This window comes from Xenopus laevis, chromosome 9_10L (genome assembly GCF_017654675.1).
Source record: "Xenopus laevis strain J_2021 chromosome 9_10L, Xenopus_laevis_v10.1, whole genome shotgun sequence".
Classification (NCBI taxonomy): domain Eukaryota; kingdom Metazoa; phylum Chordata; class Amphibia; order Anura; family Pipidae; genus Xenopus; species Xenopus laevis.
The window spans coordinates 126,301,180-126,373,268 of NC_054387.1; the positions used below are offsets into that span (position 1 = coordinate 126,301,180).

Consider the following 72,089-nt stretch of genomic DNA (forward strand, 5'->3'; position numbering starts at 1 on the left):
ATAAACCCCCTTTTCCAGGAAAGAAAGTTCATATTTTTGCTCAAGAAGGCTTGAAATTGAAGAATTTACATTGGGCAATTTATATTTTTCAGACTCTGCTGGGATTCGATCCAGGGACCTTTAAGTGTCTGGCTCGGTGCCTTAACCATTGGGCCAGGTGAGCAACCTGCATGCTATCTATTACCTGGCCTTTGCAGCCTTAGCCCTGCGATCAGCGAGTCAGGGCTGACTCTGCCCTATTTAAGGCCAGCCCTCCAAACACTCCTTGCCTGAGCATTGGCTTCCCAAACTAGCAGTGTGTCATTGTCCCTAGCTAAGGGTTCCATCTTTACTCTCCTTGCCTTGCCTTGCCCTGCTTTGTCCTGCTTTACCATGAACCTTTCCTCTTTACCTTACATTGCCTTGTTCTGATTTTGCCTTGATTCCCACTACCGGTTTTGCTCCAGTATTGCGTTAACCCTTGCCTGAACCTTATTCTGCCTTCACTTTGACCTGACCTTGCCTTTCCGGTTCCTGATTCCTATTCTGTTCTGACTTATACCCTGTTTATATCTTCCCTCGTCTCACTCTGCATCTTGCTCTGCTTTTCCTCTTGCTATCCAGTACCCAACCCGACTATCCAGTCCCTTCTCTGGCTATCCCGTTCTCTTCTGCTATCTGCTCCAGTCTCCTTCTGTTCAAGTCTCCTCCTGCTCCAGTCTCCTTCTGCATTCAGTCCCCAGATCCGTCCTACACCTGCACCATCCTGTCCCATCCTTTCAGTCTGCTCCCGATCTACGTCCGCACCGCCCTGTCCCATCCAGTCTGTTCCTGTTCCACTCCTTCTCTATCATGTTTCTATCCAGTCTGTTCCAGTTCTGACTCACCCCATCTTCATCCTGTCTAGTCCACTCCTGATCTTTGCCCTCTCTGTCCTGTTCCACTCTGCACCTATTCAATTCTGACTCATCACCCTCGTCACCCTGTTCCGGCCCTTTTCCTGTCTGTGTCCTGTGGGATCAGCCAGCTCTTGCCTAAAGGACTCACCTTCCTCTGCTGCCGCCACAGCGCCCCCTACCTAATCCTTGACAGAATGCTCATGCAAGGAGTGTTTGGAGGGCTGGCCTTAAATAGGGCAGAGTCAGCCCTGATTGGCTGACTGCACACCAATCAGGCTGCTGTTGGCTAGGGCTGCAAAGACAACATAAAAGACAGTGAGCAACCTTGCAGGCTGCTATGTAGTATAATATAATAATGCATACCATGGATACATACAATTCAAAGATAAAACGCCATGGTATTTACTTTGTTCACTTGTGTGTAACCTGGGGATTACTAATTCCAAGTTATTCATATTTGGTGTAGCAATAAACTGCTTTTGTTATCTAATCATTTGTGTCTCACACAACTATAAAAGGAGCTAGTCTGTAGCTAAAGCATCATTCACAGGATCCCTGTCTTCTCCCGGTCCTGATGAAGGGTGGGTTAACCCCGAAAAGTTGATTCTGTTGGTGGTATAATAAAAGGGGAAATTCCCAGACTGCAAAAAATATATGATTCTCCCTGTCTTGGCCAATTTTAGGATTTTATTTTCTCCTCCAGTACTGATGTCTTATCTTGCTTCAGGATCCCCAACACGTTCATCCTAGCATATTTAAAATATTATTAATGGTTATGGCACGCTGGGAGTTATATTTTAAAGCAATATTGCTCAATAAAAACATTACCCATTACCCCAGATCTCCAGCGCCTACATTAATATGCAATGATTTTTAAAAACCTGTTAATAAATATTTAAGAAAGATAATTCAAAATTCTTTTAGGGACACATGCTCAATGGATTTTTGTGCCCTACGGGAGCTGTGAATATTATGACGCACATGCTTTATGGGGGTTATTAATCAAAGGTCAAATTTTAGAGCTATGTGAGCTTTTTTGAAACCTTGAATGAACTCACAACTTGAATGGTTTCTTATTTAAGGAAAAACTCAAATGGAAAAAAATGCAAATCAGTGAGTTCAGGGCTATTAACATCTTCAATTGGTTCAAGGGACCTCTGCCATTGGCTCCTACATGAACTCAACAGGTTTTAGATGGTGTATTTTTGGATTCAAGCTATTTCCAGGGTCGGGTATAATAAATCTTGAAACATTTTAGTTATTTTTTTTTAAAAAAAACCCAAAAAAATATCAAGTTTTTTTTTAAACCTGAAATTGATTATTTAAGTCAAAAATAACCTTGAGAACTAGCATTTTATGAAGTCAAGGATCTATGTTTACAGAAGGCGAATCGGCAGCAGAGAAAATTCATATGCACTATTTACATTTGGGGTCCGCACATGCCAGCTGCCTTGGTATATCTATGCATATTGGGCATAAAACTATTCAGTAGACCCTTGGCATCAATATTTATGGTGTTTTACAATTGTATGTAAGAAGTTGGGTGAGATAAATTCCTGCGAATCCAAATTGGGTATTCATGTCTTTGTACTCTTGCAATTGCAATATTTTTAGGAGATTAATAAATCTGCCCATATGTGTCTTGATGAAAAAACTTAGATATGCTTGCATGCCTTTTCCACGTTTCAGAGTACAGAATTTGTATTGCACACAATAGGATAGCATAGTATAGTATGTAACCTAAACTCAGATCCTAAAATTAAAGGGGTTGTTTACCTTTAAGTTAACTTTTAGTATGTTATAGAACAGCTAATTCTATGTAATATGTCGATTGGTCCTCATCATCTCTTTTTTTATAGCTTTTGACTTATTTGCCTTCTGACTTCTTCCAGCTTTCAAATATGGATCACTGACCCCACCTAAAAAACAAATGCTCTGTAATACTACAAATGTATTGTTATTGCTTCTTTTTATTACTCATCTTTCTATTCAGGTCTCTCTCATATTCCAGTCTCCTATTCAGATCAATGCACCCTAGCAACCAGATTGGTGAAACTGTAAACTGGAGAGCTGCTGAATAAAAAGCTAAATAACTCAAAAATCACAAATAATAAAAAATGAAAGCCAATTGCACATTGTCTTAGAATATCACTCTCTACGTCATTCTAAGGTGAACTACCCTTTTAAAATTCTTTCAGCTGAGACATTTCAAAATTTTATGGAGAACATTAAAGGGGAATTTTCACCTGCCCTACATGTAAAAAGCTGCATAATAAAAGTCCATTGTAAATTATGCACAAAACCCAATTTTATTTTTACTAAAACATCCATAACTGTTTATTTAAAAATCTGAGCTGCCAATCACATACTGCCCCACCTCTTTGCCATCCAATACAAAGCCATTAAACTTCTGCTCCTGGTTGTTAAAGCAGGGCCTCTGCTCATCTAGAATTATTGTAATATACTGTTCTGGGACTTTATCTTACTCCTGGAGTGTCATGCACTTTAGACAGATAAGCTTTCCTGGTACACCCCTCAGTTTTATAGTCTCATGAAGGTACTTCTTATCTATTATGTTGTGTGCATTTTTAAGTCAATATCTGGTTAACTGAAATGGTTCAGTTCTTAAATAAAAAATAATGCTTAACTAAAGAAGGAGGGAGGAAATGTTGTACATAATGTTTTGGGCTTCTGTACCTGCCCAAATTGTAATTTTCAAATTTTTTTAAATCCAAATCGAATTCGGACTATTCCCTACTCAAAGTACACAAAAAATCATTCAAAATTTGAATTTTTTGAATTAGAAAATTTACAAATGTGCCCCTTACTGAGCTTAGGGACAATATACAGCATACATAGCATAGAAATGTCACAATATAAGGCTGATTAGTAATGAATACAGATAATTACTACATGGCAGCACAGAAACCAGTGCAATTAGCATCAGAATTTAATAATCAGCAAACCTGTAGCATCAGCTTATATTACAGGGAAGCTCATTTTCTGCTGGATAATTTGTGACGAGCCCTAAGCTTAGCTTCTCAACAGCCAATCAGAGCCCACTGAGCATGTGAGTGTCACAGACACTTTCCAAGATGGTGACCCCCTGTGATAAGTTTGAAGTCCTGGATCATTGCTGCTATTGACAAGCTGAAACTTTAGCCTCGTGCAATATTATATGAAACATGATGTCCTGAACATCTTTACAAAGACGATCAAACCTTGGATAAAATGCACTAAAAAAATAAATATTTGAACAAGTATAAAAATGGATTTAAAATTGATCTTGTTTAGTTTTAGTTTGGGTTAATGTCTACAGGTATCCAGAATGAGCAGGAACTGGGGTTTTTGGGATAATGGATATTTCCATAATTTGGATCTTCATACCTTAAAACTACTCAAAAAATCATGTAAACGTTAAATAAGTCCAATAGGCTGATGTTTTGTTTACAATAAGGATTTTTTATATATTAGTTGGGGTCAAGTACAACGTACTGTTTTATTATTACAGAAAAAAAGGAAATTATTTTCAAAAATTCTGATCATTTGGATACAATGAAGTCTATGTGAGATGGCCTTTCCATAATTAGGAGCTTTCTGGATAATGGGTTTCTGGATAACTAATTCCATATCTGTAATATCATACAAGTAATAGTAATTTTTCCCATTGACTGCTTTGAAAAACCTGGTCAGATTTTAAGAGATAATTTTTTATTAAAAAAAAACACTATTATAGAAAAATAATTCAATTGCGGTGTGTATGGTATTCACATTAAAGATTACATTTTGGAGAATGGTATCAATACTAATGTCCTTCTTAAAGAATGCCTTTATAAAGGACAGATAATGTCAAACAAATGAACAGGTGTGGGATCCATTATCCGTAACCCCGTTATCCAGAAAGCTCCGAATTACAGAAAGGCCATCTCCCATAGACTCAATTTTATCCAAATAATCAACATTTTTAAAAATGATTTCCCTTTTCTCTGTAATAATAAAACAGTAGCTTGTACTTGATCCAAACTAAGATTAATTAATCCTTATTGGAAGCAAAACCAGCCTATTGGGTTCATGTAATGTTTACATGAGTTTCTAGTAGACTTAAGGTATGAAGATCCAAATTACAGAAGGATTCAGTATCCAGAAAACCCCAGGTCCTGAGCAGTCTGGATAACAGGTCCCGTACCTGTACATACCTGTTTTATGATTTAATAATAACAATGGTCATCATGACATTTGTGTTGCAGAAGAGATGATCTACTTAGATTTTTGATTTGATACAATAGCACATAGAAGTTTGATTTCTAAACGGTCTTGGTGAGGCTAGCTGATGCTATTTGTACATTAGAAAGTACTAAATAGTACATCTTCTAATGCAACTTGGTTCTAAGTTATGTGCTGCAGGTTTTTATTTTGCCTACATTTATGTAATCAAAGTAAATTGGATTCAATACACTCGCGATTAGTAGAAAATGCAAGTGACTCAACGCAAATCGACAGGAATGGGGAAAAAGGAAAATGCACTCATCCGGCTCAAAACAGTGTACTCACGGTACTTCCAATGCTTTATTGGTGCGGAAAAATCAAATTAATTTATTAAAAGCCGTTAAAGGGGTTGTTCACCTTTAAATTAATGTTTAGTATGATGTAGAGACTAGTGATGGGTGAATCTGTCCAAAAAAAATTGAGAAACGCAGAATGGGAATCAAAATAATTTTGACGCAACCATTTTTATATGCACAGCTATTTTGTCCAAGTGCATTAAAGTCAATGGGTGTCCGAATAATTTTGATGCACAAAATGTTTCTTTGTCGCAGCAAATTTTCAGTTCAGTTTTGCAAAAACACTCGCGGGCTGTGAAACATGCAAATTTTCCGCGAATCCATTCCTGGTGAATTTATTTGCCCATCACTAGTAGAGAGTATTATTCTAAGACAATTGGCAGTTGGTTTTCATTTTTTCATTATTTGTGGTTTCTAAGTTACTTTGCAAATTTTGTTAGCACCTGACATCAATTGAACAGATAATTTAGAATGCTCAGTTTGGAGCAACGAGACAGTGGTCAGAATAAATACAAGAAGTGGAAATGAAAAGAACTATACACTGGAAGTTGTTGCAGAGTAGACCTTAGAATGAGCACAGGAGAGACACAGTTAATAAATGGAAAAACTACTAAAAACATGTTTTAAATGATGCTATAGAATGAGGCAATAATTTAGAAAGCGCACACCCAAAGAATGAATGCTGAGGTGCCAATCCTATGAGGCTGCCCAAATAATGCCTCCTAGTCAATATAAAACTGAAAAGATATATGGATTGCACACTCAGTCTGTATAAAAAGTCAAAAATTTATTTTATCAAAAACTTACATATTGGCAAATCACCCTACCCATTTCGCCCACATTAGTGGTCTTCATCAGGGGCCCTTTTTATCTTTTTTTACTTGATGTGTGTTTTGTTCCTGATGAAGACTACTATAGAATGAGGCCCATGGGGGGCTGGGATCTCAATAAACACACATTTTGCACAATGCATTGTTAAGTGGGTACCATTAGGCGATATTGGGGCTCATTTAAAAATGATTCTCACAGTGAACATATTTGCCCTGCGCATGGCTATATTTATAAAGCTGGATAAGAGCAGTGTATTTAATGTACAAACAGAATTGCAATTGTCCTAAGAGTTTTTTAAATATGGTGTAATCACAAATTGCAAATATTTATGTGCACCCTCTGCGTTTGAGTTACCCCACGACTTTGGTCCCTGAGAAAATATTCAAAAAACAGTTTTCACAACTGCGGATTTAAATTGCGAATTTTAATTGCAATTTAAAGACAGGCACAGCAGTGCAGTATTTCAGTGTTCAGGAAAAACATGAGCAATACAACCATTTGCGGATAAATATGTGCTGTGCAAACTTTATAAATGACCCCCATTGTATTTGGAATGTATACAATTGTACTGAAACTGGAGTGTGAAATTACAAACCATTTACATAAGTGTGTATATTCAACTTAACAGACATTTTAATCAACTGTTTCTAATGGTGGCCATAACCTGGCAGATTTATGCAGCCTATTTGGCCCCTTTAGACCACATTGGTATCTTACCCGAGCATGAATGGGGCCAACCGTCAGGCCTTCCAACTGGTATCCGGAAAAAAATCAGGTAAATTGACACAGTCCTTGTTGTCAGGTTTCTGTCGTGCTCAATGAATTGGCCCAGTTTGGCCCAGAATGTGAATGGCCAAATCAGTCAGTGATTAGATCATTTGGTGACCTCTCCAATCAAGAGGATCTGCCCTTGTATGCTCAACTTCATTTGTCTCTGTCTCTGATTTAAACTAATTCTTAGCAGTTTAATGTTGTTACTACAGAGAAAAGAAAAATTGTTCATTGGAATGGCCACTTGGATTGACAACAACCTGGTTGGTTGTGATGGGCGAATCTCTCCCGTTTCGCTTCGCCGAGAAATTTGCAAATTTCCCGCAAAATTCGAACATTTTCATGATAAAATCATGAAATTCAAACGTTTTCAAGAGAAAATCGAGCAATTTGAATGTTCTCACTACAAAATCGAGCAATTTGAACCTTTTCACGAAAAATCTAGCAATTTGAAAGTTTTCAAGAAAAAATCGTTAAAATCAGAAATTGATGCCGGCGAATTTTCCCCCGGCGAAGCTTCTCGGGAGATTTGCGAATTTATTTGCCGGCGGCAAAACGCTGGAATTCGCCACAAATTCATGCCAGACAAATTTATGCGCCCATCACTACTGGTGGGTCTTCAAAATAAAATAAAACATTTCATATTTGCTTTTCCTTGGAAAATACGGAATTACATCTGAAACACTTGACCATACTTTCATCACATTGGCAAACCTACCTTTACCATGTTCAATATTCTGAAACCTACTCAAGAAGCAATGACCTTTGTGAAAGCAGCTAATTATACCAAAATTAAGCTTAAAAATATGTATACATATTAATGTTAATTCCACTTGCCCAAAATGTGCAACAATGCAGGTAGACTTGTTCCACTGCTTGTGGGATTGCCCATATAATAAAGCCTTTTGGATATGAATTCGAGATTTTGCCACAAATGCTCTTGTGAACCATGTGCCCTGCCCCCTGAGGGGCAATATTTAAAACATACCCCAATGCCAATCACAATTTGACTATATATGTAGTGGCCAAGAATACAATTTAACACTATCTATTGGATCTATTAGACATCCAATATCTTGTTGTCTCTAGAGTATATGACGGTCAGTGACATCAGGCTGAGTATCATTTTGTACTTAATAATATTGCAAAATCTTGGTTACAGATGCCATCAGAGCAGCTAACCTTTTGCGGAAGGTTGGAGACTTCCTTAACTGTACAGTATGAATGACTTAAGTATTGTGCGTATGATGAAAAGGTAGTGTGAGGCGGAGACCATTTTTGCTGCAGTTCGGTAAAGTAAATAGTGCGGTATAGTAAATCTCTGCTATCAAATAGGGATGCACCGAATCCAGGATACGGCTTTTTTCAGCAAGATTCGGATTCGGCCGAATCCTTCTGCCCGACTGAACTGAATCTAAATCCTAATTTTCATAAGCAAATTAGGGGTGGGAGGGGGAAAAAAATTTTTACTTCCTTGTTTTGGGACAAAAACGTTTTCTCTCCCCGCCCCTAATTTTCTTATTCAAATTAGGATTTGGTTTGGTCGGGCAGAAGGGTTCGGCCAAATCCGAATCCTGCTGAAAAAGGCAGAATCCTGTATTCGGTGCATCCCTTTTTGATAGTGTGTCCGATTGCATTTACATTTTAACAAGTTTTATTTATCGTTATCAATTGGGTTAGGAAAAAAGAAAGCAAGGGCAGATGGTACAAAATCAAGAATATACAATACACAACCAAATGCAGATAGTTCCATCTCTTGTGCAAATACTGACAGTATTTATAGAATACCAACAAACAGGCTATACTGTGTTTATTATAGACATATAATAAATATAATAGATCATATTTCTGAGGCATCCTCTGCTAAATAGGTTATCTGGATGAGCGGTTAGTTGCTATTTGTCAGCCATCTCTTTTTTTGGGGGAGGGGTGGCACTCATCTATGACATTATTAATGCATTCCTAGCATAGTAAATTAATGACTGCCAAAGTAGATTTAGTAGATTTAAGTTCATCTAATATGTTGAGTATACAGACCTTCAAGGAGCAGCCCTGCCTTTTTTTACATTTAGGCAATAGTCTCTATCCACCTCTTCCATCTGACCAAGCCATAATGGAGTAATATAAAATCTATGTAGTGTCTTGTGGCTATTAGAAACTGATGCGTTTTTGCTGTACTCTCTTCCTCTAATTTCAATTATGACCTTTACTGCAGTAATAATAACATTCTCTCCACTCACTGAGGCCATTTAACAAAGAAATGATGCAAAGAAATGTAAATGCCATACAAAAATAAATATTTATCAAAAAAGGTTTTATTTTTTACTTCCATTTTGGCAACAATTTATTTTTGATAGCAGTTCTTAAATGCTATAGTCTAGCCAAATATGCTATATTATATTCAAGTTATTATAAAATGCAAAAAAAAAACAAAAAAAAAACATACTGATAAGTTAAAATGGTAAATGCTTATTCCTTGGTAAGCTTAGTGGGCACCAACCAAAATAAACTTTTTTGTTCTATGGATCAATTGTTTGTTTTTACGCTTCATAAATAAACATACATAATAAATGGTGTGGAAAACACATGCAATAATTTCACAGTCTAGACAATGTTCTTTTCAAAGCTGATTTGAGTTCTTGATTTCTTAGACTATAAATGATAGGATTTAACAGAGGTGTTAATACAGCATAGAATACAGACACTAACCTATCCATTGTAAAATAATGACTTGAGTTCGGATGAAAATAGTTAAAAAATAGTGTCCCATAAAATATAAAAACCACAGTAAGATGAGCGCCACAGGTGGAGAAGGTCTTGGACCTCACGTTAATGCTGGGGATTTTCCAAACAGTGGCCATTATATTGATATATGGATAAAAAGTAAGTCCTACAACTCCCCCTCCAAGTAGTATTCCTGGGATAAGAATAAGTAAAATATTAATGAGTGGGTCAGTGCAAGATACCTGAAGTAACTGAGGTAGGTCACAAAAGAAACTCTTTAACGTGTCTAAATGGCAAAAGTTGAGTCTAAGTAAACAAAGAGTTTGTATCAAAGAGTTTGCCAACCCCAAAGCCAACACTGTCGATACCATCTGAGCACAGACTTTCCCATGCATTATCTGTAGGTACTGTAGAGGGTGGCAGATGGCAATGAATCGATCATAGGACATGACTGCCAGTAAAAACATTTCTGACACTGCAAAAAATATAAAGAAAAACAACTGAGTGATACAAGCCTGTAGAGATATCACCCTTTTCTCTCTGTGTATATCACTAAGCATTCGTGGGGCAGTTACTGAGGAGTAGCTGACATCCAGACATGCCAGAGATCCAAGGAAAAAGTACATGGGCGTGTGGAGATGAGAATCAGCGAAGATTAGGAAAATGATAAGGAAGTTGCCAGTTAGTGTGGTCAGATAGATTAGAAGGAAAAAGAGGAAGAGAGGAGTCTGAATATTTGGAATATCTGATAAACCAGATAGAATCAGTATTTTTAGCATTGTTTGGTTCTCCATCAATCCCTTTGCCTAAAAGACAGGAAAGGCTGACATTAGAGTAATTACGTTGTAAACCATGAGGAATAATATGTTATATCAGATAGAGAGTCTCTTTATATTTAAATGTAATTATCCTTACATGGGGTATGGACAAGCTCCAAATGAGGGCATTTAAATGGTTGAAAAAGCTGAGAATTAGGACAGGGTACAGTATAGACAGTGAGTATTTGAAACTATGGACTATCTCAACTGTGAGAAAGTTTGTGCTGTTAATAATATTACAAAATTACAAAAACAGAAAAGAGAAAAAAGAGTCCCCTGATGAAGACCATGCCTTTATTCTGTAAAATTTTGATGTCATAAAATAGATATATTTTTCATTTGGTTGTGTGATCTTCCATTTTATTGGAATAATCATAAGCCTTGGTTACTCTTATGGGGAGTTCCCTTAGGATTATCACTTCATATTTTTTTGATTGGGTGTGCGGCTTCTAACTATTTTTTTGGCTGTAAAAGTCTTGTCAAGTTCATGTAGAAGTCAATGGCAGAGATGTGTTAAAGCATTTGAAGACGTTAATAGCCTTCCTGGCATTCGAGTTTTTTTTCAGAGGAAAACTCAATTTTTTCATAAATTAGCTCTCATTCAAGTTGTGAGTTTCAGGTCATTAACATTCAATCGAATTTTATACGTTTGAGTTTTTTCATAAATTAGCTCCCATTCAAGTTGTGAGTAAATTCCAGTTTATTAGGGCAAAAAAAATTCTATATAGTCTATATATATTTTGACCTTCAATAAATAACCCCTTAGTAACTGCATATAAATGTCTGATATTAAAAAAGAACGCACTTCAAATTTTATTTTTGTAGATTTGTTCCATATTGGGTAGATCTGTTCCCACACATATTTCACACAATGACGTTAAACAAAGAAAGCAAATATTTGAAAAATACAAACACATAAAGAAACACCTTACCTCCTACTAATGTGAAGAATCTCAAGCACTGTTTTTTTAACATAGAAAACAACCACCATAAATACTCTTGCCTCCAACCCCCTTGAGCATAATTGAAATGTAAGCAATATTTGAATTACACATAAGGGGAATACAAACTGCAAATATATTTGGATCCTTTCTTTCTAATTGTTTCCCTAATGGTGCTGTTAGAGTTATTTAAGGCCTGCTATTATTTTATTATTTATTTATTTATTTAATAATTTCTACATATTTACTCTTACGGCAAAAAAGGACCCTTTTAGGGTACTCAAGCCATTACCAAATGCATAAATAAAAATAAATAGTATAATTTTATTTTCCTTGGTGACCATTATAAATAGTAGGGTCAGATTTATCAAGGGTTGAATTTCGATTTTATAAACTTCAAAATTCAACTAAAAAAGACCAACCGAAATTCATTATAAAATTTAAGTTTTTTTGGCTGAATAGGTCCATTTTAGATCAAGTATGTAGGTTAATTTTTGATCAAATTAGAATCGTACGAATTGAAGTAATAGCACATATGATCTAATTTGATTCAAAGTTTTCCCCCAAAAAAAACCCAACATTTTTCAAAGTCCACCAATTGACTCCAAATAGATTCTAGAAGGTCCCCCATAGGCTAAAACAGCAATTCAGCAGATTTTAGATGGTGAATGGTCGCAGTCAAAATTTTAGAGACAGTACATGATAAATTTTGAAATTAGAATTTTTGCATCTATTTCAATTTTGAATCGAATTTGGACTTTTCCCTAGTTAAAGTACACAAACATTAGCTCCAAATTTGAATTTTCAATTCAACCTTTCATAAATCTGCCCCTTAATGTCTCCATACAAGTGAAAACATAAAGGAAATAACCCATAATGGCAAAAATTTGTGTGTAAAAAGTTCATCAGTAAAATTATTTGCAGTTTGTTTTCCCCTTGTGTCTGATTTATATATTGCTTGAAATTCTTGACATTAGTAGGAGGTAAGGCATTTCTTTATGTGTTTGTATTTTTCAATTAGGTACTTTCTATGTTTAATGTCATTGTGGGAAATGTGTGTTGGAATGGATCTACCCAATATGGAACCTCTACAAAAATAAAATTTGAAATGCTTTTTTTTTCAATATCAGACCTTTATATGCATTATTAACTGTACTGCTTATGGTGTATCTTTTACAACCATCAGTTAAATGGTATCATAATGAGCCAGACCTAATATAATACAGGATCATATACTGTTAGGCCCATAAATCTTTTGGACAAAACTTTTTTCTAATTTTGGTTCTGTACATTACAACAATGAATTTTAAATGAAACAACTTAGTTGTAGTTAAACTGCAGACTTTCAGCTTTAATTCAGTGGGTTGAACAAAAAGATTGCATAAAAATGTGAGGAACTAAAACCTTTTTTTAACACAATCACTATATTTCAGGGGCTCAAAAGCAAAGCCATCCTTAAGCTGCAAAAACAAAAAAAAACTCATCCGAGAAATTGCTACAATATTAGGTGTGGCCTTTTTACCCATAAAGTGGATTATGGTAACAGAGGCCCCCCCTTTACACTAGAAGAAAATACATTTCATTTGAAGCAACGTAGGGGGTTCTTCACAGTCAGGACAGTGAGGTTGGGGAATGCATTGCCTGGTGATGTTGTGATGCTGATTCAGTTAATGACTATAAGAGGGACTTGGATGATTTCTTGGACAGACATAATAACAAAGGCTATTGTGATACTAAACTCTATAGTTAGTATAGATATGGGTATACAGAATTTGTGTGAAAGAAGGGAGAGGTGTGTGTATGGATGTTTTCATTTGGAGGGGTTGAACATGATGGAGTTTTTTTTCAACCTGATTTAAATATGTAACTATTACAGCTTATATAAACAAGCTGCTGTGTAGCCATGGGGGCAGCCATTCAAGCACAGGATACACAGATAACAGATAAGTACTACTATAGTTTATATAAACAAGCTGCTGTGTAGCCATGGGGGCAGCCATTCAAGCACAGGATACACAGTAGATAACAGATAAGTACTACTATAATTTATATAAACAAGCTGCTGTGTAATAGTGGGGGCAGCCATTAAACCACATGATATAGAATGGATTATCTGTAAGTAAAATCAAATTATTATTTAATTGTATATAGGAAAACAAAATACTACGTCTTCATTTTTAAGAATGCAGATGTACATTTGAAATTTAATTTGCAAAGTGTATCTGGGCTTATTACTTTACTTTCTAGTCAGTGCCATTTGCTGGTCAGCCATCAATCGGTTCACATTATACTGTAAATGTTTGTTACTAATCAGCAAACTCATTATATGTAAGTACATTACCTCTATCCATTATTTTATAATATATAGAAATATAGATTTTATATTACAGTTTCTATCAGTATTAGAATAATAGAAAGTTTACATTAGGGGGATATGAAACAAATCATTAGATGAAAGTGACAACCAAATGTATTGAATTCACCTTTAAGCCAAATTCTGGCCTAGACAATATAAAAAATTGATTCTAAAAAGTGATAATCAACAACAACAACAACGTTAAAGTTTATTGATCTACTTTTATTCTACTTTGGCAGAATTGATTGATTCAATTATGTATTTTCTAATTTAGGAATAACAACTCGCGATTTCGAAAGATCTTAAACAACAACTTTAGAACCAATAATAAGGTAAGGATAAAACTTTTCACTTTAATATTCGGGGAACATAGACCGGGATCAGCTGCTAGGGTTTTGTTGTATCATATAGTTTATTTAAACAAATTCTACACTTTAAAGCCTCCAAAAAGTCATGTAAAATTGCTGATTTTCTTTTAGAAACAATTATATCTTACATTATTTTTTTTCACTACTAATATCTCGCTGGAAAACAGCCATGCAGAGTGAGAAAACTACTAATATATTCCAAATCAAAAAGTTATGTAAATTGCAGAGAGTACAGAACAGCAGTTTTGAACATTCTACATTATATTTAGGAGTTTATTTATCAAAATATGATGTTTTCTGTTTTGATTTGATATGCCGCTGCTTTCTAGTCTGATTACCTGTAGTTTGCTGCCTGTCCTGACATTTGCCCATTTACTGACTACTCACTTGGATCCCATTTCTGTACCGCCATATTGGTGTTATTGAGCCGGCCTATGACCTTGACTACTCTCTTGTCTCCTTAATTGTACTGTGCTGACGGATTGATATTGACTTGTCCTTTCCCTTGACCACGCTCCTTATTTTCCATCCCTTCCTTATACGTTTGGTTTCCTTTTTCACCCAGAACTCTCTTCTGGTTCTAGCGGAGGGCTTCTCCCAAAGTCAAAGGCAGCTGCTATAGGCAGAAGAGTGAGCTGAGACCGGGACCTTGGAGTTACAGTAGTTTTGGGTTTTGAACACCGTCCAGTACACATATCTTTAAATAATTATAAATCATTTTGAATAATTAGAGAAATTAGAGTCAGATTCGCCCATCACTAACCGAACATTAATGTACTAATTTAAGTGGCGTATTATGATTTGTGGAAAAACTGTCTACATATTCCAATAGCTGAATTCTCTGCACTGGCCTAGTTGGGAACGAAAAGCTCAACTCTTCCATCTGGGCTTCTGGGCAGAAATCGGAAATGAGAGTTTCTATTTCATTATCCATAACTTTAGGGATCCTGGAATACCTAGGCCAGACTTAACTTTCAGCTGCCGTATCCTCCACCAGCTATAACTGTACTGGCCGCACTGAATGTCTTATCCAATTATCCTGCAAGCTAAACATCTTTGCATAACAACTCTCGGACCACAAAGTGATGTTGAAAGTGTTTACTTTTACAAATGTGTGAAACTGTAAATACAAATACATGAAGAGAATACAAATCAGCATTTGATAAAATGACAGTTGTATCATGAACATGGCTAGCTACTATAAGCAGCATCTCACTAGCTGGATGTGCAATAAACCCTTATAAACTACAAAGAGAGGATAACAGTGGCATTCCCTAGACAAGCCTATACAGATGTATAACTTTAAAACTACATTACTTACAGGGAATACATTCAATGGGGTAATATAGGAAGCCTCAAGACTGTAAAGATCTGCAAATTAAGCCCTTAACTGCCAATACTGGCTTCACTTCCTTATACTCTCCCTTCCTGTTACACTGACTTCCTGTCACATGCAACAGCTGAGCTATCAATTGCAGGTTGGCAACACCAAACAGGTAAACTATAAGAGGTAGGACTATAACAATAACCTTACAGTTTCTCTTGTCATTACTACTTTGTTTTCATATTATTTCAACCCTCAGAAAATAGTGATAAGGAAAACAAAATGAAGACAGTTCACAGAAATCTTCTGGGCCAGTACAAATGACCTGGGACTTGTTGAAATATAATGAGACTCAGGAGACTTAGAAGGCTTGAATGGAAGGGTTTTTATGGCTGATGTTTGCTTTCTGATCATAGAAGTCTTGAGAGTACAGGTAGGGTACAGTACAGAGTACACAAAAAGAAGAATACCAGAGCAGAAGAGCAGAAATATGCACAATTAACAATGAGTTATTGAATTGGACATCTACAAAACATTATCTTTGTGTCAAGTTGTCATGTTTTGTACTGCAGTTTCCATTTGTTACTCTGTAAGTCTATACAAAACACACAACAGTCTAACAACTAGTATATATCCAGTTTCAGCTTTCATGTGTACTTTGGTCTTTAAGTGCTTTATCATTCCAGCAGTATCTTAATCCCAACTTCACCATGCTCCACCAGGATACACAGAAAATGTGCTTTGAGGTTTACTTAGGTTTTTGAGTTTTTTTAGCACATTGATTCATTTTCACCATGCTGTGGTCTCAAATAGGCATCAGCTCCTGCAAACTTTATTATTATTTGAACACAGTTTTGCTGACTTTCCTTATAAAAATAAGAAATCCAGGAAATCAGAGTTTCCCTGTACATGTTTTTTCATTTGGCCTATACACCTTCTGTCACTGTTTGTGCTCTTCCCATGTCTAATGTGCTGTGCCTCCATGTCATTTCTATACAAAGAATTGCTTTGGTATTTTATAAGTGCAAGTTTCATTAGAGTTTATTGCAATTTGTAGGAACAGAAAATAACTAGAGACTTAATTTGATTTCAGAAGTGGCCATTTTGTGGCTGTAATAATAGAAGACAACAAAGCATCTCAGGTCCTTCTGTCCTACATACAGTAAGGCTTTATCTGAAACTTCTAAGTTGATCTGTGTCCTGTTATCTATATGTCTATATGGGATGGACTTTATTGTCTTTGCAACAGATTCTCCTTTAAAGATTGAAGAACACACCAGTTTTTTTTTTTTTATTTGTGTGTTAAATAACCACAACAGAGCACAAACAAATACACTCTAATGTTCTCTATGATTATCTAGTATAGGTCAATCTAAAAACAACTGGACTTGCTGAGTAATCAATGAAGACGTTTCACTACTCATCCGAGCAGCTTCTTCAGTTCAACTGACTGGTTTGGGAAGTTCTCGGTATATAAACTCTTCCACTAATCCATTTACAATGGCACATTGTAACTCTTCAAAGAGGTGACATCTGAAGAAACTCACAGAGGTGTTGATTCTGTGTAGTTACTGTGATAGGATTATCCAATGTGTCATGCAACTTCTAGATACAGGTGTTACTTGTGAGAGTTGCATGAATGGATGTGTGAAGTGTTCTGAATCCGCCAGGGTACAGGTGTTAGAACAGCATTGTATGTAGCAGACAGGTGGTGTCGAAGGCCCCCACCTCTGTTCAGAGTCCAGTGTAGCGGGGAGTACACAGATCTATACAAAAACAACTGCTCTCCAAGCAAATAGCTCAGCACAGGAGGGAGAACTCGACAGGGCAAAACTCAGCTGTCTTTCTACACTTAAAAGGCAAGGGACACTCCTTTGAAGACAGCAAGGTCCAAATCTTGGATAAAGAAGACCACTGGTTGGAACGAGGCGTGAAAGAGGCGATTAATGTCAAGGTGGAGAGACCATCTCTGAACAGAGGTGGGGGCCTTCGACACCACCTGTCTGCTACATACAATGCTGTTCTAACATCTGTACCCCGGCGGATTCAGAACACTTCACACATCCATTCATGCAACTCTCACAAGTAACACCTGTATCTAGGAGTTGCATGACACATTGGATAATCACAGTAACTACACAGAATCAACACCTCTGTGAGTTTCTTCAGATGTCACCTCTTTGAATCTTCATTGATTACTCAGCAAGTCCAGTTGTTTTTAGATTGACCTATACTAGATATACTATGACCTGGATGAATGAAAATCTTCATAGTCATATTCTCTATGATTAGTTTTTTCTAATCAAGATATTTAAATGTATTTATTTTATATAAGCTGCAAAATATGATGGCACTCTAAAATACATGTTAATAATAAGATATTTAATAGATACATTTTAATTTCTCAGAATAACTGTCAGGAATAGGGTAAGAACAAACCATTGATTTTTAACCAATTAAAAAAAGTAACCGATACATCCATCTAAATTAATCCTTTCTTATGCCCAACTTCATATGAACAGGGAGAAATCAATACTTTACTAACCCCCTTTGCTTTCTAAAAATGAACCATACTAGGGTATCTTTTTATTATCCTTGCATGAACTTGGCCTGGGCGCATGTACAGTATAACAAAACTTCTATGTTTGGTAGGACTGTGCAAGTGCCCACACAAGAAAAGCATAGACGATGGAAAATAATGGTCATTTCAGAAATCTGCCTCCTTTAAGTGTTTTTAGTAACATTAAGGGGCAGATTTAGCAAGAGTCGAATTTCGAAGTGTAAAATACTTCAAATTCGACCATCGAATTAAAATACTTTGAATATTGAAGTCAAAGTATTTTTCACCGAATTAGGCCATCGAACGATCTAATCGAATTCAAAGTAAATTTGAAGTCGTAGTATCCTATTCGATGCTCGAAGTATCCAAATTTCGAATTTTTTTACTTCGAAAATTCCCTCGACCCTTGATAAATCTGCCCCTAAGGCTTGTTCTCAACAATAAAGAAATATTTTTTATCTACACTTTATCTCTGTCTGTAACTTTTAATTTATTGCCCATGAATACCTTTTACTGATCTAACAGTATACTGTATATGCTGTTCCAGCTTTTATTTGTATTTGCCTGACAAAGGGGCTTTGGTTCTCCAAAAGCTTGCAATGTATTTTTATCTTTAGCCATCACTTCTACAAAACATTTTGTATTTATTTGTTTTTTCTTTTTTTTTTGCTCCTGGCTAACACTGTACCACAGTTTTTGTTTTGTATCTACACTCCAGAAATTCCCAGACTCCATGATAATTGTCATGTCACCTCAGATATACATCTCTGGCAATTTAGATATAACAAATATATTTATTCATAATATCTCAGAAGATGCTACGAGTTTAATTTTAGCAGAAGCTATAAGACTACTGGTTCATTATATCCGCTTTTTAATTCTTATACATTTTTGCTGGTAGTTCAACAACAGCCATTAACTATAAGTTGGATACTACTAGAATTCATTTGAAGAATATCCCAATAGCAATTTCAGCATGATAGACTTTGCTCAGACTTCGACTCTACCAGTCAATCTTCAAGGAATTCTCAAACTGCAGCAGCACGCTCATATAGTGAATTTACACCGAATGGCTAGCTCACTTTGAAAGAACATTAATATAGGAAACACAGTATTTAAATAAACAGGGAAATCAATAGGGATCAGTTCAGTGCCCCAATAATGCTCACTCATTTCCAAGTTGTGCAGGCACACACTGAGTGACCATAGTACAGATACACAATCAGTCACAATACCTGCACATTTTTATACCCCACAGAATTTTCACACTATAAACTCACGGATTACGTTGCACAAACTGAGAAAACTCACCCCATAGGAACACAGTTATTCTACACAGTCTTTATGTTAATGATGGGATGTTCCATTTTACATGTCTGTCTCTATTGTTATGTATTATCATTTTGTCTGAACTAATCATTTTCTAGGCAATACTAAAAAAGAGATGGAGAACCAAACAATAGTGTATATGTTGGTTCTCATTGGATTGTCTGATATTCCAAGTATGAGTCTTCCTCTGTTCCTGGTGTTTCTCCTGATCTACCTTATAACTCTGACTATGAACCTTCTCATCCTTCTCCTGATCTTCACTGATTCCCATCTTCACACCCCCATGTACTTCTTCCTTGGAACCCTGGCATGTGTGGATATGAGTTACTCCTCAGTCACTGTCCCAAGAATACTCTCTGATTTACTCACACAAAACAGGGTAATTTCTGTTCACGTTTGTATAGCTCAGGTCTACTTCTTCATATTTTTCTGTACATTTGAGGTGTTTGTACTTGCAGTGATGTCCTGTGACAGATACATTGCTATCTGCCACCCTCTTCACTACATGCAGATAATGAGCTGGAAAGTTTGTGTTAAAATTGTACTAATCCTTTTGGGTTTTTGTGTAGCATATTCCTTGTTGCACGTAGTTTTTTTAGCTAAACTAACTTTTTGCAGGCCTGATGCCTTGCAAAGTTTCTTTTGTGATTTACCCCAGTTGCTTCAGGTCTCCTGTAGTAACACACTCATCAATTTATTGCTTATATTTCTCTTTGGAATATTGTTTGGAGTAAGCGCTTTAGGAGTCACCTTTTTCCCATACATCACTATTATCACCACGGTACTAAAAACCCCATCAAAACAGATGAGATCCAAAGCTTTTACCACCTGCTCCTCTCATCTAACTGTGGTCTTTATATTTTACACTACTGCTTTCTACAACTATTTTCACTTATTTTCGAAATATCATTACACCGAGGACAAAGTGGCTTCTGTATTTTATGCAGTATTAACCCCCTTTTTAAATCCTCTGATCTACAGTTTGAGGAACCAGGAACTCAAATCATCCATTAGTAGAGCTTTAAAAGGCTGCAAACCCAAACTAGACACAAAAACTACTATACTTAAAGAATAAAAATACAAAATATGCTTAACTAATAACTAAATTTTGCAATGTATTGAAAAAAATTTGATTAGCAGGTTTATTAATGGTCAAATTGTAAATTTGAATTAAAAAAAATTTCAATTTCAAAACTCTCAAATTGGGAAAAATCCAAACTCGATTTGAGTTTAGTCAAATTCGATTCAAATTTGATTCGAGTTTTCGGGTCGGTAATATTCGTTTGAGTTTTCAATTTTTTTATTAAATAGCTTCCCAATTGAATTTTGAGTATTTACAGATTTATTAGAGTTACAAAAATTCACATAAATTCCAAATTTGAACTTTGATAAATGACTCTCTCCAGTACAGATTTCTCAATAGTTGAGTTATTTGGACTTTACTACAAAAGCATTATTTCCCTGAAGTGTGAGATAGCTAATATAATTCCTTTATTAAAGGGGACCCGTAACCCAAAAAAAATTATCCAAAATTCTATTTTATCACATTAGTCAAGCAAAATGAACTTTAATTACACAATATAAATCATTTGAATCTTGTTTCCTTCAGTCTGGGAATTCATAATTATAGCAAGCAGGCAGGAGCCATTTTGTGGACACTGTTATTAAGGCAAGCCTTGCATCATCTCAGAATCTGTGCAGTTTGTGCCCCAGAATGGGGGACCCCATGCCCTGGCTACACAATTAAGAGAACGGGGGAATGTGGGGAGAGCAGTGACATCTAGGAAGTTCTGAATTTAAAGTGAAAGTAATAATCTGCCCTGCCTTTATGCATAAGGCATAGAGGAGGGGCAGACATTATTTGATTGACAGCTGAGATTTTTAAATGAGCTTATAACAGCTATTAATGCTTTGACAAAAAATATAAATTGGATTCCATGTTTATTTTGAAAAGGACTTCTAGTATACAGATTTTTTGTGTCTGGGTGACAGGTCCACTTTAAAAAAAATTGATTACAGTCTCAACCAGGCAACTATGGGCCAGTAGGTTTAACATTATTTGTCAGTAAGTGGAGTAAGTGTTCAGATTCTCCTGTCTATCTAAAGAGTTGTCCAGGTGCTCTATTTGGAAGAAATTGCCAATGGCAACACAGGAGCCTTTTTTTGTATGAAAAACAGTTCTAGCATAGTGGAAAAGAGGGTAATATATATGCTATTTCAGAACTAAAAATTATTCAACATAAATGTCAATTCACCTATCATCTTCTTATTGACTCCAATGCGTTGCACAAATTATTTTGTGATTTTTTCAAGAAAGGGAAAAATATCTGTGTTTCCCTTTTACAATATCTTATGTTTGTCCCTGGCCATCTCGATTTCTCCATCTAACCTCCTCCTTTGACCTCCAGCAGTGGACAAATACGGCAACCCATAGGGTTGGCCACTTTCTAGATCTACCAAAAAGCTAAACCTTTTTGCATTTAACAGTGGTCCTTTTCCTCTTTCAGAACATCTTATCTTTTTTTCTGTCTCACATCTCTGCTAACACTTAAAGGGGCAAATTTACTTACCTTCGAAGTTGCGCCAGCGTTGACTTTGCCGCACTTTGCCAGGGCGCCACTAAATCACTAAAACCCGAATCAGGGAAGTGAATGGTAGCGAAGTTGCACTACTGTTAATTCATCAAGCAAAGCGAAGTTACGATAGCGATGCCTAATTTGCATACGGTGCCAAGATAAAGTACAATAGATGTATATGTAGCAGCAAATACATTACACTACACAAGCCTGGGAAAGCTTCATAGAATAAAATAGAGTTGTTATTTTGCCCTATACATGTGCCCACTGTATAGTTTAGGTGCCATATGTTAGGAAATGTAGGGGAGGAAGGAGGGTACCCCCAAAAAAATGTACAATCTTTTTCAGCCTATTATCCTTAAAAAAGGAAAAGACCCCAGCGTTTTTTGGGACTTAGAAAAAATTTCAACTTTTTTTGAAGCAATCCCTATCTACTCTATTGCACTTCGCCTGGTCTGAGGTGGCGAACGCAAGTAACATTCAGTAAAAATGCGCAAGTTAGTGAATTGGCGTAGTTATGTTCCTTCGCCATAGCGCAACTTTGCCTGGCGTAAGGGTGCGAAGTAGTGCTAGAGTAGGTCCAGTTCGCTAGTGAATTTACTCCAGCACCCATTAGTAGATCAGCGAACTAACGAAATGACGTCACACTGGCGAATTTGCGCTAGCGTTAGATGCTTCACGCTTTAATGAATTTGCCCCAAACTGTTGATGTAACTGCTCTCTCTAAAGGTGGCCATGCACAGGAAGGTTTTAGCGGCTGATTCAGGTCTTTTTTACCTGCCAGTATATGGGGCCCTCTGATGTGGCTTCCAGACCAATTTCTGCCCAAAAATCAGTCAGATCTCGATTGGGCAGGTTTAATTTTCCAACCAGTTCACGGACTGCATCGCCTACCCCTTGTTCCCGATAGATGTTTTTCTACAAAGACTTTATCTGTTTATCTGTTAAATTGTGTGGAAGGCATAAGGTGCAGCACATTAGGCTCATTGCAAGAGGTAGTTTGGTTCTGCTCCACAATACAAGTTACCTGATCCATGAGCAGAGGTGCAAAGTGCTAGAATAGAGTTAATGTTGGAACTTATTTGTAATTGGCTTGCTCATACATATTGTATGCAGAATAGGCAGTTAATGGAATGAGAACGTTCAAATTGCTTGATTTTATTGTGAAAACATTCGAATTGCTCGATTGTATCGTTTAAACATTCGAATTGCTCAAATTTTTAGTGAAAACGTTCGAATGTCTCGATTTTTTTGGGAAAACGTTCACATTGCACAATTTTTTCGTGAAAACGTTTAAATTTCATGATTTTTGCGTGAAAACGTTGGAATTTCACGATTCTTTTGTGAACTTTCCGATTTCATGATTTTTCACAAATGTTTTGCCATTTCCTGAATTTTGCGGGAAATTTGTGATTTTTTTTGGCGAAACGGGAGAAATTCACCCATCACTACTTATTTTCACAATGGATTGCTGCAGTTCTCTGCCCTCCAATATTACAGCACTATATGAATGAGTGGAGGACAGAGGGAGTACCTAAGACATATCCCTTTCCATCCCAGCTCACCTCTAACTCACATGTCACTCAAACTCTTACATTAGGAGGTGCCTGGGGGGTTACACAAAATGTGGCTCTGTACTAATCGGCTACCCTAATGACAGGGCTATCGTGTGCCCAAAGCTGCTGCCCCTTTAGTGCTCCCACAGTTGCAACAAGGGAAGTAATAAATTAAGCACACTGTGTTTCCACGTGCCTAGCTATGTGTAATGCTATGCTGAGGCCAGCACTTGGATGTTAATTACCACCGGACCCATTAGTAACCTGTCAACCAATATTTACATATTACCATAAATTCCTCTAGACGGCTCCCAAAACTCCCATTACTTTAAAATTCGACCCTTGATAAATCTGCCCCTTAATGTATAAAACGTACTGATAAAAATACAATTGAACTTCGGTTAAAGGGGAACTCCGGCTTCCAAACCAAAACTGGATAAAGAGGCCCACATAACACAGAAACCCCTAATATACCCATCAAAGTTACCTGTTTCTTCAAAAAGTATGAATAAATGCCATTCTCTATGCTGCAATCCAGCTGTGTAACAGTTCTTCTCTTTCTGCATCATTTGAAATCCTGGCAGGGAAGGAGGGACTAAACACTGATGTTACAAATTGTAACAACTTCTCCACAGCTTACAGACAGCATGCAGGAACTACATAACCCACAATGCATTGCACTGTGATGTTCCATTTCTTACTAAAATCACATGTGCAGGGAATTGTGAGGTTTGGAGGATGCAGGCTGAGGATAGATGGCTGCTGATACAATGTAACAGTAGTCAGTCAGCTCAGCAAAGTAGTCAGACAGATCAGCAGGAGAGCAGGGGGCTAGGCTTAGGGAACTGTCAGAAACCATTAAAAATCACAAAAAGTCTGCATATTTTTAATTAATGTATATTGTAAAGTTGCTTGAAATTATGTTTACTTTTCAAAAAGCTCAAATTATGTTTTTGTGGAGTTCCCTTGTAATAAGTTCTGTTTACTCCTCTTTCCATTTTTTTCCTTACCTATGTTGTTTATAAATCTTTACAGCGTGGTTAAAAATATTTAATGCTCTTACTGTACTGCTTACCATTGCCTAATTGTTCATTTGAAGTGCATTTCCTATGCAAAATTGTGTATTTAGCTACCTTTAATCACTAAAGTATATGCATGTTTTGATTAAAATATGAATCAAACTGTCAATAAAGAGTTAAAAAAATATAACATTTATTTATATCATATATATCATATATCATAAGGCAGCAGAATTGTGACAAACTGAAATCATGAAATACTCCATTTTTACATAAACAGTTATCACTGATATCTAGCAAATGCCTCTCCTGTAATTGAAAGACCATAGTCTAGTCTAGCAATGAGCAAAAAATGGGCAGGAAAACATGGTAAGAAGTATGACATTTTGCTGAATGCATTGGAATACATTTTTATTTTTGTTGTTATTTTATTTAGTTGCAAATGCCTTGGTGTCAATGGGGTTTTTTGGCAGAAAAAAACTCACATTGCTAAATTCTAAAATCTTTACCATTTACTGCAAATCTGTATCAGTTCTCATACCTAGTCTAGTCTAAAAACATCTTAAAAACATCTTAAAATAAATTTACAGTTGAGATCCCTACTTTAATAGAATCCCTTCCAAATAATATTAACCCTTTAAGTGCCACAGATCGTAGAATCTACGATCTGTGGATCAAAAGACCAAAGTGCCACAGATCGTAGATTCTACATTCTGCAGCACTTCCGGGTTTGAGAGCGGAGGAGCGGCTGTTAGAGCCACTCGCTCCATTCCTACACGATCCCCTGCCCCTAGGCAACGAGCAGAGCAGGGGATCAAGTGGCCCCTGGGGCGCGATCGTGTTACTTACGTGTCCTGCTGCTCCAGCCTGCACTACGCCGCCCAGCTCCGCCCCCACAGCACAGGAACAGGAAGATCGTTGCAGAGCTCTTCCTGGGGCCCCTCAAGATCATGTGCAACACTCTTCAGCGACTTTTTCAGGTTAGTGCAACAATTACACACACACACCAACACACACTTATTACAGTAATACACACTTAGATTCACACTTACACACACTTACACATACATTTTTTTGGATCAGGGGGGTCACTCACACTCACTGCACTCACACACGTGCACACGCACACACACGCACATAACATGTAATTTACCAATTGTACACGTGTACATGCACATACATGGCTTTGTGGCTTTTTTTTTTTCTTTTCGCATCATCTCTTTTTTGTCTGAAAAAATGTTTTATTGCCATTACGAATAGATTATTCGCTAACCGTACTGTGCAATAACTTTTGTATGTTATTTCAGTGATTATACTGCAATTTTGGGAATTTTGGTGCATTTTTAGCCATTTTATTGCATTTTCAGCACTGCATATGTTGTGTTCACTTGTTTCTGTCCGTATAACCTATTTGGCCCAGCTAAAATATTCAAACTGTGCTTCTGACGGCCGATTACACTAGTCTGGAAAAAAAACGTTGATTTTTGTGGTTTTATTGGATTTATTTGCGTTTCACACTTTTCTGTCTTATTTTTTTTGCCTTGTAAATTTTATCTACTATATATCCATTTGAGCGTCTCCATGAGCCACATAGTTTGGTATATCTATGCATATTGGGCATCAAAGTGTTCAGTAGTCCCCTGGCGCTCAAATTTAGGATGTTTCATGCTGATACTTTACGAAATGTGGGGCATATAATGGGGTAAAATTCAAGCTTTGTGACAATTTTCAGAAATTTGATAAAAACCGTTATGTTCAGCATTGCTTTACAGTTTTGCAGTTTGCAGTAGAAACACATATTTACCCATATTGGATTCATCAGAATCTGTACTTTCTGAAAATATATGATATTCTAGGGTCTCTGTACTGTTAGGCGGTCTTGTGTCACATAATACACATACCGGGGTGCATATATTGCAGCAGCCAGCACGTCAGCTGTGAAAATGTATATACACTATTGTCATTTGGGCGTCTCCGTACGCCACATAGTTTGGTATATCTATGCATATTGGGCATCAAATTGTTCAGTAGTCCCCTGGCGTTCATATTTAGGATGTTTCATGCTTATACATTACGAAATGTGGGGCATATAATGGGGTAAAATTCAAGCTTTGTGAAAATTTTCAGAAATTTGATAAAAAACGTTACGTTCAGCATTGATTTACAGTTTGCCAGTTTGCAGAAGAAACACATATTTACCCATATTGGATTCGTCAGAATGTGTAATTTTTGAAAATATATGGTTTTCTAGGGTCTCTGTACTGTTAGGGGGGATCTCATGGCACCTAATACACATACCAGGTGCTTAAATTGAGGTAGCCAGATTGACATACATGAAAATTCATATGCACTATTTGTACTTGGGGGTCTCTGTATGCCACCTAGTTTGGTAAATCTATGCATTTTGCACATCAAACTGCTTAGTAGACCCCCGTGCTCCTATTTAGGATGCTTTATGCTGGTAATGATACATGGACATTACGATGCTGGAAAGTTGAAGCTTTGAGGCAATTTTCAAATATTTCACCAAAACTGTCAATTTTGAGAAAGCCTTGCGACTCAGTAGTTTGGAGCAGAAAGGCATGGGCACCCATTTTAGATTTGGTAGAATGTGTACTTTCCAAAAATATATGGTTTTGGGGGGTAAACATATATTTCTGTGTTTTTACCCACAAAAAACACAGTCAAGCTGAAGAGACTCACAGGACTATTTGTATGCGCTAACTTCATTTTGGGGTCTCTAAATGCCAGATACTTTGGTAAACCTATACACAATGGGCACAGAACTGTTTGAAGGACCCCTGGCAACCATATTTAGGGTGCTTTTTCTTGGTATGTAGTGATACGCATGCAATATATTGCTGGAAAGTTGAAGCTTTGAGGCAATTTTCAGATATTTCACCAAAACCACCAATTTTGAGAAAGCTTTGCAACTCAGTAGTTTGGAGCAGAAAGGCATGGGCACTCATTTTAGATTCGGTAGAATGTGTACTTTCTAAAAATATATGGTTTTGGGGGGTAAACCTATATTTCTGTGTTTTTACCCCACAAAAATGCAGTCAATGTGTTGATTTTTCATTAGCTGGTTACCCACAGGACTATTTGTATGCGCTAACTTCATTTTGGGGCCCCTAAATGCCAGATATTTTGGTAAACCCATGCACAATGGGCATCAAACTGTTCAGTGGACTCCTGTCAATTATATTCAGGGTGCTTTTTCTTGGTACCTCATACAGTGTGGAATATGCGGAGCAGCAAAATAAATCCTTTGAAGTGATTTTTCTAAATTTTTATAAAAACCGCTACATTCAGACAAGCTTTGCTGTTTGGTAGTTGGGAGTAGAGAGACATAGTTACCCATTTTGGAATCAGTAGAATGTGTAATTTTCAAAAATATATGGTTTTCTGGGGTAAACCCAATGTTTCAGGATTTTTTGGTCATGGAATCTAAAGTATGCCGTTTTCTGCCTTGTTGCTTTCTAAATTCGGTAATATACAGATGAAGCCACTTTGATTTGTGAGTTAAATGCGTCATGACTCAGGGTTAATTAAAGAAACTGTGTTATCTAAAGTTATCTTAACTCATTTAATGCATTTAACCTTTTCATTAGCATACCAAAGCACCATTGTTCACAATGGGGAATGCTTTAATTAGATGGGATGCTGTGACACAATTTTCTGTGTTAAATGGGATAAGTGGGATATCTGTGTTTAGTTATTCTGTGTCAAACAGGCAAACCAAAGTGGCTGCATCTGTACTGCCGGGAGTTTTTGCTGTACAGAAGTTCTAAATCTCCCTAAAACTATACATATCTGGTATTGGCATGTTCAATAGACATGAGGCTTTCCAAATCAGTTGGATTTTTATGTGTAAAATGAAAAAGTTTTCTGTTATAAATGCATATATTGTGAAAAATAGGAATTTATAAATCTTTTTGCAGAGGTGGAAATACATGAAAACTCAGGCAGATTTAGAAAGCTCAGTTTCTCCCGAAAAAAACAATGTATAGTTTTCTTAGGTAAACTATAGGTTTCCCCTCAGAAAATGCCCCTAAAGTGAGAGAGCACAAATGTTTCAAAAACGGCTGGCATTTCGCGTAACCAAAATGTGAAATTCTGCTGGCACTTAAAGGGTTAATAATAATAAACCAAACAACAAAAAACAAAGAAAATACTAGAACAAACTCTGTAAACAAACAATTGAATATAGCCTTATCCTGTAATTTATTTATTTATACCTGGGGAATGGCATAGATGTATTTCATTGACTTACATGAACAGGGCTAAAACAATATTGTCCTGTATTATCAGGGATAATGTTTTTTTTTTTTGGGGGGGGGGTATATTTATAAATGAGTGATGTTAGAGATCACCACAGTCCTCTATAGTGAAATTTTGCCACTCTCCATTCATTTCTAAGGGATTTTTAAAAGAGTATTTATCAATGAGTGAAAGTGAAAGTTCATTCTTTGATAAATAATCCTTTCAAAATCCCATAGAAATTAATGGAGAGGGAATTTCACTCTAGCAGATTGTGGCGATCTTTAACTTTAATCTTTGATAAATTTACCCCAAAGTCTACTAGAACATCATGAACCAATATGCTGGTTTTGCTTCCAATAAGGATTAATTAAATCTTAGTACAAGGTACTGTTTTATTATTACAGAGAAAAAGGAAATAATTTTACAACTGGAGGTACTTTATTTATTATAATACACAAATTTCAGTGAGTCATGTGACAAAAATGACATCAGAACTCATCGTTTATAACTGATGACATCAGAACTCATCGTTTATAAGGATATAATTTACAAGATATTCATGGCTTTTGTGTATCATATTACTACTATATTATTAGTATAATATGAAACTATTATAATGGTCAAAAAATAATAGCTTGTAAGAAATTGTATCTTTCAGAAAATGTAGATAAGTAAAAATAAATATATTTATTTGTGTTTAGTGTTATGATAAGAGAATAAAGCAGATACAACACAGAACTCAGAAATCTGCTGGGCCATTATAAATGACCTGGGAATTACTGAAAGTAATGGGACTCAGGAGAGTTAGAAGGCTTCGATAGAAGGGTTTTTATGGCTGATTTCTGCCATCTGATCACAGAAAAAGTCTTGAGAGGTACCTCATCAGAACAGATAAAGAGCAGAAATATTCACATTTAACAATGAGTTATTAAATAGGAAATCTGCAAAACAGTATCTTTGTGTTACTTTGGTTGTGATGTGTTTTACAGCTCAAGCAACTTCATCATGCTCCCTTCAGTTACACTAAGAATGTTTACTTTGGCTTGTGTTTGTTTTTTTTGATTTTTTTATTAATTTAGCAAAATAACTCCAATTGTACCTTGCTGTGGTTTCAAAGAGGCAACATCTCTTGCAAAGCCTTTTTACAGTATTTTACTTTGAAAGCAGTTTTGGTCATTTTGTGTCTGCAAATCAGCCAGTCTGTGGTAGAAAATAGTGTTCACGTAAAGATTCCCCTGTACATATAGTTTCGTTTTGCCTAACACCTCCTGGCACAGTTGATCTTTCTCCGTGCCTAATGGGACGTGCTTGCAACTGCCTTCATGTCAATTCTGTATAAAAAGTTCTTTATAAAAGGAATATTATACAAGGAATTTCTAAGTGTAAGTTTCAGTAGTTTTGATTGCACTTTGTTGACAAAGACACTTCTTTGATTTCATACTGTTTGTAATAATAGAAGACAACAATGCATTTCAGGTTCTTCTGTTGCTACGTACTTATCTGAAACTTCTATGTTGATCAGTATTCCCCTACCTCACCTCCCCTTGTAAGTGACTTCTCCAGAGAAACCAACCCTAACATTGACAGTCTACCCTCATAGTTCAAGAAAAAGATATATCTGTGGATTGCACACTCAGCCTTTTTGATTTTTCTTATATTGAGGAGTTTTTTGCCCCTGATGAAGACCACCATGGTGGTCGAAACGCGTCGGTTTTTCTATGATGTTTGTAAGTTTTTAATAATATGATACAATAAATTTTGATTCATTTATATAAGTCTGAGTGTGCAATCCATAGATATATCTTTTTCTATGACATGTTTTAGGAGGCTATGATTGGGCAGCCCCCCTCGGATTAGCACCTCAGCATGCTAACGGGTGTGCGCCTTCCAAATTTCATTTTTACCCTCATAGTTCAAGTCTTCCATCCCATTTAGTTGCAAGTCTCTCCTCTCTTTCCAGCTCATTATATAATTTTTTTAAGAACTGGAGACCAAAACTGCACTGCATATTTAGAGACCAATAAAGAGGCAAAATAATGTTTTCATCCCTTGTGTCAATGCCTTTTTTTATGTAAGATAAAACTTTATTTGCTTTAGTAACCACATAATGACATTTTTTTTGGAATTAGACAAGGTAGTAATGAATGCACTCAGATAAGGAATACCTGGGAGATAAAAAAAAAATAACAATGCTGCACACTCCATAGCTAAATACCCTGGGACAGATCAATGGAGGAAAAGGCGACTGTGATTTTAGTATTATTTTGTCTCCTTTAAATGCTTTTTAGTTGCATTGAGGTATAGAGCCACAATAAGAACAATCTTTACCTAGAATCTAGTGTCTAGAAGTTTCCAGACTCCATTCATTCTAGATAATAGATCTCATACCTAGATATATGTAATGTATAGGGTCACTTGAATTCATTCACAAATAATCTGGTCCAATTCATACATGCCACAATTATAAAAACCATGTTCATTGATCTAGTAAGCTCAGATATTCGCAAAGCAAGCAGGCACACACTGAATGCTCATAAGACAAAAACATAATAGCTCACAATACAGGCCCTCCTAATAAAAGTCATATATAACATGCACAAACTACATTAATTTTACAAATCTCACACATAAACACAGGTATTCTACAAGCAAAGAGTTTGTGTGCTTTCATTTACTGTGCAGATGTCATATTATACAGGTCTGTCACTATTAGTATTTTACATTTTAATATAGTTTAATATATTACCATAGTGTCTGAACTGATAATTTTTACAGGTAATGTCAACTTAAAATGAAAAACCAAACAGCAGTGTTTATGTTGGTTCTTACTGGACTGTCTGATCTTCCAAGTCTTCAATTTCCTCTGTTCCTGGTGTTTCTCCTGATCTACCTTATGACTCTCACTGGGAACCTTATTATCTTTCTCCTGATTATTATTGATCCCCACCTTCATACCCCCATGTACTTCTTTCTTGGAACCCTGGCATGTGTGGATATGAGTTACTCTTCAGTCACTGTCCCAAGAATGCTCTTTGATTTATTCACACATAAAAGAGTAATTTCAGTGGCAGTTTGTAGAACTCAGATCTATTTCTTCGTCTTTTTCTGTACATCAGAAGTGTCTCTGCTGGCAGTGATGTCCTGTGACAGATACATTGCCATCTGCCGTCCTCTTCACTACATGCAGATAATGAACTGGAAAGTTTGTGTTTGGCTTCTATCATTAATTAGTGTTTTAAGTGCAGTGCATTCCTTTTTGCACACTGTTTTTTTAAGTAAAATTACATTTTGCAGGTCAAATACTTTGCAAAGTTTCTTTTGTGATCTGCCCCAGTTTCTTCAGATCTCCTGTAGTGACACATTCATCAATGTATTGCTTATATTTCTCACTGGATTACTGTTTGGAATAGGCCCTTTAGGAGTCACCTTTTACCCATACTTCCCAATTATCTCCACTGTACTAAAAATCCCATCAAATCAGGTGAGATCCAAAACTTTCTCAACCTGCTCCTCTCATCTAACTGTGGTCTTTTTATTTTATAGTACTGCTTTCTTCAACTACTTTCGCTCAAATGCTAATGATCATTATGCGGAGGACAAAGTGTTTTCTGTATTTTATGCAGTATTAATCCCCTTTTTAAATCCTCTGATCTACAGTTTAAGGAACCAGGAACTCAAATCATCCCTAAAAAAAACTTTGCAAAGACTTCAGTTTTTTTAAAAAAACTGAGCAGAAAAACTACAATACAGTAGCTGAAGAAAAAATAGGAATGTAAACTGCGCCTTCAGTAGGATTATTTTTTTAAATCTGCTTTTTTCTAGTAGAAAAAGATGTATTTTTTCCTGCAAAACAAAGCACATGCAAAAATACTAATTATGTAATTGCTACAGAAAATGTTACTATAAAATAAGTCAACGTTTTTGTATTTTCTCAATGGAGTTTTCTTACTTGGACATCTGTTGAGCTTAGAGTTGATGAGAGCCATACAATAAAAGGTGCACTGTAGCAGTTGTGTTAAAAATGTTCCCTCAGATTAGTAACATAGTAAATTAGGTTTAAAAGGGGGCGTGGCATGCATGGAGTACAGATAGGACACACTAGTTCCATGCTCCGTAAGGGACTCATTATACTGCAAATAACCTGCACATTACGAGCAAAACCTGGAACCGCTTGCTTCCACAGACATCCGTGTTTGCGAGTTGAGGCTCTGGTGGTGAAAAAATAGATGACTTTAAGAACGGACATTTAAAGCACGATGTGCAAAAACTGAGAGAAAGAATGGGAGAGGTGGAGAGGAGGGTCAGTGATATGGAAGACCACATAGCACCACTTCCAAATTGCATCATAGCCACAGAAAAACAACTGGCAGTGCTGGAAAAAAAGGCAAATGACCTAGAAAAAAGTCGAAACAATATCAGGATACTGGGTCTCCCCGAAAGGGCGGAAGGGGCAGATACAGAAAAATGTGTGGAACAATGGTTAACTAGCAGGTTCAGCCAAACCACCTTCTCCACAGCTTTCATGGTTGGAAAGAGCCCACAGAGTGCTGGGCAGACCCCGCCACTGGGTGCACCCCCACACCCATTAATAGCCCAGCTCCTGAATTAGAGAGACAGGGATACAGCTCAGTCGGCGGTGCGTAGAGCGGGAGAGCTGTAATTTGAAAACCAAAGGATTTGAATCGACCCAGAATTTTCCACAGAGGTACGGAAACAAAGAGCAAAGTTTACGGCAGCCAAGCAACAACTGCGACAATGGCAAATTCCTTACGCCATGATGTTTACGAGTAACAGAAGGAGGCTATAAGCTGGATGGAGAAGAGGCCAAGGCAGTCACCAAGAAGAGACCAGTGACTTTATTTGTTTAGCACAGTGTTGGAAGCGCACAACTCTACATTTGTGACTTATACAGCTGAAGTAAAGTCAATTAAATGCGACCTTCACACTACAGATCCAAAAGTCTATGCTGCCAATCAGGTAACATGATTCCTTTTACCACAAAGCAGGACAGTATATTATAATAAATCCCCCCTGATGTGGAAGCAGCAGGAATAAACAATAAGTGCATTTTAATGTGGGCACTAACCCCAATCACAAATTATCTTACTATAGTTATGGGACTAAACTCACTCCTAACGGTTATGGTGTGGGGGGGGGGGGGGGTGCGGGAGAACGTTAAAGTTGTGGGATTTGTTTTATGTTATTATGGAGTCTTGAAACTTACAGACTTAGACTGGACTTGTAAGAGAGCAGCCCCCCCCAACACTGTCCCTCCAGGTCTCAGCCAATTTCCCCCACATTGCTATAATGGCTACAACTAGCATATTGTCATGGAATGTGAGAGGGAAGGGGGATGCAATAAAATGTAGGCTAGTATTTGATTTTATTCGCAGGTACAGACCCCAGATAATCTTCCTACAAGAAACCCATCTGGTGGGCGCCAAAATATTAGCACTGAAAAAACCCAGGATTGGTTTAATGTATCACTCCCTTTTCTCCAGCTACTCCAGAGGGGTATCTATACTATTAGCAAAATCCTGTCCACTCACAGTGGAAAATATAATCTCGGATAAAAATGGTAGATATGTCTTTCTTCACGTTACCTTGCTGGGTAAAAAACTTACTATTGCAAATATTTATACACCTCCTCCACCTACAGAAGAATTATTTGTAGAAGTAATGAGTAAAGCATTAAACCTACCCACTCCTTGTCGGAGACTTTAATGCAGTAGCTAATGCTGATTTAGATAAACCTTACCTCCCCAGGTCATCCACAGCACTCTTTAATAAATGGGTTGCTACCTTCAATCTAGTGGATTTTTGAAAAATGTGTAACCCAGGGGTAAAGCAATTCACATGTTACTCCCCCAGGCACAATAACATGTCCTGAATTGATTTGCCACTGGGTTGTGCTGAAGTGAATAAATGGGTACAAAAAGTGAAAATACTTACCAGAGGTATCTCCGATCATTCTCCTCTGCTTCTTACCCTAGCATACTCACAGGTTTTAGGAGATAGGATTTGGAGACTTAGTCCATATTGGGCCAAACACACTCAATTAAATTAGACAATTAGCAATAGTATTAAAACTTTATGGCCCGGAATGGTGAAGAAACCTCTCCAAACACTAAGTGTGACTCACAAAAACAAATACTTTTACAAAAAAAATAGCTAGCATGGCAATCCCAGCAGTAAGATTAACAAATGGGGTAACTGTTTCCACCCCAGCAGAGATAAATCAGAGATTCACAGAATTCTACTCAGACTTGTACACAACTAAGCTGTGCACCATTTCAGATGAGATAAGGAAATATCTGCGTAGCATAGGAATTTCAGAGCTGGAGGAACAATCCGCCAGTGAATTGGCCAGGGAAATCGCACAAACAGAGGTAGAAATGGCCACAGCTGCATTCCCATCAGGTAAAACCCCAGGCACAGATGGCTTACCAATGGAATGGTAAAGGCAGCACAACTGTACAACGGGGTACTAGAGGGGTTGTCATTACCATCCTCCATGAGAGAAACATTAATAATTCTGATATTAAAATCTGGAAAAGAGCCACTTGAATGCACCTCATATAGACCCATTGCACTTATCAATGCGGACACTAAAATTCTGGCAAAGGTATTGGCAATCAGTCTTGCACCACTACTTTCTACCATAATCTCCCCAGATCAAACAGGCTTTATGCCTGGGTGTACCACAGACATTAATATTCGAAGGCTGTTTACAAATTTTTCCATAACACACGACAACCAGGGAAGCAGGGTGATTGCCTCTTTGGATAACGAAAAGGCCTTTGACTCTCTGGAATGGGAGTACCGGTGGGCCACGATGCATAGAGTGGGAATAGCTTCATCATACACAAAGTGGATGCAGGCACTTTATCAATTTTCTGTTGCTAAGTTACAAACTAATACTATGCTATTGTACCCATTCTCAATCAATAGAGGCACTAGACAGGGATGCCCCCTGTCCCCTTTGTTATTTGCAATTGCCATGGAGCCCATGGCCTGCTATATCAGGGTCTCATGGGCAATAGAAGAGCTAAAGCTAGGTGACCTTACTGAGGTTATCTCAATGTATGCAGGTGACACCCTCCTCTATCTACCTAACCCAAATCAGGCCTTAACATGAGCATTAGATATTATCAACACCCATACATGGTACACTGGCCTTAAAAAACACTGGTCCAAATCAGTACTTTTCCCTACAGATTCCCTCCCTCCCAACAGTCCTTAACAAACATTAGGTCTTAAATGGGTGCACACCTTCAAATACCTGCCTTTAAAATTGTTGCTGCATTGGTGTTGTCTGAGGTTGTCCAGTTCCTCACCATCTCCAGTTGCGATGCTAAGTAGTATAGGTATGGGGCCTATGGACAGATGAGGACCAGGACACAGACCCACCTGCTTATATCTAAACAATCTAACATACAGATGAAGCCATTTTGGTTTATGTGTTTGACACAGAATAGCTAAACCCAGATATCCCACTTATTCCATTTAAAACAGAAAATTGCATCACAGCAATGTCAACTTAAAATGAAAAACCAAGAAACAAAAACACAATAGCTCATACAGGACCTCCTCATAAGAGTTGTATATTGCATGGACAAACTACATTTATTCTAGAAATCTCACACTACATAAACACAGGTATTCTACAAGCAAAGAGTTTGTGTGCTTTCATTAACTGTGCAGATGTCATATTATACAGGTCTGTCACTATTGGTATTTTACATTTTAATATATTTTAATATATTATCATAGTGTCTGAACTGATCATTTTTACAGGCAATGTCAAATTCAAATGAGAAAAACATACTATATGGATTTTAATGAAATCTGTATTTCTTTTTTTAAAAGAAAAACATCCTGCACTAATTACTAAGCAAATGTCCAAATATAGGTGTAACGGCGTCCACTCACCCTGGTGGTCTAGCGGTGCAAGGGGGTCGGCAGGGATGCCTGCCACCTACTCGGCGGAGATGGCCGCCACGCTGCTGCTCCTCTGAAGTCCTGGGGCCTTAGGGCGCACGCGCCGCGCATCTCCTCTTTTTATAAGCGCATGCGCACTGGCGTTATGTCGCCAGCGCGCAATGGCATGAAATTCAAATGTATTAAAGGGCTATTCAGTCTGTGGATCTTTGCCCATTATAGGTTTATTCTTTGTGAAGTTCCTGGTGCTTATGTAAATCCTGTTTGATACTTGATTCCTGTTGTTACCCCTGCCTGTTTTGACGATTCTGCCTCGTGTATCCTGACCCCAGCCTGGTATTTGACTCTTCTGTATCTGAACCCCTTCTAATTGATCTCCTGATTTGATCCTTGCCTGCCTGACTCTGTTTGTACTCTGCCTGCCCCGACCTGGCCTGATCTAACTATGCCTTCTGTTTACTCCTTGTACTGCGACCTTCTGCCCAAAAGACTTTGCTTGTCCAGAACCCTTAGCTTGGCTCCTCTCTTAATAAGACCTGGCGGCATCCGATTAGCCGAGGGCTCCTCCCGAGGTGAAAGGCGGCTGTTTTAAGTAGAAGCAAGAGCCGAGAACAGGGTGCTTAGCATTGATTCTGGATTTAGGGTGCCGACCATGACAATAGGGTTGAATCTTCAGGGCGTTGTGTTCCCAAGTCAGCAATCGCTAGGGCTCTCCTCTGCCCAGACAAAAGACAATGTTCAAAGTTCGATTGCTGTTCAAAAAAGCCGCGGCTTATTGGGGGGCTGGATTAAAAACCAGAAAATAATATATAGTGTAGTACTTTTTTTAGTTTTATTCGTTACACCCTTCGTGCTTACTTTTTAATTTACTATTATATGAAAGTGTTACCATTAGGTGATGGTAGTGTTAACCATCATTAACATAAGTTGTGAATTTAGGTAAAATTCTAAAGAATATATAACAACGGTCATATTCTGAAGCGAAGGTTTCTGTGAAATATATAGTATAACAGACACTATAGATCGTGGCAGTTTTCACAGTGCTGTAAGTGACTTTCCACTTAAATTGCATGAGAGACTTTTAAAACCACAGTACTCCCAGTGGTATATTATACTCACGAGACATGAGTTTGAGCAGGCATTAAGTATCGTAAGCGATCCACTTCACTCTCAGTCGTCATTTCTCCTTACTCGGACAAAAGATAAAGTGACATGCACAGAATCGTTTTTAAAAACTTTTAATAAATATTTAAAATACAGTCACAAGTGTTCTCAATAAAACCGCATATATAGTGACAAAAAGCACTATGTTTTGCTCCTTGTTCCTCAGCGTTCTCTACAGTATTGCGCATATCCAAAAACCACTTCCGCAATTCTCAGGGCACAGTCTCGCTAATGCGTTACGCCATTCTGGCTTCTTCCCCTGCTAGTCACTTTTTATTACCCAAAAATTTGTTTCAAATTGAAAAACTTCGAAATTCGACCACTCGAAAATCGAAGTACTGTCTTTTTAAAAAACTTTGCCACCTTAAACCTGCCGAATTGCTGTTTAGCCTATGGGGGACCTCCTAGAACCTATCTGAGGCTAAGGTTTTTTTGTAAAATCCTTTGAATTGTTCGATTCGAAGGATTAAATCGTTCCATCGTAAGATTTTACTTTGATCGAATACGGATGTTTTTGCTGGAAAAAATACTTTGACTATCGACCAATAATAGTAATAATAATAATCATAAAATGAAAAAAAAAAATTATAGAAAATACTTAAAACAAACTTAAAAGACTCTCTAAAATGTAGCCTTATCATGTAGCTTATTTATATATAATTGTGAAATGGCACAGCATGGGTATAACTTAAATCAATCTTTAAGGAAAATGGGCATCATACATACATCATAGTTAAATGAAAGATAACTTTGGCTTCAACTGCCTAAATTTAAAGTATCTTATAATATCCATGTTATCACACATTTCTACCTTATGGATTTTGTTATAAAACTCCAGTAATTAGTGCTGATGGGGTTCGGCATCCACTTAGAATAATCAAGGACATAGAACCAGTAGACAGAATTGAGTCAAACTGGTGCCAACAACATTTCAGGGGAATATCTCTTTGTTAGGTATGAAACATCTTGGGGATCAATACTGATAAAAGTAGAACAGATTTATTTATAGAATAGCCCCTTCATTTACATTACATTTTGTAAAGCCATTCAAAAATAAAAAAACAGTAAGAGAGAGAGAGGAAAAATAATTGTCAATAATTGTATAAGTCCCATGCAAATGGATGCAGTTGTATGTCAATTACAGGTGGATACCCTTTTACCTACTTGCAAATTTTCTCAATTAGTATTCCCTGACTCATTAGTAACATTTCAACCACTATTTCCATATTACTGTAAATTCCTCTAAGCAGCCCTATAATCATATGCCTTTTCATATAGGGAGAGAACCCTCTCTACCAACTCTAACCATTGTATTTTATCCAGGGGAAATGTCTGTATCCAATGCAATATATAATTCTTTTGTGCATAGAATAAAACTATTTGTATTTGGTTGTTCACCTTGTTTTCAGACAGTTCACCAGAAATACCGACTTTTTCCAATTGCTTTGTATTTTCTATGTGTGACTGTTTTTCTAATATTGAATTGTAAAATTTTATTTTCCACCTTGTAATGCAGCTCTGGGACCCTGTACACTGTTCTAAATTGATACATTTAGTTGACACATTTCTTATTTTTGGCCCTGCTGAGAAGGCATTTCCTAAAAGCCAGCTGTTTGAATTGATACAATAGTTGATAATACTCCAGAGATGCTGCTGAAAAAAAATTCTCAAATTAGGGGCAGATTTATTAAGGTTTGAAAGGTAAATTCAAATTCGAATTTTGGAATATTGTTTTTGTCAAAACTCACAAATTTTAATTTTAATTTGCCAACTTCAAGTTGAATTCTTTTTTCATACAAAAAAGGAATGCAGGCTTGCTATTTCTGAAGCCATATTCTAAGTGGAGATGCCAGATATTTAATTAGTGATATATAAACTATAAAACAAATCAGTTTTGCTGGCCTCTCTTAAGAATTTTCTCAATCTAAACTTTGAGGGGCTGATTCACTAAGCTCGAGTGAAGGATTCGAATGAAAAATACTTCGAATTTCGAAGTATTTTTTGGGTACTTCGACCATCGAATTGGTTAAATTCGTTCGAAGTCGAACGAAATCGAACGAATCGAACGAAAAATCGTTCGACTATTCGACCATTCGATAGTCGAAGTACTTCCCCTTTAAAAAAAACTTCGACCCCCTACTTCGGCAGCTAAAAGCTACCGAAGTCAATGTTAGCCTATGGGGAAGGTCCCCATAGGCTTGCCTGTGATTTTTTGATCGAAGGATTTTCCTTCGATCGTTGGATTAAAATCCTTCGAATCGTTCGATTCGAAGGATTTAATCGTTCGATCGGACGGAAAATCCTTCGATCGATCGATCGCAGGATCAGCGCTAAATCCTTCGACTTCGATATTCGAAGTCGAAGGATTTCAATCCGAGGGTCGAATTTCGAAGTATTTTTAACTTCGAAATTCGACCCTTAGTGAATCGGCCCCTGAGTATCATCATTTCTATATCTGAACTAAGCTTGGCTTGACTTGCGCAGTATTGGATACTGTATCACACTGGGTTTCCCTGTCTTGTGAATCATATAAAAAAAGATTTCATTTGGACAAAAGGTGTGGTGTATGTTAATACATATAGGTTTTTTTTAAAAAAAAAAAACAGCAGTTTTAGACCTGCTTGAGATGATGAAGAGTAAATTCTTCATCGAAAAAATAATGACACATCTATTAATTCTTTAGAGAGATTTTCTCATTTAGTTTCAGACACTGTACATGCAGGACAGGAGCATGATCATTTACCACCACTGGGCAAATGTACAACTGGGCAGTAACCCACAGCAGTAGTTTTAGTTGGTTTTAAATGGTGCAAATCTTCCCAGAGTTAGTAAATAAACCCAATGTTTTGGAGTTTAACAAACGATTGATCAGTTTGTCCCAAAGGCATTTAAATAGTTTTACCCACTGAACTCAACATACAAAATAACTTGGATTAATAACCCACAGGAAGTGGCTATGTTTATAAGAACATTCCAATTATGATTTAATGTATAAAACATACATAGATAAAAATACAATATAACTTCGGTTAATAAGTTCTGTTAACTCCTCTTGGGTTTTTTTCCTTACCTATGTTGTCTATAAATCTTTACAGTATGGTTAAAAATATTTGATGTTCTTACTGTACTGCTTAACATTGCCTAATTGTTCATTTGAAGTTAATTTCCAATGCAAAACCGTGTATCTAGCTACCTTTAATCACTAAAGTATATGCATGTTTTGATAAAAATATGAATAAAACTTTTAATAAAGAGTTAAAAAAATAAAAAACATATTTAAAGAATCATATGGCAGCAGACTTGTGACAAACTGAAATCATGAAATACTCCATTTTTACATTTTTTTTGCAAACAACCATGGGAAAAATTATGACATTTTGATGAAGGCATTGGAATAAATGTACATTTTTTAGGTGCAAATGTGTTGGAGTGAATAGGTTTTTCTTTTTGGTGAAACCCCCCCTACATGGCTAAATTCACAGAGTTCAGAAAATAGTACCAAGGTTAAGCAGTAGCAATTAGGCAGGTTATATATAGACTTGATGGATGTGTCTTTTTTAACCAAATTTACTATGTTACTATGTGCGTTTATAAGGGGATGAAGGATCTCAGTTAAAAGATTCAGCTGGAGATGCATCTGGTACAAAGTCAAATATGGTTTCTTTTCAGATAAGTGTTGTATCATATGTGCATCAGATATGTCAAAAAAGTCTACTCTCCAACTAGTTGAGGTTGGTTACATCTGAAAAGCAATACATAAGGATGGGAGATATAATCACTTTCTATTAATAAGTACCCTACAACAGGGTTTCAGCATAGAAATGTAGTCATAAATATTCTCTAGGTTCTTGTCTAGAATATTAAACCTCAACATTACCCCTGGTACAAAAAATAATACATTTGAAGAAGTTGTATCTGCAGAAAATGTAGATAAGGAAATAAATATATCCGTATTAGTGTTATGATGAGAGGATAAAGCAGAAACAACACAACTCAGAAATCTACTGGGCCATTATAAATTACCTGGGAATTACTGAAGGTAATGGGACTCAGGAGAGTTAGAAGGCTTCGATGGAAGGGTTTTTATGGCTGATTTCTGCCATCTGATCACAGAAGAAGACTTGAGAGGTACCTGATCAGAAAAGACAAAGAGCAGAAATATTCACATTGAACAATGAGTTATTAAATAGGAAATCTACAAAACAGTAACTTTGTGTTACATGGGTTGCAATGCGTTTTACAGTTCCAGCAACTTCATCATGCTACTCCAGTATACACTAAGAATGTTTACTTTGGTGTTTTTTTTATTAGGCTAGCAAATTTACCCCAATTTTACCATGCTGAGGTTTCAAAGAGGCAACATCTCTTGCAAAACCTGTTTATTATACTATGAACACAATTTTGCCCATGTTGTGTCTGCAAATCAGCCAGTCTGTGAAGGAAAGTAGTGTTCATGCAAAGCTTCCCCTGTACATATACTGGAGTTTTGTTTTGCCTAACACCTCCTGGCACAGTTGATCTCTTTCCTTATGTGCAAATGGGACGTGCTTTCAACTGCCTTCATGCCAATTCTTTATAAAAGGAATTTCTAAGTGTAAGTTTCAGTAGTGTGTATTACACTTTGTTGACATAGACACTTCTTTGATTTCATAATGGTTGTAATAGAAGACAGCAATGCATCTCAGGTCCTTCTGTTGCTAAATACAGTAAGGCTTTATCTGAAGCTTCCATGTTGATCTGTATTTTCTTCTCCTTCTATCATTTCTCTATCTATGATGAGATGGGTTTTATTGTCTCTGCTACGCATACTCTTTTCTTCATAACTGAGGAGCACAACTATTTTTATATTTATGGTTTTTCCAAAATGTGTCATTAATTATTTTTTTAATGGTTTGTGAATCAATGACAGCAAAACACATACAAATATGTTGCTACACTTTTTATTAATAGTTTTAATAATCCTATAGATTAGCCGTAATTTCTAAGAAGAACTGTGTGGAACTGGGCTCGTGCAACCAATGTCATATAAAGCCATATAGTTACATAATATCATAGTTAATGTTGGATAAAAAAGCAAAACAAGTCCATCAAGTTCAATCCCTCCAAATGAACCCCAGTGCACATAATTACACACACTCATACCAACGTATATCTATGCTCACATCTATAAACTACACTATATATACCAATATCTATACTAATTGTAGATTATATTGTCACAATAACATTTGATATTATTCTTATTCAAGAAATCATCCAAGACGCTCTTAAGACATTCATAGAAAAGAATTCCCCAACCTCACTGTCCTCACTGTGAAGAACCACCTACTCTGATTCAACTGAAAGTTATTTTCCTCTAATGTAAAGGAGTAACAATGTGCATTAATAATTTACGGGCAAAAAAATATCACCCTCTATCTGTCTATAATGCCCTTGAATGTACTTGTAAAGTGTAATTATATCCCCTCGTAAGCGCCTTTTTTTCCCCCAGAGAAAACAACCCCAACCTTCACAGTCTAACCTCGTAGTTTAAATCTTCCACCCCTCTAACCAGTTTAGTTGGACTTCCCTGCACTCACTTCAGCTCATTATACGTATATGTTTTTAAGGACTAGGAAATTAAGCCTAAGGGTTATGACTTGGAGTCTGAAAAGGGCCCTGTAGTAGTGGTGTTGGGTTATGGGGATTGTAGTTGGCAGCTAGTGTGAAGGAAGGAGGAGGAACAGAGCGTATACTGAGGTGGGACAAAAAAGAAGGGGCAGATCTTTTACCTGGAAGCTGGAGACATTGATGGTTTTGTTGTCGCAGCAATATGGAGGTCGTAATGGGCTGCATTATGGGCAGCGGAAAAGGGAAAAAGAAAGTGGAAGGGGGTAGTTCAAGTGTGAGAGATAGGCCTTGGGGGGCTAGGTCTGGTTAGGTGCCACAGTATGTGGGTGTGTTGGGAACTAGCCTCAGGTTTGAAAATGAAGTCAGGTTGTTACATTACATGTAGTTATATGCAGCCAGCAATGGTTTATTTCTTTGTGTATTGGTTTATGAATATCATTATAGGTGGTAAGACAGTTGTATGTTGAGGGGTTGATATTCACAGTAACATGTATAATAAACTAAGCTGCAGCCTTTTCCACCCAGATATATTGGAGTCAGTGTCAGTGTTTGGGAAAGAAGGAGGGGCTGGGTATTGAAGATCCACAAGTTATGTTATTTTCATATTTAATATATTATCATATATGGACTAATCATTTTTACAGGCAATGTCAACTTAAAATGAAAAACCAAACAACAGTGTATATTTTGTTTCTCAATGGACTGTCTGATCTTCCAAGTCTTCAGCTTCCTCTGTTCCTGGTGTTTCTCCTGATCTACCTTATGACATTATCTGGGAATCTTATTATCTTTTTCCTGATTATTATTGATTCCCATCTCCACACCCCCATGTACTTGTTCCTTGGAACCCTGGCATATCTGGATATGAGTTACTCCTCAGTCACTGTCCCAAGAATGCTCTTTGATTTACTCACACATAAAAGGGTCATTTCAGTGAGCGCTTGTAGAACTCAGATCTACTTCTTCATCTTTTTCATTACATCAGAAGTGTCTCTGCTGGCAGTGATGTCCTGTGACAGATACATTGCCATCTGCCGTCCTCTTCACTACATGCAGATAATGAGCTGGAAAGTTTGTGTTTGGCTTCTATCATTAATCAGTTTTTTTGGTACAGTAAATGCCTTGTTGCACACCGTTTTTTTAAGCAAAATTACATTTTGCAGATCAAATGCTTTGCAAAATTTCTTTTGTGATCTGCCCCAGTTTCTTCAGATCTCCTGTAGTGACACATTCATCAATGTGTTGCTTATATTTCTCTCTGCGACTTTGTTTGGTGTAGGCCCTTTAGGAGTCACCTTATACCCGTACTTCCCAATTATCTCCACTGTACTGAAAATCCCATCAAATCAGGTGAGATCCAAAACTTTCTCCACCTGCTCCTCTCATCTAACTGTGGTCTTTATATTTTACAGTACTGCTTTTTTCAGCTACTTTCGCTCATATGCAAATGATCATTATGCTGAGGACAAAGTGGCTTCTGTATTTTATGCAGTATTAACCCCTGTTTTAAATCCTCTGATCTACAGTTTAAGGAACCAGGAACTCAAATCTTCCCTAAAAAGAGTTTTGCAAAGACTTTTAAAAAAAAACTGAGCAAAAAAACTACAATAGCTGAAGAACAATAAAAAAACAAAAGCTTTTTCCGATAGAAATTAATATTTTTGGATGTTTTTTAACTGCAAAACAAAGGACAGGCAAAATACTAATGATGTAATTGCTACAGAAAATGCTCCTATGGAATATGTCAAAGTTTTTTGTTTTTTCCAGTGATTTGTGCTGATGGGGTTTGGCACCCACTTAGAATATTCATGGACATAGAATAGTAAACTGAATTGATTTTCTACTAAATGATCCCCTTTGTCAAACAGGTGCTCACAACATTTCAGGGGAATAGCCCTTTGTTTGTTGTGAAACATCATGGGGATCAGTATACTGATTAAAGTATGACATAATTATTTAACGGAATACCTCCTTCATTATATTTTGCAATGTTATTAAAAAAAAAACTTGACAGACTCTCTAAAATGTAGCCTTATCATGTAGCTTATTTATATATGAATGTGAAATGGCACAGCATGGGTATAACTTAAATCAGTCTTTAAGGAAAATGGGCATCATACATTTGGTAATAGTTAAATTTAAAGATAACTTTGGCTTCAACTGCTTAAATTTAAAGTATTTTATAATACCCATGTTATCACACATTTCTACCTTGTGGATCTTGTTATAAAACTCCAGTAATTAGTGCTGATGGGGTTCGCCATCCACTTAGAATAATCAGGGACATAGAACCAGTACACGGAATTGAGTCAAACTGGTGCAAACAACATTTCAGGGGAATATCCCTTTGTTAGGTATGAAACATCTTGGGGATCAATACTGATAAAAGTAGAACAGAATTATTTAACAGTATAGCCCCTTCATTTACATTACATTTTGTAAAGCCATTCAAAAACAGTAAGAGAGAGAGGAAAAATAATTGTCAATAATTGTATATGTCCCATGCAAATGGATGCAGTTGTATGTCAATTACAGATGGATACCCTTTTACCTACTTGCATATTTGCTCAATAAGTATTCCCTGACTCATTAGTAACATGTCAACCACTATTTCCATATTACTGTAAATTCCTCTAAGAGGCCCCTATACTCATAAGCCTTTTCATATAGGGGGAGAACCCTCTCTACCAACTCTAACCATTGTATTTTATCCAGGGGAAACGTCTGTATCCAATGCAATATATAATTATTTTGTGCATAGAATAAAACTATTTGTATTTGGTTGTTCACCTTGTTTTCAGACAGTTCACCAGAAATACCGACTTTTTCCAATTGCTTTGTATTTTCTTTTTTTTTTTTTTTTTTTGTATTTCAAGAAAATTTTTATTCATGAAGAAAAGGTGAACATACAGTGAACATATATGAAAAAATCACATCTGGTCAACATTCAGATATGTAAGCATTCACGGTAACAGGAGTACAGTTCTGAAAGTGAACTAGTACCAGCAATGTCGTAGGACAAAAGCAAGTAGAAAGGGAAGAGAAGGGTAGGAAGGGGGGGGGGATTGGGGATAGAGCCTGAAGGCTAACGTTCTAGCATATTACTGTGGTTTCACAGTTTGCCATGTGCATGTAAGTAGGAGATCCAGGGCTGCCAGGTCGATATAAAGTTATCCTTTTTCATCGTGAGGAATGATGTCAATTCTTCCATAATATAAATATCCCTGACATTCGCAATCCATTCCTCTAAGGTCGGGGGAATGACCTCTCTCCAGTGTCTAGGGATCAGTATTTTTGCTGCTAGTAGTAATTGGTTTAGCAGACTATATTTGAAAGTATGTTCTGGGAGCTCAGTATGAAGCAAAAGGAGTAAGTGAGGTGAAAGATCGACCTGATAGCCCAGAACCTCTCGACACGCCTGTTTTATGCTGTCCCAAAACGGTTTCAACTTCTCGCAGAAAAACCAGATATGAGAAATATTCCCTACCTCCTTATGACACCTCCAAAATAGGTTATCTGGTATCAGATGCATTTGGAATAATTTAGTGGGCGTTCTATACCAATACGATAGAATTTTATAGGAGTTTTCCTGAAATCTGTTATTTATAGAACATTTCGCTAAGAGTCTAAAAAAATTTTCTCCCAGTCATCCTCTGACAGACTTAGCTGTAATTCGGAATCCCAGGTCTTTGTGAAGTGTGGCAACTGGTGATATTTCTTTCGTATTATCAGCTTGTAAAGCAATGAAATTAAATGCTGCGGAACAGTTTTTTTATCACAGAGAGTTTCAAACTCAGTCAATGTTCGATTGGCTTGTTGGAGCATTGGATTTAGTTGTAAAAAGTTTTGGATTTGGTAATATCTCCAATGATCCCTCTCTTCCCAATTAGGTTTGGCGTCCTCTATACAGGATATAGAGGCATCTGTTTTAAGGATATGTTTCAGCTGCAGGTTACGTATCCCAAATGCAGAAGCCATTCCCTTATCCAGAATCCCTGGCAGAAAATCAAGGTTTTGACTCAGGGCAAATAGCGGAGAGGGGTACGGAATAAGCTGATATGTTTGGTTAAATTTGTACCAGAATTGTTCTAAGGCTGACGTTTGCGGATTGCCTTTCAGGTTGAGCGCCACATGTTTCCCCTTATTCCAAAGAATGTTATTGACAGGGAATTTGACTCCATTATCCTCTATACATTTCCATTGTTTCATTGAATGAGCATTAGAATGTTCAACCAATTTCGCTAATAAACATGCTTGGTAATACGAAAAACAGTCAGGCAGGCCCAATCCGCCCCTTCCTTTAGGCAGATATAATATAGGCCTGCCAATCCTAGGATGTTTATTAGCCCACACAAATTTGCTAATTATTGTATTAAGAGAGAGAAAAAATCCCTTGGGAACTAAGACAGGCAAAGTTTGAAACAGGTATAATATCTTAGGCAAAATTGACATTTTCACAATAGCTATTCTACCTGTCCAAGTGAAGTGAGTTTTGTCCCACTCTTTCAGCAAAGCAGCTATTGTATCAACCATAGGTTTATAATTGTAAATATATACTTTGTCTAGGTCATGAGGGATATAGACACCTAGGTATTTAATTTTCTCCATTTGCCATTGAAAGTTAAAATTAGCTCTTAATTGTTGAACCGAAGAGTGCTGCATATAAATAGGAAGGGCTTCGGATTTAGCCATATTAATTTTATAATTGGAAAGTTCGCCATAAAACGCAAGTTCCTTAATAGCATTGGGCATCGAAATATGTGGGTTGGTTATGACTAATAGGAGGTCATCTGCAAATGCAGCAAGTTTATATACCCGAGTGTCTATAGTCATCCCTGAGATGTCTGGATTATTTCGAAGTGCTATCAGTAGATGTTCCATACAGAGAACGTATAATAACGGGGATAGCGGGCATCCTTGTCGTGTCCCGTTCATTATATCAAAAGTATCAGAAAGAATACCATTTAGCCGTACTTTGGCTGAGGGACTCGAGTAGACCGCCATAATTTTATCCCTAAAAGGCTTCTCTATTCCAGTCCCTTCTAACACTAGCTTGAGGAATGTCCAATTAACTCTATCGAACGCCTTCTCCGCATCCGTGGAGAGGAGCAAAGAAGGCGTTCGATGAGCCTTCGCCCAACTAATCAGATTAAGAATTTTCATGGTATTCTCCTTGCCCTCTCTCCCCTTGACAAAGCCTACCTGGTCATCATGTATCCAAAGTGGGAGAAGTGGATTAAGTCTCTGTGCTATAATTTTGGTATATAATTTCAGGTCAATGTTCAATAGAGATATAGGTCTATAGTTACCACAAAGTGTGGCATCTTTGCCCGGTTTAGGGATGACTGTAATATAGGCGAGTAAAGCCTCCTTGTTCAAGGGATGTTTCTCATCAATCTCGTTAATAAAATCAAAAAAAAGAGGGGCCAATTGAGCAGAAAAAACCTTGTAGAACTTTCCTGTATATCCGTCAGGTCCCGGGGATTTGTGTAATTTTAAATTTTTGATAACAGTCAGTACTTCCTGTTTTTGAAATGGGACACTCAGTTCTCTAAGGAGATTACCGTCAATGCCTGGTAAGGGGTGTTTTGCTAAATAAGTTCCAATTTTCGCTTCCAATGTATTTTGAGTCATAGTATGGGGGATATTATACAAGTCCTGATAATACTGTTTAAAAATCTCAGCTATTTGTGACGGTAAAATCTGTACGTTTCCCTGTTTATCAGTAATTTTATGTGTATATGAAAGATTTTGTCTATTTTTCAGGGCCAAAGCTAACAGTCTCCCTGACTTGTTTCCAAATTCAAAATACTTTTGTTTTAGCTTGAGCATGGCATGTTTGCTTTGGGCATTTAATATCTGTCTTAATTCCGATCTTGTCGCTGTCTGGGCTTTGAGATTATCAAGCGATGGATGCGCAATATGCTGAGCTTCCAACTGTCGAATCTGGGCAAATAAGTTGTCCAGTGTCTTCTGGCGCTGTCTTTTAAGGCGTGCGCCATGCTTAATCAAAATACTTCTGATCAGACATTTTAACGCTTGCCATTTCGTTTGTTGCGAAGTGGAATCATTAGCTACTCTAGGGATATATTCCTTAATAGTTCCCTCAATTTCTTCACTACATTCAGCATCATCTAATAAATTGTCATTAAGTCTCCAGTTCCAGACCGGTTTCGGCTTGTTCGGTATGTTAAGTACAATATGAACTGCTGCATGGTCAGACCATGTTATGTTATCCATATCCGCTTTCACTAGCCAATGCAAGTAATGTTGGGAGATGAAAACATAATCCAGTCGGGAGTAGCTCTGTTGGGGGAACGAAAAATTAGTGTATTGTTTAGCAGTAGGGATAAGAAATCGCCAGGCGTCAATGACTCTCATGTTTTGCAGTGATTTAGCAGCTCGAGTAATGTTCTTGGAAGTCAGTAGGGATTGACCTTTGGAAGTGTCTATTTTGGGGTCGAGGGCGATGTTAAGATCACCTCCCAGAATCAATAGCCCTTCTGAGAAGTTAGAAATCTTCATATGTAATTTAGATAGGTATTGCGCTTGGTTAAGGTTGGGTAAATAGAAACTACCAATGGTACAAGGAGTATGAAACAATAGGCCTTCTATCAGAACATATCTACCGTTAGGGTCCACAAGAGTATCAGTAACCCTGAAATCAATTGACTTTTTAATAGCTATAGCAACCCCCTTCGTTTTTTGTAAAGGATTATTACTGTAAAACCATTGCGAGTACTGACCTAGTTTATGCATGTGAGGTGCTTAAAATGCTTAAAATGTGTTTCCTGAAGTAAAATTATATCCCCTTTGTTTTTCCTCATTAAAGTTATCAGTTGTTTCCTCTTTTCCTGGATATTTAGGCCATTCACATTCAGGGAAATTATTTTCAAATTACTCTCCATTATACAAACAACACATATCAATAGAAACATATAATACAAACTTCTCACTGAGATCGTAGCCTCCAGGCTCAGAGTGGGGAGGGGTAGCAGGGTAGGATCTATAGAAAAAAGTAATAGAAATACAATCAAAACATATCGTGCAATCAAACACAATGCAGTGGCTGGAACAACACATTCCTAGTAAGAGCGGATACAGAGCAAAAACCAGAAGGAAAAACACATACAGTGTAAATGGGCATCTCTTCTGCAGATCAAGTGTCAGACAATTTGTCTGGCCCATTGCTGGGGGGGGGGGTGGTGTTGAGCAACATGTGCAGTAACACCTAGGCAGAAAAAAATGCCAGAGCTCAGGAGGAGCAAAAATATGTAACAACAATTTGTTTAAGTGGAGCAAAACAGTAGAAAAGGTATGGAAAGAAAAAAATGGCTAAATTACTTGAAACACCATCCATTGTTATGGGGTTTCACCCAGGGTTAGATGGCATAGGGCTTCCTGGTGCTTTTCCGGGTGTCTGTCGTGATCTACTTCTTTTCGCCTTAGGTGATTCCACCTCTTTCCAAGGGTCTTGATGCGGCAAGAGGGTTGGTGTCGGCAGTTATGCAAATTTAATCCAGTCGGAAAGATCAAGCATTGGAGCATTACAAGCCTGTAGGAAGGATCGCAAATCTTCAGTTGTTGACATCACGTGTGATTTCCCAGCAATAGTGGCCTGGATGCTAAAGGGGAACCCCCACCTAAACAAAATTTTATTTTCTTTCAGGAAGTTTGTCAGGGGTTGGAGTAGACGTCGTTGTTGTAGCGTATACCATGATAAATCTTGCATGATAGAGACCTCAGCATCATCCATTTTAATCAGCTTCTGTTGTCGCGCTTTAGAGAGGATTTCCTCTTTCACCGTAAAGTGCAATAAGCAGCATATGACATCTCGTGGTTTATCAGATGGAAGACCTTTAGGACGGAGTGCTCGGTGAACCCTTTCAATGTGTATCTCATTGGTGTCAGGCAGATTGAGCACAGAGTTAAACAATGAAGTTACTGTTCGTTTAAGGGTGTGTGCTTCCACTGCTTCAGGAAGACCTCTTATACGCAAATTACATCGCCTCCCTCTGTTATCAAGGTCCTCCACGTGGCGGGACAGAGATTGAATAGCTTTATTTTGTAGTTGGGACACAGCAAGTAGTGAGTCAACAGACAGCTCAATTTGCTCCGTTCGGCATTCAATCGTTTCAGTCCTGGCGTGAATGGATGCAATTTCAGTCTTAAGTTCAGCTACTTCTTCCTTTAGCGCACTTTTAATCTGAGCCGCTAAATCTTTCAGATCACGTTTTGTGGGCAATGTTTTTAGGAGTGCGTAAGTGTTACTCTCCGAAACAGTAGAGTCATCATCAGAGGCCTGGTCATCTCTCTCAGCCTGTTCTAGCCTGTCTGACTCTGCTCGCGACCTCTCCTGCTCTGCTGGAGCTAAAAATTTCTTCAAGAATTTTTGGGATTCGGTCATTTTATGCTGTTTTGGAGTATCCCTTGCGCCATCTTTCACTTTGCCGTATTTACCCATGTTAGTATAATGATTTTCCACCTAGCAAGATGAGCTCCAGCATTTAGTCAAAATTAGATATCCATCAGAGAGTGCATACAGTCCCAAAGCATAAGTGGAGCCAGTGTAGGAGGCCTCTGTGAGACCTGAAGGAGCCCCCTGGAAAGGACAGGATTTGTGCCACTCCCTGCTGCAAATGTAAACTGCAATGAAGTCCAGGTGTTATATAAGACTGAGGACTTGCAATACTGGTAGCTATGGGGGAGATCTTCGGTGCCCCAAGTAGCAGGGGTGAAGGAATGCCCAGCAACAAGCAGCCAGGGATTATTGAATAAAGCACCTCTAAGCTGCCAAGGCTAATGGGAGGCCTGTATGGAGTAAAGCGCTCCACTATTGAGGAGAATCAAAAGTCCATGGGGCCCTGAGGTACTCACCCCCTTGAAGCAGCTGTGTGCAGCTTTTGGTAGCGTCTGGCGGTGGTGCGCCAACCTGCGGCCTCCGTGATCCGGTCGCGTCGCGACCACGTGGTGTAAATCTAGACCGCGGCTTCAGCATGCCGCTAGGCCTGAAACATCAGTTGGGCTGTATTAGCCCTAGCGTCCTACAAGTGGGCTCTTTCTGTGGCGGGCGCCCTCTCCAAGCCAGCCGGACTGCTCTCCTAGGCAACAGGTGAGTTGCGATGAAGGTACTCGCCGATTAGGCCAGCTGGGCTGAGAGCACTGTGAATATGCGTCTGCACAGGTGCCCGGTTAGCCACGCCCCCCTGCTTTGTATTTTCTATGTGTGACTGTTTTTCTAATATTGAATTGTAAAGTTTTAGTTTCCACCTTTTAATGCAGCTCTGGGACCCTGTACACTGTTCTAAATTGATACATTTAGTTGACACATTTCTTATTTTTGGCCCTGCTGAGCAGGAATTTCATAAAAGCCAGCTGTTTGAATTGATTATACTCCAGAGATGCTGCTGAAAATTTTCTTAAATTAGGGACAGATTTATTAAGGTTTGAAAGGTAAATTCAAATTCGAATTTTGGAGTATTGTTTTTGTCAAAACTCACACATTTTAATTTTAATTTGCCAACTTCAAGCTGAATTATTTTTTCATCAAAAACAGGAATATTGGCTTGCTATTTCTGAAGCCATCTTCTAAGTGGAGATGCCTGATATTGAATTAGTGACTTATATAAACTATAAATTAACTCAGTAAAAGTTGAGATTTAGAAAATGCTTAAGAGAAGCCAGCAAAACTATGATCATTTCTATATCTGAACGTAGCTTGGCTTGACTTGCGCAGTATTGAATACTGTATCAGACTGGGTTTCCCTGTCTTGTGGATCATATAAAAAAGAAGGATTCATTTGTACAAAAGGTGTGGTGTATGTGTATACTATATAATTAACTATAGCCATATTCAACAAAATTTGAGTTTCTTGGGCAGCCTGGGCTCAGGGTCACTATTCAAGCCTAGTCATGTTCTGTATAACCAACCACAGGTTTGATTCTTTAAAAAAAAAAAAACATCAGTTTTAGACCTGCTTGAGATGATGAAGAGTAAATTCTTCATTGAAAAAATAATGACACATCTATTTTCTCATTTAGTTTCAGACACTGTACTTGCAGGACAGGAGCATGATAATTTACCACAACTGGGCAAATGTGCAACTGGGCAGTAGCCCACAGCAGTAGTTTTAGATGCCATGGTTTTCTTAGAGTTAGTAAATAAACCCAATGTTTTTGAGTTTAACAAACCATTGATCAGTTTGTCCCAAAGGCATTTAAATAGTTTAACCCACTGAGCTCAATATACAAAATAACTTAGATTAATAACCCACAGGAAGTGGCTATGTTTATAAGAACATTCCAATTATGATTTAATGTATAAAACATACATAGATAAAAATACAATATAACTTAGGTTAATAAGTTCTCCTCTTGGTTTTTTTTCCTTACCTATGTTGTCTATAAATCTTTACAGTGTGGTTAAAAATATTTGATGCTCTTACTGTACTGCTTAACATTGCCTAATTGTTCATTTGAAGTTCATTTCCAATGCAAAACTGTGTATTGAGCTTTAATCTTTAATCACTAAAGTATATGCATTTTTTGATAAAAATATGAATAAAACTTTCAATAAAGAGTTAAAAAAAATATAAAACATATTTAAAGAATCATATGGCAGCAGACTTGTGACAAACGGAAAGCATGAAATACTCCATTTTTAAATTAACAATTATTACTGATCTCTAGGAAATACCGTTTCTGTAATTTAAAGACTGTGGTCTAGTCTAGCAATGAGCAAAAACTGGCTGAAAATTTGCAAAAAAAACCATGGGAAAAATGATGACATTTTGATGAAGGCATTGGAATAAATGTACAAAAAAATATAAAACATATTTATAGAATCATATGGCAGCAGACTTGTGACAAACTGAAATCATGAAATACTCCATTTTTACATTAACAATTATCACTGATCTCTAGGAAATACTGTTTCTCTAATTTAAAGACTGTGGTCTAGTCTGGCAATGAGCAAAAACTGGCTGAAAATTTGCAAAAAACCATGGGAAAAATGATGACATTTTGATGAAGGCATTGGAATAAATGTACATTTTTTAGGTGCAAATGTGTTGGAGTGAATAGGTTTTTATTTTTGGTTAAAACCCCCCTACATGGCTAAATTCACAGAGTTCAGAAAATAGTACCAAGGTTAAGCAGTAGCAATTAGGCAGGTTATATATAGACTTGATGGATGTGTTTTTTTCAACCAAACTTACTATGTTACTATGTGAGTTTATAAGGGGATGAAGGATCTCAGTTAAAAGATTCAGCTGGAGATGCACCTGGTACAAAGTCAAATATGGTTTACTTTCAGAGAAGTATTGTATCATATGCGTCAAAAAAGTCTACTCTCCAACTAGTTGAGGTTGGTTACATCTGAGAAGCAATACATAAGGATGGGAGATATAATCACTTTCTATTAATAAGTACCCTACAACAGGGTTTCAGCATAAAAATGTCGTCATAAATATTCTCTAGGTTCTTGTCTAGAAGATTAAACCTCAACATGGACCCCTGGTACAAAAAATAATACATTTGAAGAAGTTGTATCTGCAGAAAATGTTCAATATTCACATTGAACAATGAGTTATTAAATAGGAAATCTACAAAACAGTAACTTTGTGTTACATGGGTTGCAATGTGTTTTACAGTTCCAGCAACTTCATCATGCTCCTTCAGTATACACTAAGAATGTTTACTTTGGTGGTTTTTTTTATTAGGCTAGCAAATTAACCCCAATTTTACCATGCTGAGGTTTCAAAGAGGCAACATCTCTTGCAAAACCTGTTTATTATACTATGAACACAATTTTGCCCATGTTGTGTCTGCAAATAAGCCAGTCTGTGAAGGAAAGTAGTGTTCATGCAAAGCTTCCCCTGTACATATACTGGAGTTTTGTTTTGCCTAACACCTCCTGGCACAGTTGATCTCTTTCCTTATGTGCAAATGGGACGTGCTTTCAACTGCCTTCATGCCAATTCTTTATAAAAGGAATTTCTAAGTGTAAGTTTCAGTATACTGATTAAAGCATGACATAATTATTAGGGATGTAGCGAACGTCGGAAAAAATGTTCGCGAACATATTCGCGAACTTGCAAAAATGCGAACGGTTCGCGAACGTCGCGAACCCCATAGACTTCAATGGGAAGGCGAATTTTAAAAGCTAGAAAAGACATTTCTGGCCAGAAAAATGATTTTAAAGTTGTTTAAAGGGTGCAACGACCTGGACAGTGGCATGCCAGAGGGGGATCAAGGGCAAAAATGTATCTGAAAAATACATTGTTGACACAGCGCTGCGTTTTGTGCTGTAAAGGGCAGAAATCACACTACGTCACTCAGGTGATGTTTCTGGACACGGAATGTGAAAAAGCTCACACAGCTAGGTGGCACTTGGTTAAAGACTGGGCAAACAATGCCTGCAAGGGCAACGTATACAGTAGTGGATACGGAATATATTATTGCTGCTGTAAAAACATCACTCAGGTGATGTTTACGGACACGGAATTATTATTGTTATTTAGACAGAATGTGAAAAAGCTCACACAGCTAGGTGGCACTTGCATACCTCCCAACTGTCCCTCTTTTGACCACTCAACCCCCTGTCCCTCTTTTGTACTGGAAAATCCCTCTTTTCTCTGCACTGAACAGCCAGAAAAAAACCAGTTTCTAACTTAATTGGCTTTTGGCAGAGAGCTCAGAACAGCTAACAGGTGCAAATAAGATACTTTGTAACAATTTTGACTCTGGTTGGTGCTGGTAGTGGTGAACTACTAGGAGGAGCAGCACACCAGTCCCTATTTTCTCTGAACTGAACAGCCAGAAAAAAAACAGTTTCTAACTTAATTAGCTTTTGGCAGAGAGCTCAGAACAGCTAACAGGTGCAAATAAGATACTTTGTAACAATTTTGACTCTGGTTGGTGCTGGTAGTGGTGAACTACTAGGAGGAGCAGCACACCAGTCCCACTCCCCAACACAGCTAGACTAATAGCACTGGGCTCTTACAGTAGCAAAGTAAAAAAACAAAAAAGAAAATAAAAGCAGTCCTTACAAGGACTATTGGTTTATTACAGCAGTCAGCAGATGAGATCAGAAGCAGTGCCCACAGCAGCTACATACAGAGCACTGCAGTAGAAGGTAGATTACTAGTCAGCAAAGCTAACTAACCTAAACTCACTGTCCCTCAAATCCCTGCAGAGTTCTGTCCCTACAATACAGAGCAGTATTAAGTAGATTACTAGCCAGCAAAGTTACTATCAACTGTCCCTCAAATCACTAAACAGCTCTCTCCCTACACTAGCTCTTCCAAGCACACACAGGCAGAATGAAAAAACGCTGCAGGGCTTTAGTTTATATATGGAAGGGGAGTGGTCCAAGGGGTGTGGGGGTGGTCCAGGAGGGAGAGCTTCCTGATTGGCTGCCATGTATCTGCTGGTCTGGGGTGAGAGGTCAAAAATAAGCGCCAGCTACGGCGAACCCAAATTGGCGAACGTCGCGCGACGTTCGCGAACATTCGGCGGACGTGAACATTCGGCGGACGCGAACGGTCGATGTTTATGCAAATTAGTTCGCGGGCGAACAGTCCGCGACATCCCTAATAATTATTTAACGGAATACCTCCTTCATTTACATTATATTTTGCAATGTTATTAAAACTTGACAGACTCTCTAAAATGTAGCCTTATCATGTAGCTTATTTATATATAAATATGAAATGGCACAGCATGGGTATAGCTTAAATCAATCTTCAAGGAAAATGGGCCTCATACATTTGGTAATAGTTAAATGAAAGATAACTTTGGCTTCAACTGCTTAAATTTAAAGTATTTTATAATATCCATGTTATCACACATTTCTACCTTATGGATCTTGTTATAAAACTCCAGTAATTAGTGCTGTTGGGGTTCGGCATCCACTTAGAATAATCAGGGACATAGAACCAGTAGACGGAATTGAGTCAAACTGGTGCAAACAACATTTCAGGGGAATATCCCTTTGTTAGGTATGAAAAATCTTGGGGATCAATACTGATAAAAGTAGAACAGATTGATTTATAGAATAGCCTCTTCATTTACATTACATTTTGTAAAGCCATTCAAAAATAAAAAAAACAGTAAGAGAGAGAGGAAAAATAATTGTCAATAATTGTATATGTCCCATGCAAATGGGTGTAGTTGTATGTCAATTACAGATGGATACCCTTTTACCTACTTGCATATTTGCTCAATTAGTATTCCCTGACTCATTAAAACATGTCAACCACTATTTCCATATTACTGTAAATTCCTCTAAGCAGCCCTATAATCATAAGCCTTTTCATATAGGGGGAGAACCCTCTCTACCAACTCTAACCATTGTATTTTATCCAGGGGAAATGTCTGTATCCAATGCAATATATAATTATTTTGTGCATAGAATAAAACTATTTGTATTTGGTTGTTCACCTTGTTTTCAGACAGTTCACCAGAAATACTGACTTTTTCCAAATGCTTTGTATTTTCTATGTGTGACTGTTTTTCTAAAATTGAATTGTAAAGTTTTATTTTCCACCTTTTAATGCAGCTCTGGGACCCTGTACACTGTTCTAAATTGATACATTTAGTTGACACATTTCTTATTTTTGGCCCTGCTGAGCAGGAATTTCCTAAAAGCCAGCTGTTTGAATTGAAACAATAGTTCATAATACTCCAGAGATGCTGCTAAAAAAATTTCTCAAATTAGGGGCAGATTTATTAAGGTTTGAAAGGTAAATTCAAATTCGAATTTTGGAATATTGTTTTTGTCAAAACTCACAAATTTTAATTTTAATTCGCCAATTTTCATACAAAAAAGGAATACAGGCTTGCTATTTCTGAAGCCATATTCTAAGTGGAGATGCCAGATATTTAATTAGTGATATATAAACTATAAAACAAATCAGTTTTGCTGGCCTCTCTTAAGAATTTTCTCAATCTAAACTTTAAGTATCATCATTTCTATATCTGAACTAAGCTGGGCTTGACTTGCGCAGGATTGGATACTGTATCACACTGGGTTTCCCTGTCTTGTGAATCATATAAAAAAAGATTTCATTTGGACAAAAGGTGTGGTGTATGTTAATACATATAGGTTTTTTTTTAAAAAAAAACAGCAGTTTTAGACCTGCTTGAGATGATGAAGAGTAAATTCTTCATCGAAAAAATAATGACACATCTATTAATTCTTTAGAGAGATTTTCTCATTTAGTTTCAGACACTGTACATGCAGGACAGGAGCATGATCACTTACCACCACTGGGCAAATGTACAACTGGGCAGTAACCCACAGCAGTAGTTTTAGTTGGTTTTAAAATGGTGCAAATCTTCCCAGAGTTAGTAAAATAACCCAATGTTTTGGAGTTTAACAAACGATTGATCAGTTTGTCCCAAAGGCATTTAAATAGTTTAACCCACTGAACTCAACATACAAAATAACTTGGATTAATAACCCACAGGAAGTGGCTATGTTTATAAGAAACATTCCAATTATGATTTAATGTATAAAACATACATAGATAAAAATACAATATACCGTAGTTAATAAGTTCTGTTAACTCCTCTTGGTTTTTTTCCCTTACCTATGTTGTCTATAAATCTTTACAGTGTGTGGTTAAAAAATATTTGATGCTCTTACTGTATGCTTAACATTGCCTAATTGTTCATTTGAAGTTCATTTCCAATGCAAAACTGGGTATTGAGCTACATTTAATCACTAAAGTATATGCATGTTTTGATAAAAAATATGAATAAAACTTTCAATATAGAGTTGAAAAAAAATTAAAAACGTATTTAAAGAATCATATGGCAGCAGACTTGTGACAAACTGAAATCATGAAATACTCAATTTTTTACGTTAACAATTATCACTGATATCTAGGAAATACCGTTTCTGTAATTTAAAGACTGTGGTCTAGTCTAGCAATGAGCAAAAACTGGCTGAAAATTTGCAAAAAAAAACATGGGAAAAATTATGACATTTTGATGAAGGCATTGGAATAAATGTACATTTTTTAGGTGGCAAATGTGTTGGAGTGAATAGGTTTTTCTTTTTGGTAAAACCCCCCCTACATGGCTAAATTCACAGAGTTCAGAAAATAGTGCCAAGGTTAAGCAGTAGCAATTAGGCAGGTTATATATAGACTTGATGGATGTGTCTTTTTTCAACTTTTTTCAACTTACTATGTTACTACTGTATGTGAGTTTATAAGGGGATGAAGGATCTCAGTTAAAAGATTCAGCTGGAGATGCACCTGGTACAAAGTCAAATATGGTTTCTTTTCAGATAAATGTTGTCTCATATGTGCATCTGATATGTCAAAAAAGTCTACTCTCCAACTAGTTGAGGTTGGTTACATCTGAGAAGCTTACATAAGGATGGGAGATATAATCACTTTCTATTAATAAGTACCCTACAACAGGGTTTCAGCATAGAAATGTAGTCATAAATATTCTCTAGGTTCTTGTCTAGAATATTAAAACCTCAACATTACCCCTGGTACAAAAAATAATACATTTGAAGAAGTTGTATCTGCAGAAAATGTAGATAAGGAAATAAATATATCCGTATTAGTTTATATGAGAGGATAAAGCAGAAAACAACACAACTCAGAAATCTACTGGGCCGGGGGGCGTGGCTAACTATGAGAGAGAACACACGCACTTTCTAGGAGCTCCGTCTCTTACTAGCCTAATTGACCCGATAATTAGCAACCTGAGACTTCTTTTCTTTGTTGATCGGACATCGTTACTGAGAGAGACACCAGCGACGCTAATTATGGGAAAGAAGCGTGGTAAAGATCAGCATTGGACCATGTCTCCGTTTATACGGCGATCGACTGCACACAGCCGCCAGGCCAAAAATCAAGATGGCGCTGACGTGCTTCCAGAACCACACAGTGCGCACTCCTCACCCGTTACCTCCATGGATAATAGCCGCAGCTCGGCCTCTGACTCTCCTCTCAGGGCTCCTCCGCTCACAGATCTGGATGCGGTGCACCAACCGGTCACCGAACAGGTACTCACGCAACAGCTTGCTTTATTACAAGAACGCATGGCCACTGATTTCTCTCAAACTGTTGCGAGTGCAATCTCGAACGCACTTAGGGAAATTCAGAGAGATGTTTCCGATCTTGGGGAGAGAACGGATAAATTAGAAGTTTATACTGATGATATAGCCCAAAAGCTTTCACATTTAGAGGAAGAAAACGGGATGATAAAAGAGGAGTTGGCCACTTTAAGGGATACCTGTGAAGATCTTGAAAACAGATCCAGGAGGCAAAATTTAAGATTTAGGGGTATCCCTGAGGACATTGGGGCACCGGATATTCATGATTATCTACGTGATCTGTTTCACACCATGTGCCCTGAAACCCCAATGCAGCTCTGGACACTGGATAGAGCCCATCGCTCTCTGGCCCCTAAGCCACCAACGTCCAAACCTCCACGTGACGTTGTAGTGCGCTTCCACTATTACAAGGGCAAAGAAGCGATATCATCAGCTTCCCGTAATTCTACCTTGGTGGAATTTCGCAGCCATAAGATACAAATTTTTGCTGACCTTTCCCCAGTCACTCTGTCTAAAAGACGCAACCTCAGACCCGTCACTCAACAACTGCGGGACCACAAGATCCCATATCGCTGGGGATTTCCCTTCAAACTGGTGGCCACCCATCAAGGTCAAACGTACATTTTACAAAACATGGACAATATCACTAAATTCCTAGCTGCATTGGGTATAAAGCAGACGGGAGCACGGTCACAGACCCTTCCAGCTCAACCTGAAAAGGCGCTTAGCCCTATTTAGTCCACAGTTCCTATCACATCTAAGGAACCCCGGTTATCCTTAACCCCTTCACCACCTGAGATAACTTGATCCCCATAATGTTATCAAGCAACATAATATTACTATTTTACCCTCTTAAAATATGAAGATAAGAGGAAGGCTGCTCTATGGAATGCAGTGGACTCTCCAACAACCTCCCCCCTCGTCAGGAGTTCATTTACTCCTTAAGGCTCACACTTTGAGCCCCTATAGACAGTTGTTTGTTGGTTTTGCCTTTTTTCTTTTTTTCCTTTTTATTCTTTTTTTTCATACTGCTGCGCCTTTTATCTACCCATACTTACCTAAGGAAATACTTTTGGACATACAACACTCACCATCTAGTCAACACCCACCAAGGGTACTGGATACCTACCTCTTCATAGCTACAGACATCATAACATCAACAGACTTGGCATGGTCATCAACCTGTTACACATTCCCATTTCACTGCTTGCCTCCTAATCTGGACAAATGTTACGAATTATATCCTTAAATGCCAAGGGCCTTAATAGTGTTACCAAACGTTACTTAGCGCTGAAGGAGATTAAAAATCTCGGTGACGATATCGCATTCATACAAGAGACGCACTTTGAGGCCCAGGCTACGTCAAAACTCTGCTCTAATTTCTACCCTACTGGTTATTATGCTTCTCATACTAAAAAAAAATCGGGAGTGGCTATAATATTGCACAAGGACTGTCCTCTCATGTTTGAAAATATCCATCGAGATCCTTCCGGGCATTATCTGATACTTCAGGGGAAATATTTAGGGTTCTCTCTTATTTTAATTAATATATATGCTCCTAATAGGAACCAGGTTTCGTTTCTACAAAAAGTCCTCAACAGATTCCTCACACAAACCGATGTATACACTATTGTTGGGGGCGACTTCAATCTTTCTTTTTCGCAACGAATGGATCGGTCATCTCCATCAACTGATCTAACCTCCCATTCTCACTCACGAGAACTACGTAAATTGCTCAGAAGCTCATTACTTTTTGATGCATGGCGGATCAACCATCCCACCGAACGCCAATACACTTTTTATTCCAACCCCCATAAACTCCATACTCGTATTGACTATTTTTTTTATTTCCCACCCATGCTTGCATTTAGACTTCTCCACGGAAATTTTCCCAATATCCTGGTCGGATCATTCCCCGATAAGTAGTGATGGGCGAATTTGCGCCGTTTCGCTTCGCCAAAAAATTAGCGAATTTTGCGCGAAATTCGCAAAACGGCGAAAAATTCGCAAAACTGCGCCGTTTTTTCGGCGCCGGCGCCCGTTTTTGGCGCCGCCGTCCATTTTTTCGGAAATTTTTTTTTGACTCCAGCGAATTTTTGCCGCGCATTTTTGTGGGCGTTTCGCGAATTTATTCGCTGGCGGCGAAACGCGCAAATTCGCCGCGACTTTGCGCCTGGCGAATAAATTCGCCCATCACTACCGATAAGTCTTTCTATAACACTGAGTGCTACTCCTCCAAGAGAACCACACTGGAGGCTCAACGAAACCTTGCTACATGACAGTGTGGTTCGCCAGGATATCGAAACAGCATTAAGGGACTACTTTCAACTAAACGAACCCTCAGCCTCCTCCTTACCTATCCTATGGGAAGCTCACAAAGCAACCATTAGGGGACATATAATCTCCTTGACTGCACATAAAAAAAGGCAATGTAAGCTAGCTCATCTTCAACTCCAGTCTCAACTGAGACACCTGGAAACTCTCTATAACCAACAAAAGACGGACCTTCTGCTGACACAAATTTTGAATCTGCGAAAACAGCTATGTGCTCTTAAACACAAAGACACTGAAAAGCAATTCTGTGGACTAAACAGAAATATTACCAATGGGGAGACAAGCAGCACACCCTACTGGCCAAGAAACTCAAAGATTCCAAGAGTCAGTCTAGGATTACATCAATTAGATCACGTTCAGGGAATCTCACATATAACCCTGACCAAATAGGGGATGCCTTTCACGACTATGCTGATCTCTATAACCTCAACCTCCAGATACCGAACCCTGTGCCAGATGTACAAGATCCCCTCACAGAATTTTTCAACTTAGCGGACCTACCTAAACTCACGGATGACGATTTAGGCCTTCTTAATATGGATATTTCCCCTGAAGAGATAGCGCTCACCCTCAAATCAATGCCACCTGGCAAATCACCTGGACCTGATGGTTTTCCATACTCTTACTATAAGTCATTCCTCCACATTTTTTCACCATATCTAGTCCGCCTCTTTAACCAATATTTATCAGGCACTCCTATACCTACAACTAATCTTACTTCATACCTGTCTCTTATCCCAAAAGATGGAAAAGACCCAACAAGCTGCTCCAACTACAGGCCGATTGCACTTTTAAATTCAGACCTGAAACTATTCTCCAAAATTCTTGCAAATCGCCTGGCACCAATGCTACCTAGATTGGTTGATTCTGATCAAGTAGGTTTTATCCACGGGCGACAAGCTGGTGACAACACAAGGAGAGCGATAGACCTTTTGGAAATAATAGACAGAGACAAAATCCCAGCAGTACTGTTAAGTTTGGATGCCGAAAAGGCATTCGATTGCCTCAGTTGGCCTTACCTGTTTCAACTATTGACGCATATCAACTTATCCGGACCATATATGATGGCACTCAAAAGCTTGTACAGCAACCCTTCCACCTATTTAAAAAATACCAGGTCAAGCTCACACACCAATATGGATTACAAATGGCACCAGACAAGGCTGCCCCCTTCTCCGTTACTATACGCCTTGAGCATTGAACCCTTGGCTGCTGCCATTCGGAACTCACCTGATATCAAGGGCATCACTGTATCCACTAATTCCTTCAAAATTGCATTGTTTGCAGACAATGTACTCCTGTCACTCAGCAACCCTTTGATCTCACTCCCATCTCTACAGCAACTCTTGGACCACTATTCTTTGATATCAGGATATAAATTAAATGTATCAAAAATGGAGGCAATGGCACTTAATATTGATCCACGAACTATGGACACAATCCAAACCAAATTTAAATATAATTGGAAAAGGGACAGTGTTACTTACCTCGGCATTCATCTCACTCCATTATACAAATCTCTCTATTCTGCAAACTACTCTCCTCTAATCCATAAGGTCAAACTTCTATTGCAAAAATGGTCGGAGGCACCTATATCCTGGTTTGGACGGATCTCAGCAGTTAAGATGAGCATCCTTCCAAAATTCCTTTATCTATTTGAGACCCTGCCAATTAAAATATCGAACAAGACCCTCAGAGATCTCCAGACGACCCTCCATAAATTTATCTGGGCCCAAAAAAGACACAGAATTTCCAAATCAGCCCTTACAACATCAACGGACAATGGTGGCTTGGGTGTACCCTCACTTCAAACATATTATGATGCAGCCCAATTACGTCAACTTCTGGCTTGGTCACATTGGGTCCCACCAAACAAATGGGGTCAAATTGAAAATGTGTGCTCTACGGATAGACATCTCAATTCTAGGATTTGGAGTGACATAAAACTGGCGAATTTACCACTGTCGCTACTGAGCTCAACCTTACTCACGCTGCAAATTTGGAGCAAGCTAAAAAGTAAACATAATTTGGCATCTTTATATTCCTTAAATACAATATATCTGAATCACCCGAGCTTCCCGCCAGGACTCAATACCCATTTCTGTAATAAGTGGCTCATGACAAATCTCCACACTGTTAAGGACTTACTACAGGAGGATTCATGCACCATGCTACCTTATATGGCAATAATTGAACGGGCACCAGACGCACACATCAGAATGTTTGAATATTTCCAGCTGCGACACTTCCTACAAGCTTATGTCAAACATAGGCTCCATACACCCCCAACATCGTTCGAGAACATAGCACTGCAAGGTTTACCTCAAAAAGGGTTAATATCTCGACTCTACCGACTTCTGAATGATCCGGCTGAAGATTCCTTCCCACAACACTCCTATATGGTCAAATGGAATACCACAACTCAACACACGCAGACCAATGACGATTGGTTTCGGATCTGGAGAAATGCCAAAACAATGGTAACCTGCACCAAACAGAGGGAGCATATATACAAAATTATGATGTTCTGGTACCATACACCGGACAAATTGAACAAGCTTTTTCCAAATTCACCTTCAATTTGCTGGAGAAGTTGCGGTCATAGAGGGACTCTGGAACACATATTTTGGGACTGCAATATAATTCAACCGTTTTGGGATAGTGTCTCTCTATTATTAAATAAAGTAATGCCATTTCCGATCCCTAAGGACATCACAACGTTTCTATTAGGAAAGCCAATCCCACATCTGCCCCGGCAATCACAAAAATTGGCTAATCATGTCCTCACTGCAGCTAGATTGACCATTGCCAGGAATTGGAAGTCCACTGTATCCCCTACTATCACTGAAGTACTGCAGAGAACCAATGCAAACAGGGAATTTGAACTTAGGATTGCATGGATACAAAATCAAGTCCAACAACATCTGGACGTTTGGGACATTTGGGAAATTCGTGGTCTGACGGAAGTTCGCCCTCCATTGGCCTCTACCCCGGCTATCACTTGTTAACTCTGCAGCCTCCATAGTGATGTTCTCTTAGATTGGTGAACCTCTGTTTTGCTATAAATTTCTCCTTACTTCTCTTGTATTTCCTTCAAAACTGGGCGCATACCTGTTCTATCTTTTTATCCCCTTTCTCCCTTTTTTTTTTTTTTATTTCTTCTTTGTCTCTTCTTTTTTCCCCCTTTTCCTACTCTACTTTTTCACGTTTCCTTTCTTTACCTATGATTTTAGATAAAAATTAGAGCCTCCTCAGGTGTACACACAGTTAATCTGTTTTATGATGATGTTGACTATCCTTCGGTATGACATGACTTATGCTTATCCTTGACTATGTTGATGATCAATGCATTTTACATGTACGACTGTATCTTATTTTTTCTGCTTTTTCTTTAATAAAATTATAAGTTACAAAAAAAAAAAGAAATCTACTGGGCCATTATAAATTACCTGGGAATTACTGAAGGTAATGGGACTCAGGAGAGTTAGAAGGCTTCGATGGAAGGGTTTTTATGGCTGATTTCTGCCATCTGATCACAGAAGAAGACTTGAGAGGTACCTGATCAGAAAAGACAAAGAGCAGAAATATTCACATTGAACAATGAGTTATTAAATAGGAAATCTACAAAACAGTAACTTTGTGTTACATGGGTTGCAATGCGTTTTACAGTTCCAGCAACTTCATCATGTTACTCCAGTATACACTAAGAATGTTTACTTTGGTGGTTTTTTTATTAGGCTAGCAAATTAACCCCAATTTTACCATGCTGAGGTTTCAAAGAGGCAACATCTCTTGCAAAACCTGTTTATTATACTATGAACACAATTTCGCCCATGTTGTGTCTGCAAATCAGCCAGGCTGTGAAGGAAAATAGTGTTCATGTAAAGCTTCCCCTGTACATATACTGTAGTTTTGTTTTGCCTAACACCTCCTGGCACAGTTGATCTCTTTCCTAATGTGCAAATGGGACGTGCTTGCAACTGCCTTCATGCCAATTCTTTATAAAAGGAATTTCTAAGTGTAAGTTTCAGTAGTGTGTATTACACTTTGTTGACATAGACACTTCTTTGATTTCATAATGGTTGTAATCCAAACCAAATGAACCCCAGTGCACATAATTACACACACTCATACCAACGTATATCTATGCTCACATCTATAAACTACACTATATATACCAATATCTATACTAATTGTAGATTATATTGTCACAATAACGTTTGATATTATTCTTATTCAAGAAATCATCCAAGACGCTCTTGAGACATTCATAGAAAAGAATTCCCCAACCTCACTGTCCTCACTGTGAAGAACCACCTACTCTGATTCAACTGAAAGTTATTTTCCTCTAATGTAAAGGAGTAACAATGTGCATTAATAATTTAAGGGCAAAAAAATATCACCCTCTATCTGTCTATAATGCCCTTGAATGTACTTGTAAAGTGTAATTATATCCCCTCGTAAGCGCCTTTTTTTCCCCCAGAGAAAACAACCCCAACCTTCACAGTCTAACCTCGTAGTTTAAATCTTCCACCCCTCTAACCAGTTTAGTTGGACTTCCCTGCACTCACTTCAGCTCATTATACGTATATATTTTTAAGGACTAGGAAATTAAGCCTAAGGGTTATGACTTGGAGTCTGAAAAGGGCCCTGTAGTAGTGGTGTTGGGTTATGGGGATTGTAGTTGGCAGCTAGTGTGAAGGAAGGAGGAGGAACAGAGCGTATACTGAGGTGGGACAAAAAAGAAGGGGCAGACCTTTTACCTGGAAGCTGGAGACATTGATGGTTTTGTTGTCGCAGCAATGTGGAGGTCGTAATGGGCTGCATTATGGGCAGCGGAAAAGGGAAAAAGAAAGTGGAAGAGGGTAGTTCAAGTGTGAGAGATAGGCCTTGGGGGGCTAGGTCTGGTTAGATGCCACAGTATGAGGGTGTTGGGAACTAGCCTCAGGTTTGAAAATGAAGTCAGGTTGTTACATTACATGTAGTTATATGCAGCCAGCAATGGTTTATTTCTTTGTGTATTGGTTTATGAATATCATTATAGGTGGTAAAACAGTTGTATGTTGAGGGGTTGATATTCACAGTAACATGTATAATAAACTAAGCTGCAGCCTTTTCCACCCAGATATATTGGAGTCAGTGTCAGTGTTTGGGAAAGAAGGAGGGGCTGGGTATTGAAGATCCACAAGTTATGTTATTTTCATATTTAATATATTATCATATATGGACTAATCATTTTTACAGGCAATGTCAACTTAAAATGAAAAACCAAACAACAGTGTATATTTTGTTTCTCAATGGACTGTCTGATCTTCCAAGTCTTCAGCTTCCTCTGTTCCTGGTGTTTCTCCTGATCTACCTTATGACATTATCTGGGAATCTTATTATCTTTTTCCTGATTATTATTGATTCCCATCTCCACACCCCCATGTACTTCTTCCTTGGAACCCTGGCATATCTGGATATGAGTAACTCCTCAGTCACTGTCCCAAGAATGCTCTTTGATTTACTCACACATAAAAGGGTCATTTCAGTGAGCGCTTGTAGAACTCAGATCTACTTCTTCATCTTTTTCATTACATCAGAAGTGTCTCTGCTGTCAGTGATGTCCTGTGACAGATACATTGCCATCTGCCGTCCTCTTCACTACATGCAGATAATGAGCTGGAAAGTTTGTGTTTGGCTTCTATCATTAATCAGTTTTTTTGTACATAAATGCCTTGTTGCACACCGTTTTTTTAAGCAAAATTACATTTTGCAGATCAAATGCTTTGCAAAATTTCTTTTGTGATCTGCCCCAGTTTCTTCAGATCTCCTGTAGTGACACATTCATCAACATGTTGCTTATATTTCTCTCTGTGACTTTGTTTGGTGTAGGCCCTTTAGGAGTCACCTTTTACCCATACTTCCCAATTATCTCCACTGTACTGAAAATCCCATCAAATCAAGTGAGATCCAAAACTTTCTCCACCTGCTCCTCTCATCTAACTGTGGTCTTTATATTTTACAGTACTGCTTTTTTCAACTACTTTCGCTCATATGAAAATGATCATTATGCTGAGGACAAAGTGACTTCTGTATTTTATGCAGTATTAACCCCTGTTTTAAATCCTCTGATCTACAGTTTAAGGAACCAGGAACTCAAATCATCCCTAAAAAGAGTTTTGCAAAGACTTTTAAAAAAAACTGAGCAAAAAAACTACAATCGCTGAAGAACAATAAAAAAAACAACAGCTTTTTCCGATAGAAATTAATATTTTTGGATGTTTTTTAACTGCAAAACAAAGGACAGGCAAAAATACTAATGATGTAATTGCTACAGAAAATGCTCCTATGGAATATGTCAAAGTTTTTTGTTTTTTCCAGTGATTTGTGCTGATGGGGTTTGGCACCCACTTAGAATATTCATGGACATAGAATAGTAAACTGAATTGCTTTTCTACTAAATGATCCCCTTTGTCAAACAGGTGCTCACAACATTTCAGGGGAATAGCCCTTTGTTTGTTGTGAAACATCATGGGGATCAGTATACTGATTAAAGCATGACATAATTATTAGGGATGTAGCGAACGTCGGAAAAAATGTTCGCGAACATATTCGCGAACTTGCGTCAAAAATGCGAACGGTTCGCGAACGTCGCGAACCCCATAGACTTCAATGGGAAGGCGAATTTTAAAAGCTAGAAAAGACATTTCTGGCCAGAAAAATGATTTTAAAGTTGTTTAAAGGGTGCAACGACCTGGACAGTGGCATGCCAGAGGGGGATCAAGGGCAAAAATGTATCTAAAAAATCCATTGTTGACACAGCGCTGCATTTTGTGCTGTAAAGGGCAGAAATCACACTACGTCACTCAGGTGATGTTTCTGGACACGGAATGTGAAAAAGCTCACACAGCTAGGTGGCACTTGGTTAAAGACTGGGCAAACAATGCCTGCAAGGGCAACGTATACAGTAGTGGATACGGAATATATTATTGCTGCTGTAAAAACATCACTCAGGTGATGTTTACGGACACGGGAATTATTATTGTTATTTAGACAGAATGTGAAAAAGCTCACACAGCTAGGTGGCACTTGCATACCTCCCAACTGTCCCTCTTTTGACCACTCAACCCCTGTCCTCTTTTTTGTACTGGAAAGTCCCTCTTTTCTCTGCACTGAACAGCCAGAAAAAAACCAGTTTCTAACTTAATTGGCTTTTGGCAGAGAGCTCAGAACAGCTAACAGGTGCAAATAAGATACTTTGTAACAATTTTGACTCTGGTCGGTGCTGGTAGTGGTAAACTACTAGGAGGAGCAGCACACCAGTCCCTATTTTCTCTGAACTGAACAGCCAGAAAAAAAACAGTTTCTAACTTAATTAGCTTTTGGCAGAGAGCTCAGAACAGCTAACAGGTGCAAATAAGATACTTTGTAACAATTTTGACTCTGGTTGGTGCTGGTAGTGGTGAACTACTAGGAGGAGCAGCACACCAGTCCCACTCCCCAACACAGCTAGACTAATAGCACTGGGCTCTTACAGTAGCAAAGTAAAAAAACAATAAAGAAAATAAAAGCAGTCCTTACAAGGACTATTGGTTTATTACAGCAGTCAGCAGATGAGATCAGAAGCAGTGCCCACAGCAGCTACATACAGAGCACTGCAGTAGAAGGTAGATTACTAGTCAGCAAAGCTAACTAACCTAAACTCACTGTCCTCAAATCCCTGCAGAGTTCTGTCCCTACAATACAGAGCAGTATCAAGTAGATTACTAGCCAGCAAAGTTACTATCAACTGTCCCTCAAATCAACTAAACAGCTCTCTCCCTACACTAGCTCTTCCAAGCACACACAGGCAGAATGAAAAAACGCTGCAGGGCTTCAGTTTATATATGGAAGGGGAGTGGTCCAGGGGGTGTGGGGGTGGTCCAGGAGGGAGAGCTTCCTGATTGGCTGCCATGTATCTGCTGGTCTGGGGTGAGAGGTCAAAAATAAGCGCCAGCTAAGGCGAACCCAAATTGGCGAACTTCGCGCGACGTTCGCGAACATTCGGCGGACGCGAACGGTCGATGTTCACGCAAATTAGTTCGCGGGCGAACAGTCCGCGACATCCCTAATAATTATTTAACGGAATACCTCCTTCATTTACATTATATTTTGCAATGTTATTAAAAAAAAAACTTGACAGACTCTCTAAAATGTAGCCTTATCATGTAGCTTATTTATATATAAATATGAAATGGCACAGCATGGGTATAGCTTAAATCAATCTTCAAGGAAATTGGGCATCATACATTTGGTAATAGTTAAATGAAAGATAACTTTGGCTTCAACTGCTTAAATTTAAAGTATTTTATAATATCCATGTTATCACACATTTCTACCTTATGGATCTTGTTATAAAACTCCAGTGATTAGTGCTGTTGGGGTTCGGCATCCACTTAGAATAATCAGGGACATAGAACCAGTAGACGGAATTGAGTCAAACTGGTGCAAACAACATTTCAGGGGAATATCCCTTTGTTAGGTATGAAAAATCTTGGGGATCAATACTGATAAAAGTAGAACAGATTGATTTATAGAATAGCCTCTTCATTTACATTACATTTTGTAAAGCCATTCAAAAATAAAAAAACAGTAAGAGAGAGAGGAAAATAATTGTCAATAATTGTATATGTCCATGCAAATGGATGCAGTTGTATGTCAATTACAGATGGATACCCTTTTACCTACTTGCATATTTGCTCAATTAGTATTCCCTGACTCATTAAAACATGTCAACCACTATTTCCATATTACTGTAAAATTCCTCTAAGCAGCCCTATAATCATAAAGCCTTTTCATATAGGGGAGAACCTCTTCTACCAACTCTAACCATTGTATTTTATCCAGGGGAAATGTCTGTATCCAATGCAATATATAATTATTTTGTGCATAGAATAAAACTATTTGTATTTGTTGTTCACCTTGTTTTCAGACAGTTCACCAGAAATACTGACTTTTTCCAAATGCTTTGTATTTTCTATGTGTGACTGTTTTTCTAAAATTGAATTGTAAAGTTTTATTTTCCACCTTTTAATGCAGCTCTGGGACCCTGTACACTGT

General features: G+C 37.7%; 4 protein-coding genes across 4 annotated transcripts; all 4 read left to right on the forward strand.

The window, feature by feature from the left end:
• The first annotated feature begins 19,577 nt into the window (after positions 1–19,577).
• Positions 19,578–20,537, forward strand: LOC108701941 (olfactory receptor 1G1). The gene has a single exon (XM_018236950.1). The coding sequence runs from the start codon at positions 19,578–19,580 to the stop codon at positions 20,535–20,537; it is 960 nt and encodes a 319-aa protein (XP_018092439.1).
• An 11,130-nt stretch (positions 20,538–31,667) lies between these two features.
• Positions 31,668–33,485, forward strand: LOC108701942 (olfactory receptor 187). The gene is made up of 2 exons (XM_018236952.1): positions 31,668–32,357; positions 33,129–33,485. The coding sequence occupies exons 1-2, from the start codon at positions 31,668–31,670 to the stop codon at positions 33,483–33,485; spliced, it is 1,047 nt and encodes a 348-aa protein (XP_018092441.1).
• A 10,158-nt stretch (positions 33,486–43,643) lies between these two features.
• LOC121397989 (olfactory receptor 187-like) lies at positions 43,644–47,137 on the forward strand. The gene is made up of 2 exons (XM_041576314.1): positions 43,644–44,941; positions 46,946–47,137. Exons 1-2 carry the CDS (start codon positions 44,183–44,185, stop codon positions 47,135–47,137), a joined length of 951 nt encoding a protein of 316 aa, XP_041432248.1. The 5' UTR covers positions 43,644–44,182.
• A 20,941-nt stretch (positions 47,138–68,078) lies between these two features.
• LOC108705593 (olfactory receptor 5B12) lies at positions 68,079–69,217 on the forward strand. The gene is given in 2 exon segments (XM_018242485.2): positions 68,079–68,718; positions 68,720–69,217. Coding segments are annotated over 2 exon segments (1,020 nt in total). The 5' UTR covers positions 68,079–68,196.
• Positions 69,218–72,089: the final 2,872 nt, after the last annotated feature.

Bases quoted from the DNA above. Each gene is read 5' to 3' on its own strand.
- LOC108701941 (XM_018236950.1), top strand. From the start codon at position 19,578: ATGGAGAACCAAACAATAGTGTATATGTTGGTTCTCATTGGATTGTCT.
- LOC108701942 (XM_018236952.1), top strand. From the start codon at position 31,668: ATGAAAAACCAAACAGCAGTGTTTATGTTGGTTCTTACTGGACTGTCT. The intron at 32,358-33,128 runs GTGAGATCCAAA...GGACATTTAAAG, and splicing joins TAAAAATCCCATCAAATCAG to CACGATGTGCAAAAACTGAG.
- LOC121397989 (XM_041576314.1), top strand. From the start codon at position 44,183: ATGTTATTTTCATATTTAATATATTATCATATATGGACTAATCATTTT. The intron at 44,942-46,945 runs GTGAGATCCAAA...CTGGGAGCTCAG, and splicing joins TGAAAATCCCATCAAATCAG to TATGAAGCAAAAGGAGTAAG.